The following is a 68,856-nucleotide window of genomic DNA, read 5'->3' as shown; positions in this document are numbered from 1 at the left end:
TCGCTATCTAGATATGATATGAATATTTAAAGTTTGGCTGCTTCAGGGAAGTGTTTTACTGTAACTTGCACCTAACTCATATCGGATATTATTTATTATATGCATTCTCATACCTTGTTCATTATGATTAGTGGATCTCTTCTTTAATCATTCAAAACGCTTAGTGGATCTCTTTTAGAGAAACTCTCTCTTAAAACGCTTTGTCTTCTCTCTACAGTACAAACAAGATTAAACTGTTCTGGTGGCCGGTGAGCAATCGCCACCAGTCGCCACCCGGACTCTTTTGTTTTTTTGTTTCCTTGTATTATATTACTCTTGTCTTTTCGATCTATAGATCGATAGTTTTCTTCGCTTGGCGATACTAGTCTCTTCCGGTTAGCGGAATAAAATATTTCGGCTTTGTCCGATCAAATTTTGCGTTTGCGAAATTTGTTTTCGGCTTGGTCCGATCTCTTTTTGTTGTGTTCTCAGCTCTTATCCTTCTGTTCATCATTCTTATTCCATCTGTTCTTGAGGATTAACTTTTCACTTATTGGCATGCTAAACTCTTGATTCAGAATAGGAATAAATCTTCGCAAGTAAAGAAAGTGGAGTTTCCATGATAATCAAGATAGAGAGTCATAAGATGCTAGTGAGACTTGAATCAGAAATAGAAGAGTTGGAGTTGTCGTACGACAAGCGTTCCGACAACGTTCTGTCTCAGTCTTATTGAAGCCTCTTCGCTGGAGCTAACCCTAATATTGGAGATGGAATCCTTGTTGAACCGATGGCGATTGAAGGAAACCGGAGCAAACAAGCTGATACCCCTAAAATAGGGAAGAATCACTCAAAGGGATATGAACTTGCCAAAAAAGGGACTAAAGGGATATGAACTTGCAAAAATGAAGAACTGATGGATTGAACGGTGACACAAGAGAGGCGGAAAGTCTCTTGATACTACCAAACTTTAGTTGTTGCTTGATATGACGCACAAGTCCAACAAAAGAAGAGTTTTTATATGTTGTTTGATATGACGCACAAGTCCAACGAAATAGAGAAATTTACTTGGAGCTAACCACATCAAGAAAGAAGAAGTGTTCTACAAAGAACAAAGGAGATAAACTCAATAAAAGGGGAAAAATGTTGCTTTATTTCGTGGTTTAAATCCAAAGAAAAATGTGCTAAAAACAAGGCATTGAAAATAAAAACAAAGACTTGACTAAATAAAGTTTTTGACTGAAACTTGAACTGCCTCTTAATATAGCCACGACCATGACTTTGGAAAGTGAAGAATATGCTCCTGATATGGGCCAAGACATGCCCTTTCGGGCCTGGTCGAAATCCATTTTTTCCCTAACCAATATTTTATCGGTTTTTCCATTTGGCCTAAACAAGTCTGTTTTTGAATCTTTTTGAAAACCATCAAGCCCAAGACTTTCTTGTACATTTAGGACATGAATAATTACCTTTGGCATGATTGAATTGGTCGTTGGTTCATCAGAAAGAAGATTAGCCATCTCCAGCTTCTCAGATGGTCTGAATTCGCGAGAACTGAAGATCATCTGATTTGTAAATGGCATAACTGTCACATATGAACTCCGTTTGATCTGATTCTTCTTCGAGAAGCTCCGTAATTGAGTTGAGAACATTCTCCAAGTGATTTCATGCGTAGAAGTCCCGTGGTTTGGAAGATATGAGTCTAACAATGAACATATATATTTATTGCTTCTTATGATCAAGCCATGCATGTCTGTTTTGCCCGGTTCGCTACCCAAAAGGCGCATCATTCCCTCCCTCTTGAAAAGGATTTGATCTCAAATCCATTTTACCTGTATCAAAAAGAATCTAAAGAACATGTAAAATTTAGTGAAGGAAAATTTTGGAAAGAAACTTCTTTGGAGTTTTGAAGTTGTTTTCTTCAAGTACTTCCAGTTACATGTTCCAGGAACACAAGTATTGTGCCGACCTCCTATACTTGATCTCCTTACGATTTGATCATGATTAACTTGTCCTTTCAAAACAACTAGAAAAACCACATCCAATCTGCGAAAGAAATAATCAAAGGGTTTCTCTATCCTTAAGACATCAAAAACATGATCCAAGCTCTTAGGATGACCATCAAGCACGTGTGTAAACATCAAGCAAGTAAATGGAGTGCCAAAATTTGGTTTACTTGTTTTAAAATCATGCAAAGCTGTGAAACTGTTAGCAAACGAAAGAGAAGGTGTCAATTTCGAAAACTTCTTAACATGAACAAAATCAAATTGATTATCTGGCCTAGGCAATTTATGTTCATGCTCTTTCCCACTCCAAATTTCTTTCAATGCACAGATCAATGAAAACAACTCATGAAAAAACATAAGCAAAATGTTTTTCAACCAAGTAAAGATCTGTTTTTGCTTAGAAATTCTCGGGTTCAAAACTCTCGGGTTCAAAACGTTTTCATGATAAGCAGAGACAATCAACCCATGATCCTTACAGTGCTTTTGGCTTTAACAGAGGATTTCCTGAGGAATAACCTTTGGTTCATTGCTGGCCGATTGCTCCAACAATTTCTCTGGTGGTGAAATTTTTTATCATCACGCCTACGACCATGATCAGCTCCATCCCTTGTGTACATGCATCTCCAAATCTCAGGCTGATGAGCACGGTCAATGCTTTCACTTTTCTGAGGTTGAACATGTTCATCACGGACACGCAAAACAAACATTATAATACCTGGATCATATGTGCAAGACATGTGCTTTTTCAAATCAGAAATCAAAGTATCTTTTCGAAGAACATGTAGCACTCGTTTCAGCCTTTCAAAACGCACATCAAAGTAAGAATTAATGACCAGAAGGGTTTCAAGGCACGTGATTGCATAGTTTCTAACGAAAAAATTCAAAACATTCACAAATTTCTCAGATTTAGAACGCAAAAGATCAAGTTCAAACTGAGAACTACTTATCCAAAGCTCAACATGTTTATCAAAGAAGGTGTTGTAAATCAGAATGTTTCCAAGGCATGAAATACCATAGAACATTTCCAGAACGTGCCTATCTTGATCAGATTCAGAACGCAAATGTTTTATATCAAGATCAGATTCAGAATAAGAATGGGCAGATTTCAAAACAGAATCACAACAAAAATCGGTTTCAGTTCTAAGTGATTTTGTTTTCTGCAAATTCATAACCATAATCTCTTTCCAGGCACGTGTGTGAGAAAATAAATCATCAGTGATCATTTCATGTTTAGAAAAACTTAGATTAAAGCCATTATCCTTAAAACAAACAAATGAATCACAAGGTTTTTAGAAACAGAAATCTGGTTGTTGCAAAACAAACTCAAACGACTTTTCAGGTTTATCAAAACCTTTGCAATGTTCCAAAAACTGATCAAATCTCAAAACAAGATCAAAGTGGATGTTATTGCCATTTTGAAAACATTTTTGATCAGAAAGTTTATCAGGTTCAAACACTTGAAAAGAGTTAAATCATGTTTTCAAAAATAGAGTTTGAAACACGAAATTCTTTAACTTTGTCAAAACCAAAACGTTTCACATCTTCAGAACTGATCTTAACAAACATTTCAGGCAGAAAATCAATCAAGTCATGTTTCTCACAGGGCTCTTTGGACAAAAGCGTAGGAGTTGTGTCGGGATCAAGGCAAAGTCGGTTCTCCATGATGATGGACGTGATGCTTAGTGCTTTCTCATCAAAGGTTGGACCAAGTTCGTCTTGTTCATCATAGATGGGACTTAGATCAACGTCCATGGGTCTCCTGGTGCCAAGAAGCGATCCCTGATGTGAGTAGTCGATTGGTTCTTCCTCAAAATCTGTGAAAATAGAACAAGACAACTCGGATGCTCCGGTTCAAAACAAGTTAGTCCATTAGTCTCTTCATTATTAAACATAAAATCAGATTTCGGAGAAGGAAGATCACATTCATCCTCACAAATGATCAAACTCTCCATCAGCTCTTCACCATATTCATCAAAAATTGGTAAAGAATCTGAAAAATCTTTTAGATCTTCAAGGTTGTTTTCAGATATACCTTTGGGTTTTCATTGATGGATAAGGATGGCTTAGCTACAGGTGCATGTGTGGTTGTGCTCTTCTTTTGGATCTTACTAACGTCCTTGAGGGCCTTCACCACACCCTCCACAAGGTTGTCACAGAACTCTCGGACTTCAAACTGACTGAAAAGTCTTCTTTGATCAGCTTCAAACATCTTAACCTGGAAATTCTCAACACAAAAAATTAACAGATAAAAATAATCATCACACTCTCAAGTGTTTAATCTCTCTCACACAAGTGTTTCTCTCGGAAGTTTAGTGGTCACACAAGAGTCTCCTCTCAAAGTTAACCCAATGGAATCTCCAAGCAAACAAGAGATGAACACAAGATAAGAAGATAAGAGAATTGGTTTTGAAATATGTATTAACCACTCGAAGGCTGGATTTCTCCTCAGCCAGCATGATTTCTCTTCCACCACCTAGCCAAAATCAAACTATGTTTCTCTTTTTTTTTTCTTGATAGATCTTTTTTTCTTTTCTTTTTTTTTTTTAATAGAAGAATGACGATAAGTAAGGTAGTGGCCCGGATTTGAGATAGAAAGAAGAAGAAGTGTTTGAAGAAAATGGAAGATAAGAAGAATGATAGATAGTACCGGTTAAGTGGCTCTGATACCACTTGATACGCCCTAAAATGGGGAAGGATCACTCAATCGGACTTAAGGGATATGAATTCGCCAAAAAAAGAACTGATGGATTGAATGGTGACACAAGAGGGGCGGAAAGTCTCTTGATACTACCAAACTTCAGTTGTTGCTTGATATGACGCACAAGTCCAATAAAAAAAGGTTTTCTATACGTCGCTTGATATGATCCACAAGTCCAACAAAAGAAGGGTTTATATACGTCATTTGATATGACGCACAAGTCCAACGAAATAGAGAAGTTTACTTGGAGCTAACCACACCAAGAAACAAGAAGTGTTCTACAAAGAACAAAGGAGATAAACTCAATAAAAGGGGAAAAAGTTGCTTTATTTCGTGGCTCATAGGCTCTATTTATAGGATTACAAGTTGTAGAAATCTAAAGAAGAATGTGCTAAAACCAAGAAATTGAAAATAGAACAAAGACTTGACTAAATAAAGTTTTTAACTGAAACTTGGACTGCCTCTTGATATAGCCACGTCCATGACTTTGAAAAGTGAAGAATATGCTCCTGATATGGGCCAAGACATGTCCCTTTCAGGCCTGGTCGAAATCCATCTTTTCCCTTAGCCAATATTTTATCGGTTTCTCCATTTGCCCCAAACAAGTCTGTTTTTGAATCATTTTGAAAACCATCAAGTCCAAGACTTTCTTGAACATTTAGAACATGAATAATCACATTTGGCATGATTGAATTGGTCGTTGGTTCATCAGAAAGAAGGTTAGCCATTTCCAGCTTTTCGGATGGTCTGAATTCGCGAGAACTGAAGATCATCTGATTTGTAAATGGCATAATTGTCACATATGAACTCAGTTTCATCTGATTCTTCTTCGAGAAGCTCCGTAATTGAGTTAAGAACATTCCCCAAGTGATTTCATGTGTAGAAGTCTTGTGGTTTGGAAGATATGAATCAAACAATAAACATATATCTTTATTGCTTCCCATGATCAAGCCATGCATGTCCTGTTCATCCGATGCGCTATCCAAGGGCGCATCACAAACAGTTCAATTGGAGTCAGAGATGATGAACGAGGTTGATTGGCAAAGTTCCGGCGACGTTTCTCTTTCTCTGTCGAAGGAAGCGGTGACGTCCAAGAAATAAACACGTTTAGGTTTATGTTCATCCTTATCTTTTAACTTTGGGCTCATTTTGGACTGATTGTATAATCTAAAATCCTTGAACTTCTTGTATGGTCTATTTGGCATGGTTTTAATAAAACCAAAAGTTGACAAAAAAAAACATTAGATAAGAAAAATGCGATTAGGTAGGGTTTAGGTGGCAAACATTTACACGCCATTTTCATAATTCATACACTGCTTCACACGTCACTTAACTAACTACACTGTTCTTCACAAAAAAAACGTGGGAGAAGTTGGTGAATCCCTTTTAGTTTAAACTGTACATTGTACAGTGAAACTCTCAGTGATAGAAAAAGCTCTTAACCTGCAGAAATCTGGAGTGAGTGAGAGAAGTAGAGATGTCTTTACCAGTAGTAGCTCCATTGTTTCCCACTTCCTACTGATTGAGAATCCGTTACGAAACTGAATGACAAGAAACTCCAAAGGTTACTGCTTTTTTTCTTTTCTAAAACAGAGGATCAAGTTGTAATCTCACGAAACCAAACCCCATCCAAATCGTCTCTAACAGCATCTCCAACCCATAACACTATTTTAGTGTCAAAATCACATTATTTTAGCGTAATTTCAGCACTAAAAAAAAGTTTTTTTCTAACCATAACACCAAACTTCACACTAAAAATTATTTTATAATATTATATGTATTTATGTTTTTATTTGTGTTTTTATTTGTCATTTATTTAATTATTTATTTTATTAATAAATTAAGTAAATAGTATTTTAATGAGATAAATAGTATTATAGTGTGGTAAATAGTGTCACACCAAATTTGGTGTGAAATTATAGTGTTGCACTAAAATGGTGTGATTTTTAGTATTGGGTTGGAAAATATTTTTATGTCAAAATAACACTAAAATTGTGTTTTGGAGTTGGATTGGAGATGATCTAACTCATTCATGATGATGAGTGCTTTGGTTTGAAAAGAGAGACGGAAACAAAGAGACAAAGACAAAAAACATTGGATCTATCTATATATGATAGGAAACCTGGTTTTTTGTTAACCGATAATGTCGTCATTTTTTATAGGAAAAAAAAAGTTATATCTAAACAGTTAGATTTGCTTTATTTTATAATTTAATAATGGTTAAGAATTTGATTTCTTTTAAATAGATAACATTATCATTTATTAAACCAAAGGACGTCTTTTGCCTTGAATCAATAATGCATTCCTTCAAATCAAAAAGGCTCAAACTTCTTTCATTCAAATACACCTCTTTGATCAAAGACACATCTTTGAAAACATTTATACATTGAAGATTCTAACTTTTACATCTGATATTTTATTTCTTCTAAATATTTTTTTTCTCATATCAATTGATTTTTCATCAATCAAATTTTCAGATTTGTTGGTGTTAATCTAATGGTTGTGGTTTGCTCTTGATATTGGAACCCTTTTTCTCACCGCCCTATGTTGCACTTCTTGTTCGTCATTTAGAGCATCTTCAACCCTCGTCATTTAGAGTATCTTCAACCCCACTGCAAAAAAAAATTGCAAAATTGAGTGAAAAATACAGTTATGAACAAACAAAAATGCATTACTGCATATATATAGTTAATAATGTCTTTTTTGTTTGTTTATAACTGCATTTTCCACTCCATTTTACAGTTTTTTTTGTAGTGGAGTTGGAAATGCTCTTGTACCCCAAAGCTATGATACAACAATTGAACTTGTGCTCTCTTCCAAATAGTTTCATAAATCTCTGCTGAATTCTTTCCAAGAAAAATCAAAACAAAGATTGAAGAACTCTTCTAATCCGTCTCTTTCACTACACTGTATAAACTCTAGCGATAAATAATATCATAGAACTGTTGGAGGAGATGTTCTATCAAATAAAAATATAGCTTCTTTCATTCCTAAATCCTATAATTGTTAGTAACTCTCTGATTGTGATTCAACGATGAAACACAATTTTATTGTCTTTGGATGTTTGTGAATTCAGTAAATTTTATTCTATATTACTCCCTCTGTTTTTTTAATATAAGTCGTGTCAGAATTGTGCGCATAGATTAATAAATCATTAATTTTTTATATTTTCTAAACAAAAACATCATTAATTATTTACCTAACCATATTATCATTGGTCATATAACATTAAGTGTTAATAAATTTTACATAGAAAACCGAAAACGTCATATAATTTGGAACATAAATATTTCTCTAAAACGATTTATATAAAAAAACGGAGGGAGTATAATATAGTTATGCCTCATTGAATACTTAATTCCATGTGTTGGTTGAATATTAATGTGTTGTAGCGTTGTGCGTTAGATACATGGATTTTGAAATAATCGATGACACGCAAATCAACACTTATTTTTTTATCTTCTGAAATGTCATACGTTACTTTTTTTTCTGTGGAAAATTTTATTAAAGAAGCCCAAAAACACAAAAGAACCACAACAAAAAGCCCATAGATAGACAAACTATAAACCACGAGGCCCACAAAAGATCCAGTACAATAAGGTCCAATGGAAAGAGGAAGGGACATCGACACATCCACGCGTTTCATTGTTAGCGTGTTGGGGGCAACACGTGCCCACAAGTCGAGAGGCCACCAACTTCACCGTCCGAAAGTCACCGACAGAAGCTCTAACCGGCATGTTCCACTGGAGACAGCAACCCGTCGTTAGAACCGCCGCCACCGACGAGAGGTAAATTAAACACCATCGACATAAAAGAACTTCAGGGAAGCTCCACAGAGAACAAGAACCGCCAGATGCAAAGGCCACAATCACCGTCGATAAAACAGATCTTCACTTGTAAAAAAGATCTGATTGCATGCGTTAAATCACAAGACATTGATAGCAGAATGAATAAAGACCAAAAGCGAAGAACTAACGACAAATCTGAGATAAACCCGGAAGCAAGCCGGCCGAAACCACCGGAGAGGAAGGTGGATCGCCAGAGTCAAAAGCCGCACGACATCTCCGAGACGATAGAAGAGACCGTCGGAGTCGAGAGCCGGCCACACCATAGAAAGTCACCATGTGCCAGAGTCTAAGCCCAAACCGCTGGGCGTGAAGTCACCAAAGAGATCTCCGGATATCAAAAAGGACTAACTCTCTCTCTCTAAAAGATTTGAAAGAGATAAGAGAGAGAGAGTTCGTACCCTCTGCGAAATCTTTTGCAGTTTTAAATGTCATACGTTACTTATCTTTGTCATTGTAAACTCTTTTAACAAAAAATATTATAGCCCATCTATTCTTCCGGATTTTGAGTTGGGAATTGTGTCGGCATCTCATATTTTCTCTGTGGTTGAATAGTTTCACCTCTCATCAAGTAACCTGAATATAATCACATCTTATTTTAAATAAACCATTGTAAGCTTTGAATATTGACAATTGCATTATTTTTTTATCAACCATTATAATTTTTGGTGATTTATGGTTAGCTAATATAACATTTGATATCTATGTAAGGAATTTTGGTCAATTAGAAAATACAATAACAAGGTACAGTGAAATAGAAAATTAATAGATATAACTGAGAGGTATTCACTATTCCATAGGATCATAAAAAATGTTGCATCTTGAATTTCTATTTGTATATTTTATATCTTATCTTTGAAAAATAAAACTGTGGTTGCCTTATTTTACAAAAGTATGATTGTCAATTGTCAAAATACACTAAAAATGTTTATTACCAATAACCAACAAATTAACCCTTCTGCATGATAGTTATATAATCTTCGAATATTAATCGAATATTTAAAACTAGGGGTTGGCCCGCCCTACGGGCGGGTGAGTTTATATTAAAAGTATTTTATATTAAAATAGTTAATTATATAAAATATTTAAAATTTTAATTTATACTGAAAATAATAAATGTAATCTGTTTTTATTCTAAAACTTTATTGTAAATTTAACTAAGTTTTGTTGGTTTGAGTTGAAAAGACCACTAACAATTTTTTTTCTAGAGAACACAAAATTATTAAATTTAAAATTAGGGAAAATGTAATGCTTCATATTTTTCTATTTTATTTGCATTTTTAATTTGATATAGTTGAATAAAACCAAAAGTAATAAAACTAATATTTTTTTATTTCTAAGAGTATCAGATTTTAATATTATTACAATAACTAATTTTTCACAATAATAAAATAATACATCCATCCCCAAGCTAAATCAATTGAAAATCAAATGTAATGTGATAAAATTATAAAATGTTATATTTTAAGTAATATATAAATAGTTTAAATAATTTCGTAAATAATAATTAGTATATATTATGTAATAACGAATGATGTTTTATAATATATGTTTGTTTCAGTTTATATTAGATTTTCAATTTATAATTGATTTTTCTTTAATTTTAGTGTTTTTCTAATTATGTTTTGTAAAATATTTTAGCATTTGTTGAACTTAAAAAAAAAATTGTTGGAAATTTCGCTCGTGCTATTTGAAAATAATTTTATAAATTAATATAAGCATTACATTTCTAACATGATTTTACTTGAGTTTCATATCCTATCATATCAAATAATTGAAATGTAGTGTAATCATTAATAATCTGGAAATTAAGATGAACCAAACTGCATATAAATGTTTTCTGAAAATTGTTTTTCTTTTCAAAAAAATAAAATTTAAAGAAGTAACTAAACTTTTTTATTTGTTTAAGTGTTGGCTATATTGAATGAAAATATATATTTCCTATCTAATCAAACATCTCATTTTCAGTTTCCACTTAGTAACAACGATAAGATCAAAAAAATTATATATATAATTTAATAATTAAATTGAACAAAACAACATAATAACTTTTTAATGTTTGATGTATCATCGAGCAAACAATTATGCACATCAAAACTGCAGAGCTTCTGTTTTGAAACTTACAATGATTTTTCAATGATTTCTGGAGGTCCATCATTTTGTTTGTTACTAATTTTGTAAAGCATGAACTTCGTGATAAAAATGAAAAAATGAAAAAATGAAAATCTGTAAATTTCTTTTTTTTTATTATCATTGCCCGAATTTGATGAAAGGTGCAACCATTAGCATCTGTAAAATCTGTAAAAAGAAAGTGTGATGTTTAGTGTAACCATTAGCAGCGCGTTGAGTCTCTGGAATCAAGGGTATCAGAGATGTTTAATTTTTAAAATTTTTTTGGCATGATGACTTAAACAGTTTCGAGTTGGAACTTTACTTTAGTGGGTTGATCTCAGTTTTTGTTATGACCTACGGATAATACGATGAGGAGACGGAATAATAATGTATGTGTGAGAGGATCAGGGTTGAATAATCTTTTTTTTGTCAGCTGTTTTGAATATTATTGACCTCTGTAACCAGCCAGTAGTTCGATGACCACAATTTAAAAACATAAGCAAAAATAGAATTCTTGGAGTAGACATAATTTTTTGAAGTTAATAAAATGCACTTACGGCGGGGCGTAATAGCTGAGGACACACACATTTGATTCTTGGAATTGAAAATAACATGATAAAGATAACGATATGCTTTGAAAACACAGAGCAAAGTATCTCACAATTCACTTTTCTCAGTTCCGGAGTATATTTTTTCGGAAAATGAAAATGAAACAGCTTGTAGGAGTAACAATATATTGGTCTATGTAACCAGTTCTACGGTTCAAAATTGTTTAAAAAGAAAGATGCAGAATTCATAGAGAAGACGAAATACATGTATAAGTTAAAACACTGAGGAAAATAGCTCAAAGTGATACTTATTCGGTTTATGAAAGAATTTAAAAACTGGTTAAGAAAGCAGTTGTGAGATTGAGCGACCTTGTATCTACTCCAATAATCTGAAGCTTAACCATGGTGTGGCTTCTTCGCAGAGTGCGCACACACTGCCTGGGCCGACTCGGCAGAAGACATGTCAGATGAAATAGGGATGTCACTTGGTTCAGTAACAGTTCCTGAGAGGCTTTCCAACATCACATGGTTACTGGGTCTGTTGCTGTTGTCATGAATACCTCTTTCAACACATTGAGAAGGGTCTATTGTTACAGCTCCAGCTCCTGGAATATCATGGCCAGGGTTGTTATCACCTCCCTGTGGAGGAGTCAAGTAAATGATTAAGCAGAAGTTTTCGTAAAGAGTTTAACAACATGAAGGGAATAGTTTGGTATGACCCCTGAAAGCGGAGGTTGGCCATAATTCACTGAGTATTTTGTGTTTCTTCATTGAAAGTGGGAACTTACCAAAATATCTGGAATAAAACATATGGAATTATGGGCCTGTATGAGATGATTATCAAGAATTAATAAGATGGATTTGGAACGTGGTGAATAAAACAAACCAGGCAACTCGGAATTGGTATTAGCTAATGACATCAACTCCTCGTAACCTTGGGGATGAAGTTTCTGCTCTCAGGGACCTCTTCGAATAGGAGCAAAACAGGGGCGTCCGCAAATATGAAGCTTTGCTTGCTCCTAGTACCATCAAGAATCGTTTTTTTTCTACAGGTGCCAAATAAATAATCAAAACAGACTTTAAGCATAGTTACCTTTCCATCAACCAGTATCAGATCAACTCCCATTAGCTCTCCACTTTTCTTCACATTCCAAGCTTTCCCAGAATCGAAGGAGCCCAACTTACATACACTACTGCGTTTGATTGACATAACACTTGTTTTAAAATGAATTCAATCAGACGTTCACTATACTGCAAATAACATTTCTATGGATTATTAAAAACTGTGAGGATGATTCTTAAGGGATGAAGCCTTACCAATAACTCGGCCGCGGAGTGATAGTTGGAAAGTCCTTCTAACGGATAGAAAGCGAGGAAGAGGTGAGGCGCTCTGGTGATCCCAATACCTATAATCGAGTGGAGATGATAAACTCAATTTTATTTTTAGGTGAGCTAAGAGATAATTGAAGATCTGGGTTATGTAAAGAGTTTGAAACCAAAGTCGTGGGTGGAGATACTGGTTCGAACCAAAACGCTTGTGTTCATATATAGGCGGAGCTTCAATAGTTTACTTCTGAAAAAGATGAAGCCAATTTAATGCGAGAAAGTGGAAGGTGTGGTGAAAACGACGTAAATGTTTTGTTTAATGTAGCAGATGATTGATTACCACAGACGTTATACGAAGGTGGTCTGGAGGCAGTGAAGTCTGAAGAGACGGTGGTTCTCCTCTGCAAGTCAAGGATCGTTAGGGAATAACCCTTGGGCTAGAATGATAAAAGTTTAAGAACCCACTTAGTTTTTCAGTTAACAGCAGAGGCCCATTCAGAGAGAGAGCAAAGTTTCACTATGTGTGAAGAAATGATCGCCACATGTCAAAAAAAAGCTCCACTCTCCTTGAGGACGTGGAGGAATGAGGTGAGAGCAAAGCCTCCTTTATTATATAAGATATAAGATACTATAAAAGTTATGAGAATATTTTGCTGTTGTATAATTCTCTTAAAGATGCATGTGTTGCAACGGTTTACCAGAAGGTGGATAAAGAGTGCCAAAATTAAATGCAATAAAAGTAACATTACTATGGATACACAGAAAATTATGTATTTTTTATATTAGTGGAATATGGAAAAATAAGTTTTTATTTTTTTATTTAGCAAATTAATAATAAACTCATGGTTCATTTTTAAACATCACAACCCGAATAGCCTATTTTGTCTCATTTAGCAATTAAAAATTTCTAAATATTCTCTAATTAAATAATTTTACAAATTTTACAGGTATTTTTTTGTTTATTCAATATGGAAATTAATGGTTAAAAGTTTCTGAAGATCTTGGAATTGAAAAGATAATGAAAATAAGAAAGAAAACCATTACGATTAGGCCTTTTAAATCTATTTACATGTTTTTATTTGTAGGTTTTAGTTACATTATCTCAAATTATAATTCGGAAGATCATTTTATAATATTAGAATAGAATTGCATACTAATTTAGATCCACTGGAAAAAAAAAATAATTTGTGTTTTTTCTGTCAAAGATAGTAACTTTTAACATTGTGTCTTTTCACATATATATATACTAACTAGCTTGCGCGGGATGAATGTTATATATAAAACTAATTCTATCTGTTATTATTTATTTCTATTTATTATGTATATAATTAAATTAGAGTAGAGACATAAATCAAAACAATAGATCTTGTTTATTTACGATATTTTTTTAGTGAATAAATAAAAAAAAATTATTTTATATGGTATATAACTAAATTTTAATGACATGGACACAAATATATAGTATATTTTAATATAAATATTTATTATTGAGAATTCATACGCATATGATAAACACAAAATTTCTAATGTGCAATTTTTTTAATACAAATTTCAAAATTAAAATATTAAGGTTTCAATACTTTTTCAATACAAATTTAGAAATTATCATATTTAAGTATTTTTCTATGTTCTATAGTTTACTGATTTATAATATGTATGTCTAGTAAATGAGACTTCATATTCATACGATTTATGATCAATTGTATCTTCTTATTATCAAAAAAGTTAAATCATTGATCACAAAATTTTAGTGTGAGACATTTACCGTTTTTAGTAATTTATAGTCGTTTTAAAAATTCAAAATATAACATATGAGAAAAAAATATTTTTTTTATTATATGATTAATGTGGTTGTAAAATATCTTTTAATAATATAAAATTAAACAAAAAAGATTTAAGATACAAAAATTATTATCAAATATTTATTATTCATAATCATTGATTGTCTTATATACGTTAATCATATTAGGCAATTCCATAATTTTTATTTAAGGAAAGTGCGAGAATATTCTTTTGTACACTATTTATCAATTTAATAGTTAATTTAACAAAAAAATATAATATAAGTTAAGATGTACCAACCTATTTCTCTAAGAATTCTGAATTTCATTTTGATGCTAACATATGGCTACAAAACAATGTTGTAATGTTTCTTAGTTAATATATAAAGGATGATAAAAATCCAGAGAAATGTCATCAACAGTTGCATATTTCTATATATACTTTTTTTGTCTATAACCGCTTAACATTTTAAAAGTTACAGATTTTTTTTTTTTTTTTTTTTTTTTTTTTTAACCTCTGGGTATCCCAGACCCATGGAGAGGCCCAGACTAATCCCCAAGGGGAGGTGCAGCCCACAGATAGACCCTCTCTCCGGGTATTCAAATGGGCCTTAAAGCATAGGCCCATATCCGTGTTAGGTGACCAGGATAATTGTGACTTAGTTTCACGCGGCAGGTGGATCGAACCTGAAATGTGTTGGCGTCTTAGTCTCGTCTCCTTACCACTCTATCACACTCTATCAAAATCACCCGGTCAAAAAGTTACAGATTTTTAGTACTCATACATCTTCAATTCTATTCGCTGTGAATGTCATACGGTTACAACTTTCCATTAATTGTCATATACCTACTGGTTTCATTCTCTACTACTCGTACCTTTTCAATTCTATTTAAACAGTCATGAGTCAAATTTTAGAGACAAAAATGTTTGACCAAAAAAAACAAAAAGAGACAAAAATGTCAAATGCTCGGTGTATCACGCACGGCGTGACCAAAGAGTCGTCTCCTCCTCCACTGTTATAAATCTTGCTTATCATAAATTTAAAGTTAATGCATAGAGCCATATCGTCCAAAAGGTAAAAGCCCAAAAGAAAACCCTCTCTTTTTTGAATTTTTTTTTATTGAAAAAAAAAGAAAACCTATCTTTTAAACATTATTTTTTTGCTCTTTATTCTTTACTATCGTTCTCTCTCTCAAGCCTCTCTAAAGCGCACTAACCTAGAAACTTGATCCAGTGAGGTTCCTAAGGTTTGGCCCAGGCTTAAGTAGCCCGACCAGTCAGTTTTAAGTCCTTAGATTTTAAACATTCAGTTCGATCAATTCTGTGATTCATTAATTAGAGTCTATATGCGGAAGTATTAGAGTCAATATGCTGTAGAATAAACTAATTTCTTTATTTATGTGACAAATGATTCGTTTACAATGAGAGTTTGCAAATATGCTATTACAATGTATAACGATCCTAAACCAGTCTATCAAACCACCCATCCGTCCTTGGCTTCGGATCTTCACGGTTAAGCCAGATCCTTCCCACGATCACCATCTTGTCCTGAAACCAACAAACGTAAGTATTCCATCGATAACTTAGCGAGCGGCTTCTAAACATGCATCATATGCCCGGTTCTTTCTAATTCTAACCCATATGATCCCCTTAATCAAACTTAGACTTATTCAGTCCTTTGGCCAGAACGTTCAAGTTCAGTCCGCGGTCTTAATCAAGCCGTCTTACAATTGAAGCATCTGGATCGGCCATAATCTGATCAAGCCATCTGGCTATGATCTCTGATCTATTGGATCCAACACTGGATCACACGATCGGACCGGCTCTAAGCCATGATCCATTATCCGGTCCTAAGACCAAGACACTTGATCGTTCATACAGAAGAAAGAAGAAACGATCAAGTAAGCTTTGAAGGACAAAACCGGTTTAGGCTGATCGGCCATAGCCCCGTTCGGATCCACCTGAAGGCCATGTCAATGGCTTATCCAGTCCATACCTTAGACGTGCGCTCCAGAGTTCCAGTCGCAGTCTGCTTCGCTTTCTCCCTTATATCCACCATGTTCAGATTAATCTTCAAGGTCCTATGGTCGGATTGCCTTCGCGGCCTGATTCCGATCAAGTCTTCCTTTGAAAACGCCCAAGCTCTCTCTTTCGGTTTGCCTTTGTTTTCTGATCAAGTTTTGTGTTTCCTTAGGGAAAATCTGTCCCAAAATCGATCTGCAGGCCTTATATTTATAAGGAACTAGGCCAGAAACGATTATGGGCGAAAAGACACATTTTGGAAACCGCCTGGGCAGTTATCCATACGTGCCCCTTCGACCAGAAATCGACTCCAACTGCTTGGCACGTTTCCCACACGCGCAAGGCTTAGTCGGGCCAGTCCAGCTCCGCACCTGATCCAACCAACTACTCGTAACCACCCTGAACCCGTCCAACCAGCCCTACCGCCGAACACTCCACCCAGCTGATTTGAGCTACCCGACAGTTGGTCCAGCTGGTTGAGCTTAGTCTACTAGCTGATCGAGCTGATCTAGCTTAAGTGAGCTCGTCCAGCTTACAGCTCACCCAGCTCGTCCAGCTCGTTACACTCTTCCTTAGCTCGGTCCAGCTCCCTCTCTTCATTTTCTCCCTTTTCTTGGTTAAGTCTGGATCATTACTCGGACTTAACTCTTTGTTCAGACCATGGAACGCTTGCCTTTGAGTCTTTAGACCGGCTTGCACGTTCCCTCGACCCATGGCCCATTCCAACAATTCTTAGCAAGGATCGGGGATGATACACTCTCTCTCTTTGTCAAGGGCATGGATGCAGCTAAAAGTGGATGCATACATGTAAAAAATCTCTTTGTATAAATATAGACTGTATGAAACAAAGTTTTTGCTATGAACTGGGTACATAAAAAATTCCTTATTCTTCTTCTTTATTTCCTGTTAGAGCGAATTAACAAAAAAAAGAAACACATTAATCATTTCAAAACCTCATTTCTTTTCTGAATTTGCGAGAAAATCCCAATATAACGTTTAGTTCACATACTTTCACTTAAAGCGTTGAACCTTCTTATCAATACTTTTTATTTTTTCTTACCTTTTCAATAACAATTTTTAATAATTTAATTATATATTTTTGAAAATTCAAAATTTTCATCATAATTTTTCATATATGACATATTCTTATATAATCTTCTTGAATTTTGTTATAAGTGTTTACTAGAATTATTCTCACTTTTTCTGTACTAAAATTTAAGCATGGACAAATTATTCGGATCAGACTGAACCCAACAGAGATATATGCGAAAAGGCACAAATGTTAAAAACCCTATTATCTTTTCAAAACCGAACCCAAATTGAACCGAAAAACTATGTTCAAAGTGAGTCAGATCAGCTTTAGATCCAGCTAAGTACCCGAAAACCCAAAGTATGAATAAACTGGAATATATATATATATATATATATATATATATATATATATATATATACAAGAGAAAATCCGAGTAATTTTATACTTGTTTAATAACAATCCATTTTTGGAAATGTGTTCCAATATAGTTTGTGAACCAAATCAATTCAGACTCTTATTTATCTTGTTTCACATTTGAATCGCTATTTTTGGGTTTCAGATTTTGATTTTTTTTTTAAACATATTTGTCGTAAATTTTTTTTTTATTTGGTAGTGCAATATATAATTTAGTTTAAGTTTTATATTTTATGATGTATTTTATGTTGTCGAGATAACCATAATTTGCTTTGCTAAATCTTTATTCTACCATACACAATATTTTATCATAAGTTTAATTTTATCATTTTTAACTTACATATTGATTATTTATTTAGAAAATTAACCAAAGATTATTTTAAAAGGTTGAGTCTTTCAAATATCTGTAGTTTCCACTTATGATCATAACTATCTTAGAAAATATAACTACGATTTAACTTTTCATCATCATTTTTGTAATATACCTTTTGACTTTTAATTGTTTTTACGAGCAGAGTACTTTTATTTATGGGGAAAATATTTGTTGAAATATATTTATTTTGAAAATGTAATTATAAATTTCTACAAATATTTGGAAAATTGCGTATTAAATCATAATTTTATACCTTTCACTTATAATCTTTTCAATAATCTTAAATTCTTTTTTTTTTAATTTCATATTTTCAACAAAACTTATCTTCTGTTACAGTTAAGTTTTCAAAAATGCTAAAAAGAGTTTGAAAGGTTTTGTCACTTTCTTCGAACTCTTTGATAACTATATTTTACTTATATTATATGGTATAAAACCTAAAAAATGTTGCACAAAAAAAAACCTTATAATTTTTAAGGATTGCATAACTTTGGCATAAGTTTTATATCTTTTATTTAAAATAAATTTCATTAATTTATTTTTTCCTTAATATTTTTAACATATCAGTTGTATATATTTAAATCATTTACATGATATAATTTTTGTTTAAACATTTAATATATACTCATTTTTAAAATAATGTTGAAAATTTAATATTGATTAGTAAACCGAATATTTTTGAAGGATTGCATCACTTTGGCATTAGTGTTTTCAATATCCTTCTATTTATAGTAAAATTCTAATAATCTTATATTTCATCTTTAATGTTTTATTTTAACTATATCAGTTATATATTTTTCATTTTGTACTTTAAACATTTAATATATAATCATTTTAAAACAATATTGAAAAATTCTCTCCCGCGGGTCCAAATCCTAGGACTAATAAAGGCGACTTTATTTGTTCTCTTTTGAGTTTCGACCAGCGTGAAACGAAGTCGTTTTTGGTTTTCAGTTATACCGAAGCAGAGAGAGAGAGAGAGAGAGAGAGAGAGAGAGAGAGAGAGAGAGAGAGAGAGGCTTGTGGGATAAAAACATGGTTCTGAGAAAAGAGAAACGAGCCAACCGCCTGAATGAGTGCGAAGCGTGTCGTACACGTGTATGACAGTAAGATGCTCTTTTGAGATGACCAACATCAATTCTTCTCATAAGACAGTAAGAACACGATCAAATCTCTACCTCTCTTGTTCTTTTTTTACCTAATCCGTAACATTCAAACGGGAAACGTGTTGGTCTCCACACCGTATGGGTAAGTAAAAGAAGTAGAGACGTATAAGTTGTAAAACAGAACTTATCAATCTCAACGCTGATCTCTTGTTTCTTTTAGGTTGGGACCTCACACAAAGCTGAAGGAGTAGATATTGCATTGGAGCATATTCACAACATACGGGAAGCCCTTCCTGAACTATGGGATTCTGTTGACGACAAAGCCCAGGAGATTAGAGTCAGGCAGAAGGTTGCCATTGAAACCATAGCTTAAACAAAAAAAAAACATTTCACTCATATTTCTCAGCTGCTGATAGTAACACATTTCTCATCATCACTACTCACTCTTGGAAGAGAAAATAATAAGTGATAAACACATACCTTTAGATTCGATTTGTTCATCCTCTCCAGAACCGGAAATCTTGTGTTGGTATCTGTATCGGAGAAGAAGATACAATGGAGAGGGAGATTAGTAGTACTTTGAGGAATCTAAAGGTATTTGTTTATCTTTACATGTAGCTTTATCCATCAATATGCACACATGCTTATCACAAGTTATAGAGTTGATTTGGGACCAAAGTTGCAAACTTTCAGTAACGAAATTGCGTTATCAATCGTGTAGCTCTTACAATTTGTGAGCAAGTGTCTGCTTTGAAAGAGTTGGTTTGATGAACTTTATATTGGTTGCTGGTGCTGTTTGTTTCTTGTTTATGCAAAGGTCTGCTTTGAAAGAGGAGAAGAAGAAGAAGATTGATGAAGAGCCTAATGCGAGTTTTTCTTCTCTCGCAAGTGTTGTTGCAAAGAAGTGGTACTGCATCTTTTGTTTTGTTTGCTATAGTTGTGTATGTGTTGTCTACCCTTTTGGTTCTGTTGTTTCGGGCTCTTGATTAATTACATCCTTCTGTTCATGAATTGTGATAATAGCCTGTAGTAGTTTGGTTATTTGTCAGTATTAAACAAGTATCATGTGTTTGGTTGTGTGTTTCTAAATAAGTGATTTGATGATTGATGCAATGTGGTCATAACAGACTGGGTTCCTCAGATTACAAGATAGCTTTGCAGATTCCGATCACAATCACCTTCGCATGGCGAAGATGATTGATCACGACGATCTCATGGCGACCGTGCCTAGACTCATATCGTCTACAACATCAATATACAAAGCATAAGCGAAAGTAAATGACTGATGCTTCTTTCTTCTACTTATATGTATTTCTCAGATTCCAACTGCAAAGATACTATCTCAGCCAGAGTCTCTCCTCTACTCTTTCCCTTGTCAAGCTTGGATGCCACCTCAGATTGAAGACACCTATCACATTGCTAGGACGAATGTCATTTCAGTCTTTCAACCCTTCTATCGAGGTTTGTTTGTTGTTGTGGCGCTATCTATGGCCTGATGTATTTCACGGTTGATGTTCTTCTCCTTTTAGCTTTCTGTAATAGAACTGTTCTTTCTTTTGAAACTGAATGAAGAGGCAATAAGCGGTAGAGAAACAGATGCTTTACCACAAACTCTAGCATTAATGGAGGAAGAGTGTCTTTTAAGTCTGTAGCCTCTGTTTTTATATTCCTTTTGGTTCTCAAAAAATTAGTTTCCCTAGCGAGTGTGCATTCAATTGAATAATGCAATGAAGTCAGTTGATAGCAATGGATTATGTCACCTATAAATTGTAACTAGTCAAAATGCCATCCTTTTTCAGCGAACCGAAGATCGAGCCAAGTCGGAAAACAAATGGTGACTTGAAAAGGAAACATGCTGAGGGAGTCTCTGAGGAACAAAACCATCCAAGCAACTCTCCGAGGAGCAGTGACACGCCTTTACCGAGCAACAAAAAAGGCCGTAATGGTTTCAAAAAAACAAAGAGCAGGAAGGAGGCCTGGAGCGTTTTGAAGCCACCAAAACCTCAAACCAACAAGGTTCAAATTAGCTCTACCTTTTTTTTTGACATCAAATTAGCTCTACCTATTTGCTTTTATTTCATATGTGATAGTAGATCGTTCCTTCCACTTGTCTGTATCCGTTTGATAAGTTAATAGCCAAAAGTTTTGAACTCCCTACCTGATTGTTTTACACTTGTGTTAGCTCAGATATATGAGGAAACAATCTTGTCTTCTCTTTAAGATTATAATCCATAATTACTATATGTACTTATGATGAACACGCTTGAGTGACTGAGGGTGGATATAGTTCAAGGATCGTGGTGGCAATGATAAAGCAATGTTTTACCGATAGAAATTCCAAATATCAAATTGCTAACACGACATTCATCTTTTGTCTACTAATAACATAGGATTATGTTTCACAGCATTCAAAGCATATCATGAAGAAATAGAATACTTCTACAAGTCTTCAAGTTTGAAGAGGAGCAAGCATACAAGACGACACTTCAATGTCTAGCTCCTCTTCTGGCTTTGAAGAACCTCTCCTTGATTGAGATTAATTCTTTTACAACCTCACTCATTTCCAACCGGTTTGCTGGAGACTCTTCAGAACACCCAAGTCCCACTTCTAAAACCTTTGTCAAGCACTCAGCAGCAGGGAAGCCAATTCTAAGGCCGCTGTGAAGAATTGATTCGTCTGCGACATCCAAAACTTGATCTGGCAATGCAGACCTGATGCAGCTACGGATGGTAAAGTCTCCTCCGAACATCTCATCGGTTGGTCGTTTTCCACTAAACAGTTCAAGAATGAGAATCCCAAAACTGTAGGCATCACCATGTACTGATATTTCTCCTCCCATTGCATATTCTGCACCATAAGTCATATAAACAAATATTGGAGAAAGAAATATACTCTCTATGTTCCCATAAGTATGAATTTTCTAGAGTATTTAGGTATATTAAGAATATAATAAAAAATTTATCTACTTTTACCATACATTTTTTCCAGTAACTATCGACGTACCTTAAATATATAAAAAATTTATCTTTTTTTCTTTGATCAAACATATAAAATTTATTTTTGTGGACCAAAAATATATAGAAAATTTTATTCTGGGGAACAAAACTAGTATTAGCTTTCTTCATTCAAACATTATATGTGTGATAGGTTTACCGGGTGCCGCATAGCCGATGCTTCCTCTGACTCCAGCCGAGCTAAGTTGGTTAATGAAGGTTTCCTGGTCGTATTTGAGGAGGATCCGAGCAAGACCAAAGTCACTAACATGGGCGGTTAGATCATCGTCTAGAAGAACGTTGCTTGGTTTAAGATCACAATGAGCAATAGCTTCATGGCAACTAATATGAAGATACTCCAAAACAGAAGCCACGTCTATCACTATGTTAAGCCTTTCCAAAAGTGTCAATGTTCTTGAAGGCCTAGAAATCTCTTTAATTTCCTTTGGGTGCAGCCGCATATCCAAGCTTCCATTTGGCATGTACTCATAGATTAGAGCTCTGAATTCATTTCCTTGGAAATCAATACTCGAACAAGCTGTCAACAGTTTCACAAGATTACGATGTCTAATGTCTTTTAGGGATTCACATTCTGCCATAAAGCTCTTCATTGCTCCACGTCTCTGCATGTTTAGAACTTTCACAGCAACAACCTTGTTCTCAGCAGGGAGAAAGGCTTTAAACACAGTACCAAAGCTGCCTGACCCGATCAAATTACTCGAAGAGAAGCCATCTGTCGCATTTCGAAGATCTCCATAACTTATCATTTCATGAAAAGCCCACAAGAGGGAAGGAGTTGCTTCATTGGTATTTTTCTTGTTTCTGATTTTTAACCAACAAAGAGGAACTGAAGCTATAAACAAAAGCAAAAGCAAAGATATGCCAATGCTTACCCAAATCACAAGTTTCTTTCTTGAACTTCTTGGTGGTTGTGTAAAACATGGCTTCAGTTGTAGTTCCAAGACGCCTCCACAAAGATTTTTGTTTCCAAATATGGAGACTATAGTAGCATTTTTGAACTTTCCTTTCGTTGGCACATTTCCCTCGAAATTGTTGAATGATAGATTGAGATACTCCAACAAGTTAAAGTTTGCGAGATATTCAGGGATTCTTCCAGAGAGATTGTTGCTTGAGAAATCAGCCGCCTTAATACCCACCAACCCACTTATATCTGGAATGGTTCCATCAAAAGTATTTCCTTGCAGATCAAGTCTTTCCATTGAGAGACAATTTCCTAAAGTCTTTGGAAGTTTGCCGGATAGCTTATTATGAGCAACAGATAAATTACCAAGATTTTGAAGTCGTCCTACATCTTCTGGTAGAGAGCCAGTCAATGAATTATTTGACATTTTTAGGGAAATAAGGGTTGAAATTTGCATAATCTCCTGAGGTATAATACCATTCAACTTATTATTATGGATATGCAAATATAGCAAATGGCTACATTTACCAAGACTTGGAGGAATGATTCCTTCAAAACTATTGTTGGACAAAAGGAGTTTTTCTAACCGAGTAATGTTTCCTAAAGAATATGGTATCTCGCCTGACATCCTATTTGCATGGACACTTAATTCCACCAATCCAAGAAGTTTCCCAAAAGAGGTTGGGATTGGTCCTTTCAATAGATTTTCTGAAAACCAAAATGTTTGTAGCCCTATGAGATTCCCAATGTCATGAGGAATGCTTCCAGATATGGAATTCTTATGAAGAGATAAATCATTAAGGTTCATCGACAGATTGACAATGGAGATAGGGAAGTCACCCCCAAGCCTATTGAATGCCACATCTAAGCTTTGAAGTTGGGTGCAGTTGGTCAAAGAAACAAGAAATTCAAGATCTCCAGCTGAAAAACTTCCCAAAGAATTGTGATTAAGGTCTAGCAATTGCAAATATTGTAGTTTTGAAAAGCTCGGAATACTTCCTGTCAGACTATTACGCTCTATGGCCAAAAATTGAAGAGTTGAAATATTTGCAAGTGTTGATGGAATAGCTCCTGTGAGAGAATTATTACCGAGAGACAATTCTTCAAGGTTTGGTAGCAAATTACCAAAATCAGGCCTCAGGTTCCCAGAGAAACCATTACCAAACATGTCCAAAGACTGAAGTGAGGATAAATTGTAAATTGCAGGAGGAAAAACGCCAGAGAATTGGTTTATGTGAATTGCAAAAACCACCATTTGAGTCAATCTAGCTATAGCATCAGGAATTTCTCCTTCCATATTGTTTTCATCAAAGGAAAGTAGTCTGAGGGATGTCAGGTTTCCTAGAGATACAGGGATTTTTCCGTTCAGGTTGTTTTTACCAAGGTCTAAAGTAACAAGATTCCTCAATGATCCTACTTCTGAAGGAAGACCTTGTCCAAGATGATTTGAATATAAAGAAAGGTCCAACAATCTAGAACAGTTGAACAGACTAGCTGGAATCCCTCCTCCCAGAAAATTGAAGCTCATATTCAAGTGCTGAAGTCTAAACAAGTTTCTCAGCTCTTGAGGGATGGTTCCAGCAAAAGAGTTACTATTGAAATCAAGTGATGTGAGAAATGAAAGATTACCAATAAACGACGATATCACTCCACCCAATTGGAATCCTCCGAGATCCAAACCAGTAACTCTCTTGTGTTTGTGGCTACATGTAACCCCCGTCCATCTGCAGAGAGGGAAGGAGTTGTTCCATGAGGACAGCAAAACTTTTTTCTCCTCAGAAACTTGAGACTTGAACTTGAGTAAAGCTTGCTTATCACTTTCATGGCTATTCCCAAATGCTTCTAGTGACATGAGAGCACTAAAAGAAAGGATAAGAAATAGTTTCATGTTTCTCATATTTTGCAGGAAATGAGCAAAATGTATGGTGAATATCTTCCAAACGTTTATTTGGGCTAATATTATCTATCACTCTCGCCTTTAAAGCTGTTCATGTTACATTGTCTCCCCTCTTTCACATAGATCCATTCAAATACAGAAGACTTTTCAAAAATCAAGGTCAAGGCTAGATAGGAGTAAATGTATATTTCAATCTTAACAAAAGTATATCTAAGAAACGACAAACTGAAATTAAAATATTTTTTACATTTACATTTGTTCTACATTATCATAGCCTATGAGGGCTTAGATTGATTAAGTCTATTATCATTTTTAAGCAAGAAATAACATCAGTCTACTGTAATACAATTACCGAATAACTACAAAATAATAAAAAAAACAGTGGGCCTGTAACAGAGTATTTAAATGCAAAAAAACATAGTCATATGTTCAGTCATCTCTAGATTCAGGTGCTCACCTTAACTAAACATAAAACAAGAATCAGTCTACCAACAATCCGAAACTGATACTTGGTTTTAATTTTATTGATGTTCACTGTCTGTCTCTTGTTGATGTTGTAGAAGCCGGAAAACCGGACTGACATAAACGATAGAATAAAAGCGATGTTAAGGAAATAAACGAATGTAAAAGACAAATACAAGAACGATAAGAAATCGTATTCGCAAAGAGACATGGAGTCGAGATATGATCTCTTTCCTTAACTCAAAATATTCGCTCCGTTAGTGAGACGGGACTGTACGAATATAGAGTCCCAGGATACAACCATGGCAGACGAATCACGCCTCACTCGTGATCGCCCTATCGAACTATAAACTCTACGAAACACTCTCTAGACTTACGTTGAGGGATCTGGTGATTTTTTTTGTTGCGTAAAAACTTAAAGAAAAATGAAGGAGGAGACGAGTTTTTAAAGAAGAGAAGACGAGCCATTTTCCGTAACTAATGCCGCACGTGCGCACGTTGGCGGAAATCTCGCGAGGATCTCGGAGGCGAGGCGTTACGAAACTTCCTCCGCAAGATCTTTTCTCGTTTAAACGAACTACGTGTTGTTTAAAATAAAATGCATGTCGTTTTTCGGGAATTAAATGGCAAAACGTTGAGCTTAACTTGGTCCAAAAAGAATATTCTTATCGGGCCAGAGGCCCTCCACCAAGACCCAAGACCCAAGACCCAAGGCCCTCCACCAAGACCCAAGACCCAAGACCCAAGACCCAAGACCCAAGACCCAAGACCCAAGACCCAAGACCCAAGACCCACGCCCACGCCCACGCCCACGCCGAGCCGAGCCGGACGGCGGCGGCGGCGCGCGCGTGGGGAGCTCTCTCTTCCTCTAAGCTGTTTAACCTCTCATGTCATAAAGACATATATATACTCCTCAAAATCAACTCTCCCAACCAATGTGGGATGTTGTTAACTTCATTTCATTAAAGCCAACAAGGCTTTTTATAAGAACCCATAGGCCCATTTCGTTTTCACATTTTGCCATATATTATTTGAGCCATTAGGCTAATAATTAGGCCCAACAATCCCCCACATGAATAGAAATGACTCTTCTAAAACATATGCAGACTAAATGCAGACTCGATAGACTCTAAAACTATACTTATTCTAATCTTTACTAGACTAGACAAACTTATCGAGAGTGTTTGCGAAAAATTCACTGTGTTTGAGTTGGTGGCATTTTTAAGCCTTGAACCACTCATAGTTAATATCTGTCGGGTTTACTTTACCAGAAGGTGAACATGATGTCTTGAACCAACCGGTGTTTTATGTAACCGAGACAACAGGCATAACGCAGCTTCATTTTCTCGTAGAACTTAGTTCTCTATTGTGTTCATTGTGGCCCTGAACTTTCCTGGTTTTCATGAGTGAACTTAGAGAATATAGCCTTGCATTCATTCTCCTAGAAACGGCCCCATTTCACACTCATTAGGTGATTGACCATGAAAAGTATTGAGTAATACTCCGCTTAGAAGCTATGGAATCATTAAAAGCTTATGCTTATCCTTTACACATTTGTTAGCACTTTTTTCACCTTAGGAGCTGGGAAGAGACTACTTTGTCTCAAGTGCTTTGGTTAGATTCTGCTTGATTTTGTTTTCCCTTTGAACCTACGTCTTGGGATCTCCAGTCATGATAGGTAGGGTTGCAATCAAGCATCCTCATTCGTTATAGGCTTTAAACCCATTCCTTTTGATGATTTAGCAACAACATCTCGTGGCAAACCTTTAGTAAATGGATCCGCTAGGTTGTCAGCCGATTTGATGTAGTCTATTGTGATTACACCAGTTGAGATAAGTTGTCTAATGGTTTTATGTCGTCTTCTGATGTGACGAGATTTTCCATTGTAGAGATTATTCTGAGCCCGAGCTATTGCTGATTGACTATCACAATGTATGCGTATAGCTGGCACAGGTTTCTCCCACATAGGAATATCTTCCAAAAAATTTCTAAGCCATTCAGCTTCTTCTGCTGCTTTGTCTAAGGCTATGAACTCAGATTCCATGGTAGATCTGGCTAACACTGTTTGTTTGGTAGATTTCCATGATATTGCTGCTCCTCCTAGTGTAAAGACATATCCACTCGTGGATTTTGAGTTTTTAGAATCTGATATCCAGTTAGCATCACTGTATCCTTCTAAAACTGCTGGTTCTTTACCATAGTGAAGCCCAAAATCTTTGGTGTAGCGCAAGTAATTGAGTACCCTCGTTATAGCTTTCCAGTGTGTATGACCTGGATTACTTGTATATCGACTAAGTACGTTTACTGCATGCGCCAGATCCGGTCTAGTACAATTGGTCAAGTACATGAGACTTCCGATCACACGTGCATACTCGTTTTGTGAAACCGCTTCACCTGAATTCTTTGTCAAGTGCATTTGGGGATCTAACGGAGTTTTTGCCGTACTATTAGAGTAATTTTTAAATCTCTCTAATATTGTTTGAGCATAATGAGATTGGGTTAAGATAATTCCGTTTGAATTTCTTGTGACTTTAACCCCGAGAATTACATCTACTAATCCCAAGTCTTTCATCTCAAATGTCCCTTTGAGCATGTTCTTTGTTTGATTGATAATGTCTTTATTGCTTCCAATAATGAGCATATCATCTACATATAGACATAGCAAAACATACGCATTTTTGGTAGTTTTGTAGTATATGCATTTGTCACATTCATTAATTTTGAAACCATTTGACATCATTGTATTGTCAAATTTTTCGTGCCATTGTTTAGGAGCTTGTTTAAGCCCATAAAGTGACTTTACAAGTCGACATACTTTGTCTTCCTGTCCGGGAATGACAAAACCTTCAGGTTGTTTCATGTAAATTTCCTCTTCTAAATCACCATTTAGAAAAGCAGTTTTTACATCCATTTGATGGATTTCTAGGTCTCTTAAGGCTGCGATTGCTATCATCAGTCTTATTGATGTTATTCTCGTCACTGGAGAATATGTATCAAAATAGTCAAGGCCTTCCTTTTGTCGGAATCCTTGAACTACAAGCCTAGACTTGTATTTTCCACCAGGTTTTCGTGTCATTATCCATTTATTCCCTAATGCTTTGCAGCCAGGTGGTAAATCCGTTATGTAATAAGTATAATTTTGCATGATCGAATCAAATTCACTCCTGACCGCTTCGTTCCAGAATGGAGCTTCTGGTGAAGCCATGGCTTCTGCCAAAGTTTTTGGAACATTTTCTACTAAAAATGCCATTAGGAAATCTTCTCCAAAAGATTTTTCTTTTCGAGCTCTTTTGCTCCTTCGAGGTTCATCTTTTTCTTCATTTTCTGAAATATCATTTATAGAAATCTCGACGTTTGTCTCAGTTTCTGAGTTTTTGTCATTGTCTCTTTCTTCTCGAGTTCGTTTTGAACCTTGTTTTTCCTTATATGGAAAAATATTTTCGAAGAAAGATGCATTTCTTGATTCCATGACTGTATTTTCATGAATGTCTGATATTTCAGATTTATGTACCAGAAATCGATAAGCATTACTGTTATGTGCATATCCGATGAAGATGCAATCCACTGTTTTAGGTCCAATAGTGACCTTCTTTGGTGGCGGTACTGCAACTTTTGCTAGGCACCCCCACACTTTGAGGTATTTATACGAAGGTAAATTACCTTTCCATAATTCATATGGAGTTTTGCCAGTTACTTTGTGTGGAATTTTGTTGAGGATATAATTAGTGGTAAGCAATGCTTCCCCCCACATGTTCTGGGGTAACCCAGATTCCTGCAACATTGCATTCATCATCTCTTTTAGAGTTCGATTTTTGCGTTCAGCAACTCCATTAGATTCTGGTGAGTAAGGAGCTGTAGTTTGATGGATTATTCCATGTTCTTTACAGAATGCATTGAATGGACCATCATACTCGCCTCCTCTGTCGCTTCTAACTACTTTAATAGTTGTTTTAAGCTGATTTTCGACCTCGAGTTTAAATTCTTTAAATTTTTCTAAGGTTTCGTCTTTGCTATGTAATAAATATACATAACAATATTTTGTGCAGTCATCTATGAAGGTCACAAAGTACTTTTTACCACCTCTAGTTTGTAAGTATTTTAAATCACATAAATCTGTGTGAATTAAATCTAGAGGTTTATTAGTTCTTTCAACACGAGGTGATGGCGTTTTCGTGAGCTTAGCCTGTACGCATACTTCACATTTTTGTTTACTTGTTTTGCATTTAGGAATTAGATTTAAATTCATTAATCTTTGTATAGATTTGTAGTTTACATGGCCTAATCTTTCATGCCATATATTAAAAGACTCAACCAAATAAGCAACTGGCTCTTTCTTATTCATTGAAACTTTTGAAGCTACAACTTTCGGAGGGACTGTCATTACATTCAACTTGACAAGTCCACCCTTAACATACCCTCTTCCCAAATACATCCCATTTTTCCTAATCACGAGCTTGTCCGCCTCAAAATTTGTGGCGAATCCATTCTTGCTGAGCAAGGTTCCCGAGACCAGGTTCTTCCTCATGTCAGGCACATGCTTCACATTCGTCAGAGTGACCTCATGTCCAGATGTCATCTTCAAAATCACATTGCCGCGTCCTTCAATCTTGGAGACTGCAGTGTTTCCCATCTTGAGCTTCTCCTCAGTCATGCTTTTCTGATAGGTGCTGAACATCGCCCTATCGGTGCAAATGTGGGTGGTTGCACCAGTGTCATACCACCATTCCTTGGGGTTGTTGCTTTCAACCATGTTGGCTTCAGTCACCACAGCAACGAGATCCTCCTCTGTGAGATTTGCCTGAGCCTTCTCATCCTTGATCTTTTTGCGACACTCAACAGTCTTGTGCCCCACTTTGTGGCAGTAGTGACATTTCCCCCTGAACTTCTCCACATTCGCATTCGCATTGATTTCAATGCCTTTGTTCTTGAAGTTTTTTCCAGAAGCCTTCAGGGCTGCAGCAGTTTTGGAAGGCTTGGCAGGAGAATGGGCGTGTGCCTTTCCTTTGCCTTTGTGCTCAGCCATGTTGACACTGTGCTCCTTAGCAGTGACCTTGTCAGCAATTCGGTTTCTGGATTCCATCTGAAGCCTCATGATGAGCTCCTCGAGCCCCATCTTCTTCTTCTTGTGCTTCAAGTAGTTCTTGAAATCCGCATAGCTTGGAGGAAGCTTTTCAATGAAGCTGAGAGTTGTGAATGTCTCGCAGATGGACATTCCTTCAGCAGCGATTTCATGGCAAATGAGCTGAAGCGCTTCCACCTGATCCATGATGGGTTTTGAATCCACCATTTTGAAGTCGTGGAACTTTGAGACCACATACTTCTGGCAGCCAGCGTCCTCACCTCTGTACTTCTTGTCCAGTGATCTCCATAGCTCTTTCGCCGTGGGGATCTCACAGTAGACACGGTACAATGGGTCAATGAGACGACCCAAAATGTAACCTTTACAGATGAAGTCGGAATGCACCCATATGTCAACAGTTGCAAGACTGTGGACATCATCAATCCCGTACGGAATCAGGGGCTTGTCCTCCTGGATGAACTTGTCCAGTTTCATCGTTGTCAGGAAGAACATCATCTTCTTCTGCCACGTTTTGAAGCCTTTGCCATCAAACTTGTCTGGCATCAGCCCTTGAGTGAACAAGCTAGGTACAGCCGGAGGAGTTTGAACTGCCACCGGACCACTTGCAGTTGCTGATACTGAACCCGTCTGATAAAGACCAGCACCGAATAGGCTACGGCGAGTGGTTTCATCAGCAGCATTTCCCGCAGGGAGGATAGTGCTCGTTGTTGCTGCAGCGGTTGTCACGCCAGTTGCATCAGTTGCTGCAGCGTTGAGTGGAGTCTGAATGACATCCGTGGTGTCAATGGGGGTGTTGTTATCGTTTGTCATTTTTCTGTAGAGAAAACATGAAAAAACGGATTAGTACTCCATTCAACAAATAACATATTATTTTAAAGAAAATAATAGTCTAAAATCGATGTTCATTTTTGGTATTTGAACCAAATCATATCGATATAAGTCTGGAAAAAACGTTTTGCAAACTCGCTTAAAAGCGTTCGCAGAAACCATTTTTATAGACTTAGAATGTTTCACAAACTCGCTTAAGAAAACGGTTACTGAAACGATTCATGTATATAACGTTTGAAGAATGTATCAACGTTTTGCGAAAATGCTAGAAAGCAATCCGCAAAGCGTAATGAAATAACCAGAAACGTTTCGCGGAAGTGCTCTAAGGCAAATCGCAAACACATTTAGGCAGAAACGTTTCGCGGATAAGCGTATAGCAAATCGCAAACATCGTTGTGAGATAAGAACAAAACGTTTCGCGGAAATGCTAGAAAGCAAATCGCAAACACGGTTCCAAAACCCGTTTCTATTAATCGTTTATCAACCCGATTAAAGCTTTAAACATAAAGCGATTTTGAGTTAAGATTGTAGAAGCCGGAAAACCGGACTGACATAAACGATAGAATAAAAGCGATGTTAAGGAAATAAACGAATGTAAAAGACGAATACAAGAACGATAAGAAATCGTATTCGCAAAGAGACATGGAGTCGAGATATGATCTCTTTCCTTAACTCAAAATATTCGCTCCGTTAGTGAGACGGGACTGTACGAATATAGAGTCCCAGGATACAACCATGGCAGACGAATCACGCCTCACTCGTGATCGCCCTATCGAACTATAAACTCTACGAAACACTCTCTAGACTTACGTTGAGGGATCTGGTGATTTTTTGTTGCGTAAAAACTTAAAGAAAAATGAAGGAGGAGACGAGTTTTTAAAGAAGAGAAGACGAGCCATTTTCCGTAACTAATGCCGCACGTGCGCACGTTGGCGGAAATCTCGCGAGGATCTCGGAGGCGAGGCGTTACGAAACTTCCTCCGCAAGATCTTTTCTCGTTTAAACTTATCGTCAAGAAGAGAGACAGCGTGTTGTTTTTAAACGAACTACGTGTTGTTTAAAATAAAATGCATATCGTTTTTCGGGAATTAAATGGCAAAACGTTGAGCTTAACTTGGTCCAAAAAGAATATTCTTATCGGGCCGGAGGCCCGATACCAAGACCCTAGACCACGCCCGAGCCGAGCCGGCCGGGCGGCGGCGGCGCGCGCGTGGGGAGCTCTCTCTTCCTCTGAGCTGTTTAACCTCTCATGTCATGAAGACATATATATACTCCTCAAAATCAACTCTCCCAACCAATGTGGGATGTTGTTAACTTCATTTCATTAAAGACAACAAGGCTTTTTATAAGAACCCATATGCCCATTTCGTTTTCACATTTTGCCATATATTATTTGAGCCATTAGGCTAATAATCAGGCCCAACAGATGTAACATAACATATGATTGGGTTCATCGGGTAAACAAGTTGACTCTAGGATGAGTTCGAATGTGTGGCGCTCTGTTTTAGGGTTTGTTAAAGATGTTATCTTTTTGTTGTATAATGGATTGCTTCTAATGCAAGTTTGTTTCTTTGAGCAGTTTCATCAGTACCAAGTGGTTGGGAGAGCACTCCCAACAGAAAAAAGATGTGTAGCCTAAGATCTACCGGATGAAGCTATGGGCCACTAATGAAGTCCAAGTTTTGGTGAGTCAATGCAATGATGATTCTGTTAGTTGATGCAACTCTTACTAATTGTGTCTAGGTACTTCCTAAGGAAACTGAAGAAGGTTAAGAAAACCAACGGTCAGGATGCTTGCCGTCAAAGAGGTATGGCAATTACATTTTACAGTTCAGTTTCATACCGTGCTGGATGTGATTGTGTTGTTATCTATTCTTTTTGTAGATTTTTGAGAAGAACCAAGAACTACGGTATCTGTCTGCGTTACCAGAGCCGAACCGGGTGCGACAACATGTACAAGAAGTTCCGTGAGGTTCCCTTGCATTCAGATCATTAAGACCGCCACTGTCCCTGCAAGTCTCTGCAACAGAGAGAGCACCAAGCAGTTCCATATCTCCAAGATCAAGTTCCCTCTTGTTTTCAGGAAGGTCAGACCACCAAATGGGAAGCTCAAGACTACATACAAGGCTTCAAAGCCAACTTTTTCATGTAAAACCAGTCTTTGCATGATTCTCTACTCATCCTTGTCAACCAGAGATCAGGTTAGTGTTCTTGTTCCCCAGTCTCTTTAAATTTTTTAAGTTTAGCATTTTTAAAACTTTCGCTATCTTGATATGATATGAATATTCAAAGTCTGGCTGCTTCAGGGAAGTGTTTTAGTGTAACTTTCCACATTACTCATATCTGATATTATTTATTATATGCATTCTCATACCTTGTTCATTATGATTAGTGGATCTCTTCTTTAATCATTCAAAATGCTTAGTGGATCTCTTTTAGTGATTAAAAAAACATTAGATAAGAAAAATGCTATTAGATAAGGTTCAGGTGGCAAACATTTACACGCCATTTTCATAATTCATACACTGCTTCACACGTCAAGTCGTCACTTAACCAACCACACTGTTCTTCACATTAAACGTGGGAGAAGTTGGTGAATCCCTTTATTTATTAAAAGACACCTTCTGCAATAAGATAGAAAACCTCTAAGCCCCTTTGGCGGCAAAGAATTGAACTGTACATTGAACAGTGGAACTCCAGTGATAATAGAAAAGCTCTTAACCTGCAGAATCTAGAGTGAGTGAGTGAGAGAAATAGAGATGTCTTTACCAGTAGTAGCAGTAGCTTTGATGGTGGTTTTAGCAGCTGTGTTGATAAGGGTTGTGAACTGGGTGTGGATAACACCAAAGAAGCTGGAGAGGTACCTGAGAAGACAAGGTCTCCATGGAACTCCTTACACGCCTCTTGTAGGAGATATTAAGAGAAATGTTAAAATGTTGATGGAGGCAAGATCAGAACCAATTACTCTAACAGATGATATCATCCCATATCTCCTTCCTCTTGCCTTGAAGATGTTCAACTCTCACGGTACTACTCTCTCTCTCCGTTCTTTCCTCTTATAACTAGTGTTTGAACTTGTTTGAGTAAATGTTGTTGGAACAGGAAGGACCTTCTTCATGTGGACTGGACCTATTCCAACGATCATGATAACGAATCCAGAGCATATCAAAGAGGTCTTCAGTAAAACTTTCGACTTTGAAGCGACTGTTTCATCACCTTTGGTCAAACTGTTAGTAGGCGGGCTCGCCAGCTACAAGGGAGATAAGTGGGCGAGACACAGGAGGATCACCAACCCTGCTTTCAACCTCGAGAAGATCAAGGTTTTGTCTCTTTTATCTTTAGTGTCTGAATCAAGTTTTTACGGTGATCCCTCTAGCTACCTGCTGCTTATTGGCTGGACAGAACATGGTCCCTGTGTTCTACCATTGTTCCAGCGAGGTTGTGTCCCAATGGGAGAGACAAGAATCGTCATGTGAGGTCGATGTTTGGCCTTGGCTTGTGAATCTGACCGCGGATGTGATCTCGCATGCTGCTTTTGGAAGCAGCTATAGAGAAGGACAGAGAATATTTGAGCTCCAAGGTGAACTATCTGGCATCATTGCACAAGAGCATAAGAAACCTTACATCCCTGGAATGAGGTTTTAATGAAAACACACACAAACTCATTGTCTTTTTCATGTCATGTCACAAACTAAACCTTAAAAGACTGTGAGAGTTGTGAAAGAACTTTTTTTGTTTTGGTGTTAGGTTTTACCCAACAAAGAACAACAAGAGGATGAAAGCAATAGACAAAGAGATAGACACAATACTGAGAGGTATGGTGAGCAAGAGGGAAGATGGAGAAGCAGAACACAATGATTTGTTGGGGATACTTCTTGAATCAAGTTCAGAGGAATCTGGAGGAAATGGTTTGAGCGTAGAAGAAGTTTTGAGAGAGTGCAAGCTGTGTTATTTCGCAGGACAAGAGACAACTTCAGTACTCTTGGTCTGGACAATGGTTTTACTAAGCCATCACCAAGACTGGCAGGAACGGGCGCGAGAGGAAGTGAGGCTAATACTTGATGATAAGAATAACAAACCCGATATAGAGTCTCTTAGCCACCTCAAAGTGGTAAGTAAAATTTCACCATTTACTTGACTGCACTTATAGTTTACAAGATTGAATACTTGAGTTTCCATTGTCAACCAGATGAGTATGATCTTCTATGAGGTTTTAAGGCTAAACCCACCGGTGTCTCAGCTTAGAAGAGAAGTCAACAAAGAAGTGAAGCTAGGAAACGTTACACTTCCAGCTGGGGTTAAAGTTTATATACCAACTGCTCTTATTCACCGCGACCCTGAGCTTTGGGGGGAGGATGCTAGAGAGTTTAAGCCGGAGCGTTTCAGAGAAGGGATCTCAAAAGCAACAAAGAACCAGGTCTGTTACTCCCCCTTTGGGTGGGGACTGAGGATCTGCATTGGTCAGAACTTTTCTCTGCTGGAAGCAAAGATGGCAATGTCATTGATTCTACTAAAGTTCTCCTTTGAGCTCTCTCCTTCTTATGTTCACTCTCCTCAGATAGTCATGACCACTCGTCCTCAGTTCGGAGCACATCTCATCCTCCACAAGCTCTGATTCTTATTTTTGTATTTTCCACGGTGATATCATCAACTGTGTTTTTTTTTCTTTTCTATAAAGTGTTTATGAATGTAAAAGATGGTACTTCAAAAATAATGTTAAAGGGAAGTAGTGTTTACTGTAACTCAACTCTGATGTTCTGTAGGTGCAAATCCCATCACCTAACCGACAACACTCCGCGTCTGATACACACGCAATACCCTTCACCTCCAAAAGAGTTAAGTTCATTATGATTAGTGGTTCTCTTTTTTTATATTATCAAAATGCTTAGTGTGGATCTCTTTTGATGATTAAAAAATTGCAATTATGCAATTAGGTAAGATTCAGGTGGTAAAGCTTTACACCCCATTTTCATAATTCATACTTTAAAGCTGCTTTACACGTCTCTTGGCAAAAGACCTGAGAGCAGTTGGTGTATCTCTTTTGAAGATTTAATAATGTCTGCAATTAGATAGAGAACCTCTAAGCATTGACATTTGCTCCACTGGTGGGAAAGCATTTGAACTGTACCAGTGAGTTAGTAAGTGAAGGAAGTGGATATGTCTTTACCAGTAGTAGCAGCAGCTTTGATGGTGGTTTTAGCATTTTTCTTGATAAGGGTTGTGAACTGGGTGTGGCTAACACCAAAGAAGCTAGAGAGCTACCTGAGAAGACAAGGTCTCCCTGGAACTCCTTACACGCCTCTTGTAGGAGATGTTAAGAGGAATGTTAACATGTTGATGGAGGCAAGATCAAAACCCATCACTCTGACAGATGATATCACTCCACGTCTCCTTCCTCTTGCCTTGAAGATGTTCAACTCTCACGGTACTGTGTGTGTCTCTCTCTCTCTCCGTTCTCTTTTACTCTTTTGAACTAGAGTTTGGACTTGATTGAGTAAATGTTGGTGGAACAGGAAGGACGTTCTTCATATGGCTTGGACCAGTTTCAACGATCATGATAACGAATCCAGAGCACATCAAGGAAGTTTTTAGTAAAGTGTACGATTTTGAGATGAATGCTTCATTCCCTTTGGTCAGATTGTTAGTAGGCGGGCTTGCTAGCTATAAGGGAGATAAGTGGGCGAGACACAGAAGGATCATCAACCCCGCTTTTCACCTTGAGAAGATCAAGGTTTCTGTTATCTTATCTCTTATTTTGAGTGTATATAGGTGTGTTTAGCGGACCTGCTGTTTCTTGTTTTACAGAACATGGTCCCTGCGTTCTACCATTGTTGCAGCGAGGTTGTTGCCAAATGGGACCACTTAGTGTTGGATAAAGGGTTGTCTTGTGAGGTTGATGTTTGGCCTTGGCTTGTGATTATGACTGCGGATGTGATCTCTCATGCTGCTTTTGGAAGCAGCTATAGAGAAGGACAGAGGATATTTGAGCTCCAAGGTGAACTATCTTCTCTCATCGCACAAGAGCTTAAGAAGCCTTACATCCCTGGACTGAGGTTAGTAAACACACACCCTCCTCATTTTCTAAACCTTAAAGGGTGTGAGAGTTGATGAGAGAACTTGTTGTTTCGGTGTTAGTTTTTTCCCAACAAAGAACAACAAGAGGATGAAAGCAATAGACAAAGAGATAGACATAATCCTGAGGGGTATGGTGAGCAAGAGGGAAGGTGGAGAAGCAGAAAGCAATGATTTGTTGGGGATATTGCTTGCATCGAGCTCAGAGGAATCTGGAGGAAGTGGAATGAGTGTAGAAGAGGTGATGAGAGAGTGCAAGCTGTTTTATTTCGCAGGACAAGAGACAACTTCAGTACTATTGGTCTGGACAATGATTTTGTTAAGCCATCACCAAGACTGGCAGGAACGGGCACGAGAGGAAGTGAGGCAAATACTCGGTGATAACATTGATGCAAAACCTGATATAGATTCTCTTAGCAACCTCAAAGTGGTAAGTAAAACTTTCACCACTTACTTGCACAATAATACAAGATTCACTTGAACTCTCATTGTCAACCAGATGAGTATGATCTTCTATGAGGTTTTAAGGCTATACCCTCCGGTGTCTCAGCTTAGAAGATCTGTAAACAAAGAAATGAAGCTAGGAGAGATTACACTTCCAGCTGGTGTTAGAGTTTATATACCAACTGCTCTTGTTCACCGTGACCCTGAGCTTTGGGGGGAAGATGCAGGGGAGTTTAAGCCGGAGCGTTTCAAAGACGGTATCTCGAAAGCAACAAAGAACCAGGTCTGTTACTTACCCTTTGGGTGGGGACTGAGGATCTGCATTGGTCAGAGCTTTTCTCTGTTGGAGGCAAAGATGGCAATGGCATTGATTCTACAGAGATTCTCCTTTGAGCTGTCTCCTTCTTATGTTCACTCGCCTCAAATAGTCATGACCACTCGTCCTGAGTTCGGAGCACATCTCATCCTCCACAAGCTCTGATTTGTTTTTGTATTTTTATGGTATCATCAAGAATAAAATGTTATATGGATGCAAAGATGTACATATTTCTTGTAAAATAAAGAGTAAGGAAACGTTATTTGAAGATTTGTAAACTTTTTCTGCTCAAGCTATCAGTTGAGGATACCATCATCAAGTTTATGTAAGTGTAGAACAACAATTTGGAAGAGAGATGAAGCCTCTGGAGGGTCTTACTACTACATAGACCACTCCTATAAATTACTTTCAAAAAGAAGATAAAATAAGAGTAAATCGCATGGACGTTATTAGCAAAGAAAGGTCAAAAAGTAGACGATGTCCCCACCTTTGCATTCCACTCGAGCGATGACAAAATACATATCTTCCTCTTTTTTGTCACCTTCCACAAAAACCAAACTCTGTGCTTCTTGAGACTTAGTGACATGTGAGTATGTGACCATAAGACTCCAACTAAAGCAAAAGATCATTGGTCAAACCGAATACTACATAATAGTTGGCCACGATTTATTACCAAAGACAAATTACTTAAGACATCACCACACCAATATCTTCTCCAAAATTCTCAACAATCTTTAAATCCTGAGAAGTTAGCAAAACTGAGAGCAAATGGAGACATCAGTTGCATCGGTAGCAGTTTCAATTGTTATAGCTGTTGTGTCTTGGTGGGTATGGAGAACCTTGAAGTGGGTTTGGTTTAAACCAAAGATGCTTGAGAGTTACCTGAGAAGACAAGGTATTCCCGGAACTCCTTACACGCCTCTTGTCGGAGATTTAAAGAAAATGACAAGCATGCTTACAGAAGCAAGATCCAAAACCATCAAACTAACGGATGATATCACACCACGTGTCGTGCCTTATCCCTTCCACATGCTCAAGACTCATGGTATGTTTCCTGGTTAGCCTTATACCTCTTGATTCCTCTCCTGTTTAGACCTCAAAAACTGTAGCGTTAGTACATGGTTTATACAAAGGCTGTATGATATCTCTATGCGGTTGGAACAGGAAGAACTTACTATACATGGTTTGGACCTATACCAACCATCACCATAATGGATCCAGAGCAAATCAAAGAAGTGTTCAACAAAGTTTATGATTTCCCCAAGTCACATACATTCCCATTAGTCAGATTCATAGCCACGGGACTCGCTAGCTATAATGGTGATAAATGGGCTAAACACCGAAGAATCATCAATCCTGCTTTCCACCTACAGAAGATCAAGGTTCTGTTTTAGACCTCTTTTTAATATTGGTTGAAACATTATTGTAACTTTATGTTTCTGTGTATAGAATATGGTACCTGCGTTCCACCAGAGCTGTAGTGACGTTGTTGGGAAATGGGACAAGTTGGTCTTGGACAAAGGGTTGTCTTGTGAGGTGGACGTTTGGCCTTGGCTTGTGAGTATGACTGCAGATGTGATCTCTCGTACTGCTTTTGGTAGCAGCTATAAAGAAGGACAAAGGATATTTGAGCTCCAAGCAGAACTATCTGAGCTCATCATAAAAGCTTTTCGGAAAGCTTTCATCCCTGGTTATAGGTAATGTTCAAAAAAATTGCTAAGCGCTAATTAGACGCTTTATATGGGATTATTGATTAGGCGGTAGTCTAGACCGGGTCTTTTGAGTGTTTAAGCCAATTTTTTAATACAAAAAATTGTTATAAAAATTTTGTTTGTTTGATTTGCCGAATAGGCGGAAGCCTAGACCGTAATACTAAACCTGAACTAGTCTGGTTTTATTACAAGGATATAGACATGATCCGTGTTGTCATAATCTCCGAGCCTATTGTTTGTGTAGTTATCTCCCAACGAAGGGTAATAGAAGGGTGAAAGCAGCAGCAAGAGAAATCTTAATTATACTGAGAGGGATAGTTAACAAGAGGTTACTTGCGAGAGAAGCAAGCGATGACTTGCTAGGTATACTTCTTGAATCAAATTTAGGGCAAGATGAAGGAAATGGAATGAGCACTGAGGATGTGATGGAGGAGTGCAAGTTGTTCTTTTTCGCTGGACAAGAGACAACTTCAGTACTTCTTGTCTGGACAATGGTTATGTTAAGCCAACACCAAGACTGGCAGGCTCGTGCACGAGAAGAAGTGAAGCAAGTTTTTGGTGATAAAAAACCTGATGCAGAAGGCTTGAACCAGCTCAAAGTTGTAAGTTAAAAAACCAAATCAATAACTATATTTGGTTTTGTTTTGATGAAATGATTTGACCCCTTGGCAGATGACGATGATATTGTATGAGGTTCTTAGGCTGTATCCTCCAGTAGCTCAGCTGATACGAGCCGTTCACAAAGAGATGAAGGTAGGTGATCTGACATTACCGGGCGGCGTACAGATCAGTCTACCTATTCTGCTAGTCCAGCGCGATACCGAGCTATGGGGCCAAGATGCAGGGGAGTTCAAGCCAGAGAGGTTTAAAGACGGTCTCTCAAAGGCGACTAAGAACCAAGTCTCCTACTTTCCCTTTTCTTGGGGACCAAGGATCTGCATTGGCCAGAGCTTTGCCTTGTTGGAGGCTAAAATGGCAATGGCCTTGATTCTACAGAGATTCTCCTTTGAGTTATCTCCTTCCTATGTGCATGCTCCTTACACAGTCATGACTATTCACCCACAGTTTGGTGCTCATCTTACCCTGCACAAGCTATAGTTCCATAACCCATGCATGTGTGATGTTTGCAAATGAGAGAGAAATAAAATTAGTGCAGATCCTAATATTATAAAACCATGCTTTTAAATCAATAATGCTTCTCTGGTTTTATAATACGTATAAAACTGTCTATAACTTATCAAAGCTTATATCACTCTGAACAAATTTATAAATCTTCATAACTGAAATCGAAAACTTAAACTCTTGACCTTATGCATATATAGTAAAAACTCTATAAATTAATATATATATATATCTTATATATATATATATATATACTAGGATCGGTCCGCCCTACGGGCGGGAAGTTATTATAAAAATTATTTTACATGAATTTATATTAACTTATGAAATATTTAAAATTATTATGTATTGAAAATAATATAATAAGCAAAAAATAATGGAAATAATTTTGAGATCATATTGTTATTGTTAATAAATATTTTTGATTTGAATTAAAATGACAACAACTTTCATTATTCTCTATCGTTAAATAATACAATATTAACAAAAATAATTAAGAAAATGTAATAATAGAAATATTCTTATTATTTCTATTTCAATTTGACATAGTAAAAATATAAAGTTTATACAAATAATACTATATATTTATTTTAAGAAGGTTCAAATTTTTAAAAACATTAACATAATTGTTTTTTCTAAAGAACCTACAGTTCAGTAAGTAAAGAGCCTTTGTATTCTATGTCATGAAGACATGGCTATAGCTGAGGACGAGGCACTCTATCTGTCCTTGGAGCAGAGGCATATGGTTTCCCGAGTCCACCCCGAAATACTCATTTATGATCTGGATTGCAATAAAGAACAGGTTGCAAACAGGAGATAAAATGCAAGCTTGGAATGCTACCATAAACGCAGAGTGTGTTCTATGTCATGAAGTGCAAGAGACTTGCCATCACCTCTTTTTCCAATGTACATACTCATCTAAGGTATGGAAATCATTGGTACAAGGGCTTCTCAAGGATGGCTTTACCACAGACTGGAACACCATTATCACCATAATCTCTGGCTCGAGCTATCCTGCCACAGAATTGTTCCTTATCAGATACTCCCTGCAGGCTGCAGTTCACAGTATCTGGAGGGAAAGAAACTCGAGGAGACATGGTGAAGAACCAAAGGATGCCATTACGCTGAGCAAACTCGTTGATAAAACGATCCGGTTACATCTGCTTGCAGTCAAAGCAAGAGGCCACGCCTACTTGGAGAGAAGTCTGCGTACTTGGTTTGGCACGAGAGATGATCTAACACCCTCGTAATGGCTGTATAGAATTATTTTTATAGCCTTATGAGTACATAAATAAAAACAGAAGCACAAGATGTAACACAGTTTTTGCTTGAATATAATTTTACATTCATTCAAAAAAAAAGAAAAAGAGCCTTTGTATTGTTGTCAGTTTGTCACCATATAAATCCGGCTAATCTGTACTAAAACACACAAATCATTATACAGAAAAGATAATGAAAATCAAATTCACGCTCCCTAGAAGTTAACTGAGTGTACCTGCCAACCAGCTTCTATGCTATTAAGATACTTTCTGAATAAGTCACTGAGAAGCCATATCTGCGAGAATGCGAACTCGTATTGTTGCTATATCTTTGGTTTCCACACATTTATAGTTACTTTAGTTTCATAGTATTTATAGTTACTTTAGTTCCATAGTATTTATTTTTTCCCCTCCACATAAGATATAACATTCTACAGTTCCAAAAACCAAAACAAATAACACATCTGATATCTTGCATATTCACATTGTTTTATCCATTTATTCATGTGCATTTTCATCATATAGATTAGGATTAAGCCATGTCTAGGTTGCATTTTGCATACATATGTCTCCATTAGGTATTGGAGTACCACATGGAGTTCCTGGAGACATTTGGGTACATTTGGAGCTCAAGGGAGGTGATTAGAGGTGATTAGAGTGATCATTGGACGAGCAATGCATGGGAGCGACCTACCGGAGCGACGCCATGAACTCGCTCGCCATCTACGCTTCGGAGCGACCTCCTAGAGCGACAAGGCGAAGTCGCTCCAGCTCCTAGAGCGACCTCACCGCAGCGACACCCAGAGGTCGCTCGGGTTGTGTCGATTTGAGAGCGACGAACAAGCCGGGAGCGACCTCCTAGAGCGACACCCTAAGGTCGCTCGCGTCTATGGTTTCTGAGCAAGCTGGGAGCGACGTCTTCGGAGCGACACAGCCAGGTCGCTCGCGAGGAAACGACCCGGGAGCGACCTCTCGCAGCGACGTGCCGAGGTCGCTCCACGTCTATTTGTTTGGCCGAATTCATGTTTTCTCAAGGGCCTTTTTGGTCATTTCATTATGCACGTTTTTATTTTCTAAACCTATGTTTTTTACTCTGGAAGCCACCACCAGGCAGATTATCTTTTGATCTATTAAGAAATACACAAAAACTCTCTTGAGAAGTTCATCTCTTGGATTTTGATTGTTATGTTCTTGTGTTATTGTTGATTTCTTATCTATTTCTCTACATGATTAATCTGAAATCCAATATGGGTTTAAGAGGAATCATGGAGATTAGTGAGTAATCACCTTTTGAATTCATGGGTTAGGGAGATCAAGGGTGATTAGGTTAGTTCTAGGATGTTTTAGTGTAGATCATTCTTGTTCCTTGCTAGTAGAGTATTCATAATGCATCTTCTGAGTTGGCCACTCAAAAGTTGATCAATAGGCATTTCCCACCCAAAAGGTGTTTGATGAAATGCCTGAGACAACTCTCCTAGGCTTTTAGTATACTTTGCCAAAGACATTTGTTGTTAAAGATGCTAAGATAGCTAATAGACTTGTTCGTAATGATTGCTTTCATATTATTCAACCAAAGACATTTGATGTTTGAGATATGTTAGCAAATGAGCATTCATCTAGACATAGAGCTTGCTTAGAATTGTGTCTAGGCTTAAGGTTGATAGTTTGATTGATCATTTGCCATCCTTAGTTCGATACTTGATCACCCAAGGTCTAATCCCTATGCCCATGAGTTCTCTTTTCCCTTAGTCAAGAAGTATCATTCTGTTATTGCTTTCTAGTTTTAGTCATAGCTTAAAACCCATCTAAATCATTGGTTGCACTTAGATTAAGTGAGTACTTGCATTCTCAGTGCTTTGATATCCCTCAGAACTGGTTCGACAATCACTATACTACAACATTTGTCTTAGGAGCCTTGAAAACTCCTAACATCAAATTGGCGCCGTTGCCAAATTCTGAGTAGATTTAAACATTGAGATTTAGTCACTTGCTTGAGACTAAGTCATTTTAATTTTGTTTTGTTACTGATTCTTCTTCTTCACCTACCTTTCACTTTCAGGTGTATGAACTTGAGGAGCAGGGGTCCATCAAACCTAGTTCCAATAGTAGCAGACATCAGAGCTTTTGAGAGGGAGTGTGCTAGAGCTAGAAGAGAAGAAGAACACCAGGCCCACTTGGATATTGATATGGCAGATCCACCGCAAGGGGCAGAACACCAACCGCGGGCAGCTCGACCCATTGGCACTTACGACCGCCCCAACATACATGGTCACAGATTCGGAATCCGAGCACCAGCTGTGGCAGCCAACAACTTTGAGGTCAAGTCAGGACTCCTCAACGTGATCGAGAACAACAAGTATCATGGCTTGGCTCTGGAGGACCCATTTGATCACTTGGATAGGTTCGACAGCTACTGTGGGTTGTCAAAAACCAATGGTGTGTCCGAAGATGCCTTAAAGCTCAAGCTATTCCCTTTCTCTTTGGGGGATAAGGCACGTCAGTGGGAGAAGTCTCTACCCAGCCACTCTATCACCACTTGGGATGAGTGCAAGAGAGCATTCTTGGAGAAATTCTTCTCATCCTCAAGAACTGCTAAGCTGAGAAATGAGATCTCCAGTTTCCAACAGAAGAACTTGGAAGGATTCAGTGAAGCCTGGGAGAGATTCAAGGGCTACCAAGCTCAATGCCCACACCATGGTTTCTCTAAGGAGAGCTTGCTGAGCACATTCTACCGTGGTGCTCTTCCTAAGTACAGGGCCAGACTGGATACAGCTAGCAATGGGTTCTTCTTGGGGAGAACTGAGGAAGATGCAGAGGAGCTGGTTGACAACATGGTAAAGAGTGATGCAGTCTACAGTGGAGACCACGACAGAAGCAGTCGAACAGATGATAAGCAGACGAGGAAGGAGTTGAAAGCTCTACAGGATAAGATAGACATCCTCCTTGCTGATAAAGCCACACAAGAGCAGCTGCACTTTGTTGGTAACCCAAGCCAAGATACACCACCTGTTGTCCATGAGGTTGAGGGTTTGGAAGGTCAGGAAGACCTGTGTTTCATCAACAACAATGGTAGCTGGTACAAAAAAGAGCCCAACTTTCAGTACAACAACTACCAACAGAAATCCTACCCCAACAACCAACAGAGTGGTTATCCGCCTCGAAACAACCAGCAAGGCAGCTATCAACCTCATCAAAACCCCTCATCTGGTTCCTCTGCTCCTCAAGAGAGCAGCACTGACACCCTGCTGAAACAAATCTTGGAGTCTCAGACTAGAAGTGAGAAGCATGTTGGATATGAGTTGAAAAACCTTCATTCCAAGATTGATGGAAGCTACAATGAGCTCAACAACAAGTTCTCACATCTTGCTTCTACAGTCAAGAATTTAGAGAATCAGTTTGCTTCCATGAACACTCACCAGACTCGCCAGCAAGGATCTCTACCTGGAAAATCTGACCAAAACCCCAAGGAGGCCAAAGCTATCACCCTTAGGAGTGGTAAGCAGTTACCTCCTACAACCCTCACCAGTGATGCTGAGAAACTAGGTGAAGAGGTGGCCATCAACTTAGATGATGAAGTGGTGATTGTTGATGAGAAAATCAATGATGAAATCTTGGAGAAGATTGTGGAAGCCAAGGGTAAAGGAAAGGTTGGGGAAGCGAAGAAAACAGTGAAAGATGGTGAAGTTCTTGCTCCAGCAAGTGAGAACTCTTTTGTTCCTCCTCCCTATGAACCCAAACTACCATTCCCTGGTAGATTCAAGAGGCAGCTGCTAGAGAAGTACAAGGCTTTGTTTGACAAGCAAATGAGTGAAGCTCAGGTTGCAATGCCCATCATCGATGCTTTCATGTTGATTCCTCAATACAACAAGTTCCTGAAAGATGTTGTAGCTGCAAAGAAGAAGGAAATGGAAAGCATGATGATTCTTACCCATGAGTGCAGTGCCATCATCCAAAGGCTTGATGTTCCAGAGAAGTTAGAGGATCCAGGATGCTTCACACTACCTTGTGCTCTTGGACCTATGGTATTTGAGAAATGTCTCTGCGATTTGGGAGCTAGTGTCAGCGTGATGCCTTTGTCTGTTGCAAAGAAGCTTGGATTCACTCAGTACAAGAAGTGTAGACTCTCTCTGGTGTTAGCTGATCGTTCAGTGAAGTACCCTGTGGGCATCTTAGAGGACCTACCTGTGAAGATTGGAAGGTATGAGATACCTACAGATTTTGTGGTGCTTGAGATGGGTGAGGAGGCTCAGGACCCATTGATTCTTGGAAGGCCATTCTTAGCTACAGCAGGAGCAATTGTTAAGGTGAAAGCGGGCACGATTGATCTCCATTTGGGTAAAGGGCATGTTCTCCACTTTGACATCAAGGAGAAAATGAAGAAACCAACTGTGTTCGGGCAAGCCTTCTACATTGAAGAGATGGGCACTCTTACTGATGAGCACCTTGAAGAGTTACCACCTGAGGACGACGAGGAGGGAGCATCTCCCTCTACTCATTCTCCATAGAAGGTAACCCACTACTTTCCCTTGTATATACCATTTCGTTTTTGCATATTAGTTTTCTCTTTTTGGGTATCTCTCTCTCCTTGACAACACAGAGACTGTGTTATTTAAGTTTGGGGGAGGTACCAAGTATTTGATCACGTTTGCTTTGATGATTTGAGTCTCATGCATTGCATTATACATATATATTTGCATAAAAAAAAAAAAATTCATTTAGTTTGCATCTTTGGCATTTCTAGGAGAGTCTAGAGCATATAGGTTGCATTTACTTGCATTGGGAGCAATGATTTTAAATGCCTTGTAAAGAACACTACGTTGCACCTGAGTAGCTTTTGCACCTCTCAAAAAGACTTGTATGTTTCGAGCCTTGAAAACTCTTCCTGAAACTTGTTGATTGCTGAAACTCAGTCTTTGAAGCCAACTACAACCTTATTTGAACTAAACGAACTTAATGCTTCTTGCTCATGGTCCCTTGTGTACTGAGTCATGGCTATACACACCTGAGTTGTCACATCCTTTATGCCAATCTTATTCTGACAAACTCTAGTGGTAGACCACTCCCAAAACCTTTCCCTCCTTTTAAGCTTTCATTGTTTGATGAGTGAGGCCTTCTTCGGAAAGTCTTACATGTGCATAATGTTGAGAGTATCGGGAACGACAATGCTTGATCTTCATTCTTGCTAGATTGGGCACTCTATTGTCTAGCTATAGGTGGGGGTGAGAGTTGTGATTATGATTTGGGAGCAATGAAAAAGGAAAATAAATGACTCTTTGTGTTTAAGTGAATTGTCTTATTGGGATAAGTAGAAAAACATCTAGCTCAAGTTATGAAAAGTCTTGGCCCCCATCTAAAAAAAAAAAAAAAAAAAAATGAAAAGAAAAGAAAAAGAAAGAAAAAGGGGGCTAGCAAAGTTGTTAGGAGCTAAGTAATGTTTTGAGGTTGTGAAAAATCCCTTGTAGATTTCAAAGAGAAGGAGTTAATGTTCTTAGGATCTTTTGGTGAGAGATGTGAGTTGGATTTGACATTTGGGAATGATTGTGTAATTGTATGTTTGGGAAAATGGTAGAACAATGGAGATTGAGCATTGTATGCATGAGTTGATCCCTTTCTTAGATATATTATGTGCAATGTCAAGGCTACTTGTTTTGAGAGTGAACCACCTTTAAAATCATATATTTTGAACCTCTTGACTCACTTGAATAAAAGCCTTCCCTTACCCAACCAAATGACTTGGACCAATTGACCATTTGCAAAAATTCACTTGATGCTATGCTTAATGAACTTGAGAGTTGGCTGATTTGCATGTGTGAATGCATGATGATGAGTGTAGGGATGGAAAGAGTTCAGATAGGCCTAGAGAAGCTAGAGTATAATAAGAGAGGGTGTACTAATGCTGAATTTAAATGTTGATTTGAGTGCTTTGTGTGTTTCTTTTGGCTATGAGCTCCCACCTTCAAACCTCTCTCCCTATGAGTTCTAGAAAGTTCACTTGAGGACAAGTAAAAGAATAAGTTTGGGGGAGTTGATATCTTGCATATTCACATTGTTTTATCCATTTATTCATGTGCATTTTCATCATATAGATTAGGATTAAGCCATGTCTAGGTTGCATTTTGCATACATATGTCTCCATTAGGTATTGGAGTACCACATGGAGTTCCTGGAGACATTTGGGTACATTTGGAGCTCAAGGGAGGTGATTAGAGGTGATTAGAGTGATCATTGGACGAGCAATGCATGGGAGAGACCTACCGGAGCGACGCCATGAACTCGCTCGCCATCTACGCTTCGGAGCGACCTCCTAGAGCGACAAGGCGAAGTCGCTCCAGCTCCTAGAGCGACCTCACCGCAGCGACACCCAGAGGTCGCTCGGGTTGTGTCGATTTGAGAGCGACGAACAAGCCGGGAGCGACCTCCTAGAGCGACACCCTAAGGTCGCTCGCGTCTATGGTTTCTGAGCAAGCCGGGAGCGACGTCTTCGGAGCGACACAGCCAGGTCGCTCGCGAGGAAACGACCCGGGAGCGACCTCTCGCAGCGACGTGCCGAGGTCGCTCCACGTCTATTTGTTTGGCCGAATTCATGTTTTCTCAAGGGCCTTTTGGTCATTTCATTATGCACGTTTTTATTTTCTAAACCTATGCTTTTTACTCTGGAAGCCACCACCAGGCAGATTATCTTTTGATCTATTAAGAAATACACAAAAACTCTCTTGAGAAGTTCATCTCTTGGAATTTGATTGTTATGTTCTTGTGTTATTGTTGATTTCTTATCTATTTCTCTACATGATTAATCTAAAATCCAATATGGGTTTAAGAGGAATCATGGAGATTAGTGAGTAATCACCTTTTGAATTCATGGGTTAGGGAGATCAAGGGTGATTAGGATAGTTCTAGGATGTTTTAGTGTAGATCATTCTTGTTCCTTGCTAGTAGAGTATTCATAATGCATCTTCTGAGTTGGCCACTCAAAAGTTGATCAATAGGCATTTCCCACCCAAAAGGTGTTTGATGAAATGCCTGAGACAACTCTCCTAGGCTTTTAGTATACTTTGCCAAAGACATTTGTTATTAAAGATGCTAAGATAGCTAATAGACTTGTTCGTAATGATTGCTTTCATATTATTCAACCAAAGACATTTGATGTTTGAGATATGTTAGCAAATGAGCATTCATCTAGACATAGAGCTTGCTTAGAATTGTGTCTAGGCTTAAGGTTGATAGTTTGATTGATCATTTGCCATCCTTAGTTCGATACTTGATCACCCAAGGTCTAATCCCTATGCCCATGAGTTCTCTTTTCCCTTAGTCAAGAAGTATCATTCTGTTATTGCTTTCTAGTTTTAGTCATAGCTTAAAACCCATCTAAATCATTGGTTGCACTTAGATTAAGTGAGTACTTGCATTCTCAGTGCTTTGATATCCCTCAGAACTGGTTCGACAATCACTATACTACAACATTTGTCTTAGGAGCCTTGAAAACTCCTAACATCAACATCTTAGATTAAGAAACCAGAAAAAAACTTTTAACTCTTCTGATGACCACTTTGGTTCATGAGGACATGTTCCTCAGATTTAGGAAACGGAAAACTTTTATACTTTTTCATGCCATATTTTTTGTTTGAACTTTCTCTCAAGACAACATCTTCCTCTGTCATGGTTCCTTCAGCACATTTACCATATCGATGACATAACTGAGGGATATGTATGTCTTTCTATTTTTTCATAAAGACATTTTGTTGTTATCAAAGAGTCCCTCATTAGGATACAATTTTTCAATTTTTTTTGAGATTATACAACCTTCTTCTTAAAGACAAATTATTTCAATACTAAGATATGCTTTAAAAACAAAATATCTTAGAATCAATAAAAAGCATGTCAATTTCCCAGAAACTGAGCAACCTCACCTCTAAGGTGAACAACCCATAATTCAGATAAGCAAGTCGAACAGATGAGTTAACTATTATAATGAGAAAATATCAAATGCTATTAGATTTGTGAGGATGATTTTCAAGAGATGAAGCTTTACCTTTTTATAAGTGGAGATTCATTGCTAGGAAAAAAGGATAAAGCGAGATGCAATGAATGAGAAATCATGGAAGCATTTATGAAGGTTGTTACGTAACGCTTTGGAAGATTACAACAGAAGACGAAAAGACGCAATTAAAGCTTGACACAGAGGTTTTTCACGTCGATTTGATTCACTTTTTTTTTTGAACACCCGTCGATTTGATTCAATCAATTCATCATATCTCCTCCATAGCTGGTGTAGATCGAAGAGGACATGAGCTTTAATTTTTGGTCACGCCATCGGGGAAGACAACCTCTTTCCGTTGGGCCAATTAAATGTTTAGAAGCCCATTAACATGTGAACAAACGAAACATAACTCGATTAAATGAAACGCAGAATTTTACTTATCTGAACACGTGTCAGATCCAAAATGCATGACTTTCTGACGTGGCATTTTAGGTGGCAGCATAGGAGAGAAGCAAACATATATATATATATATATATATATATATATATATATATATATATATATATATATATATATATATATATATATATTAATTATTAATTTATGATTTTGATAAGACTATATATTCATATAGGATTTTCTAAAAAAATATTATCTTATTATTTTATCAATTTGTATTATAATTTTAACTGGCTTAATTCGGAACCAAAAAATATTTATTAATTTAGCGTGTTTATTAATATATCGAGTATTAGTTTATAGAGTTTCTACTGTATGATAGGAATTACCACATGTGGCAACACAATTTTGAATAAAATCACAAACATATTTAAAACGAAAAAAAAGACCAAGAAAATTACATATTCACAAAGACAATAACATATTTTTATAAAGTAAAAAAGTTAAAACCAACCATGGTAATGTTTGACTAATGTTTTTCTTAAAGAGATGTAGTGACAAAGAAATGTCAAAAGCTTGAAGGTCATGCATTTTACCCCTTACGAAAGTTATAGCCAATATTCACACAAATTCAAATTTTCTGATCGACAGAAATACATTCATGCAGATGTAAACATTAGTCAAAAATTTACGTATTCACAAAGACAATAACATATTTTTATAAAGTTGAAAAGTTAAAACCAACCATTGCTAATGTTTGACTAATGTTTTCTTAAACAGATGTAGTGACAAAGAAATGTCAAAAGGTTGACGGTCACGCCTTTCCCCCTTACGCAAGTTATAGCTAATATTCACACAAATCCAAATTTGCTTCTTGTGCAAAACATCAAATATATATGACATCAGTGGTGAGGTCATCACCACATTCATGCATATATATAGATCCCGAGAATGCCATCAGATTATCTATCTCCCTCTCTCTTCTCTAAGAACGAAAATGGAAGCATCAGCTGCGTCAGTAACAGTTTCATTAGCTATAGCTGCTGTATTGTGGTGGATATGGAGAACTCTAAATTGGGTTTGGTTTAAACCAAAGATGCTTGAGAGTTACCTGAGAAGACAAGGTCTTGTCGGAACTCCTTACACGTTACTTGTTGGAGATGTGAAAAGGGAATATAGCATGACGACGGAGGCAAGGTCCAAACCCATCAAACTAACTGATGATATCGTCCCACGTGTCTTGCCCTTCCCCTCTCACATGCTCAAGACTTACGGTAGGTTTCTTGATTCCTATATTTATTTGTTAGGAACATATTAAAGAACAAAAGGTTTTAATTTTTGTATCTGTATGTGGTTGGAACAGGAAGGACTTTTTTTACATGGCGTGGACCTATACCAACCATCACCATTACGAACCCCGAGCAAATCAAGGAAGTGTTGAACAAGATTTATGATTTCCAGAAGCCAAATACATTCCCCTTGAGCAGACTTGTAGCCAGTGGACTCTTTAGTTATGACGGTGATAAATGGGCTAAACACCGAAGAATCATCAACCCTGCTTTCCACCTTGACAAAATCAAGGTATTGCTTTCATTTTTCTATAGTCCCTAATCACATTAGCGTACTTTATGTACATAGCTGGTTCTAGACACACTCTAATGAAACATTCGGCTAAAGAGTTATTATACATAGGTTACATGATCTTCAAATTATCAAAAAAAAATATTATTAAGATTGACCTAAAAATATTTATGACTTTCTAATCTCAGATTCGGCCTTGTTTAGGTATGATACATGTATGTATGTTGGTTGCTTTGGATCTGATCCAGTTTGTGCCTTGTGTTTCTGTGTATAGAATATGGTACCTGCGTTCCACCAGAGCTGTAGCGAGGTAGTTGTCAAATGGGACAATATAGTCATGGACAAAGGGTCATCCTGTGAGGTGGATGTTTGGCCTTGGCTTATGAATATGACTGCAGATGTGATCTCTCGTACTGCTTTTGGCAGCAGCTACAAAGAAGGACATAGGATATTTGAGCTCCAAGCAGAACTATCTGAGCTCATCATACAATCTTTTCGTAAAGCTTTCATCCCTGGATATAGGTATTGAAAACCTCAGCTAACCTGGTTATAAGACTAGGCCTCTAGATTTTGACTAACCATATTTTTTTCTTCTCTCAAACGATTAGGACTTTATTAAAATCAAATACGGTTTAACACATTACATGAAATATAGCTTACAACACATACATTTTTAATTTTAAGAACTATTTCAAACTGGAAAAAACAATGATACGTGCTAACTAACTCATCCGTAGAATAAACTGATTCACTAACTTTATCCATCTTCGTTCTCAGTTTTATAACTTGATTACCCATGTGGTTTCATCTCTGTTCTTTTGTCTATGTAGTTATCTCCCAACCAAGGGTAATAGAAGGATGAAAGCAGCAGCTAGAGAAAGCCAAGCTATACTGAGAGGGATCGTTGACAAAAGGTTAAGGGCGAGAGAAGCTGGGGAAGCACCAAGCCAAGATCTGCTAGGTACACTTCTTGAATCGAATTTAGGACAAGGTAAAGGAAACGGAATGAGCATTGAAGATGTGATAGAGGAGTGCAAGTTGTTCTACTTTGCTGGACAAGAGACAACTTCAGTACTTCTAGTTTGGACAATGATTCTGCTAAGCCAACACCAAGACTGGCAGGCTCGTGCTAGAGAAGAAGTCAAGCAAGTTTTTGGTGATAAAGAACCCAATGCAGAAGGCCTGAACCAGCTCAAAGTTGTAAGTAGAACAAAATTAAGAAAACAAACTTGAAGTGACTTCAGTACTCTGGTTGTATTATGATTATTTTTGCTGAATGTTTCCAACAGATGACGATGATATTACAAGAGGTCCTTAGGCTATATCCTCCAGTAATCAATATGGCTCGAGCCATTCACAAAGAGATGAAGCTAGGCGGCGTGACGCTACCTGGTGGTGTCAACATCACTCTACCTATTATGCTAGTCCAACGCGACATCCAGCAATGGGGTAACGATGCAGCAGAGTTCAAACCCGAGAGATTCAAAGATGGCATCTCAAAGGCAGCAAAGAGCCAAGTCTCCTTCATTCCATTTTCTTGGGGGCCAAGGATATGCATAGGCCAAAATTTTGCCATGTTGGAGGCAAAGATGGCAATGGCATTGATTCTACAGAGATTCTCCTTTGATCTTTCTCCTTCCTATGTCCATGCTCCTTACACGGTGTTCACCCTTCACCCACAGTTTGGTGCTCATCTTATCATGCACAAGATATAGTTCCATTCCGTAACACGTGTGATGTCTTCATATGAGCTTATTATATGTAAGAGAAATAAGATTAGTCAAGTTATGTTCTAAAGCCATGCTTTTAAGTTGAAAATGCGTCTCTGACTATTATGTCCTTTCAACCTCTGAGTTTCCTTGTGGGTTACGGCAGATATTTAATCATCTTTGTCTCTATTCTCAGTGGAACTTGGTATTAAAACTCTCTGTGGATTTTTCTGTTTCAAAATAAAAGAATATGCCTTTTAATTTAGGCAAATGTTCAAAATAGTACTTTTATAAGTTTATATCACAAAAATAGCACTCAAAAACTAAAATGACTAAAATAGAACCTTTCTAAATTTATATTTTATCCCCAAAACCTCATTTCTCAATTCTAAACCCTAAACCCTAAACTCTAAACCCTAAACCCTAAACTCTAAACCATAATCCTAAACCCTAAACCCTAAACCCTAAACTCTAAACCCTAAACCCTAAACTCTAAATTCTAAACCCTAAACCCTAAACCCTAAACTCTAAACCCTAAACTCTAAACCCTAAACCCTAAACCCTAAATCCTAAACCCCACCTTTTAACTCTAAACCCTAAGTTTGTGACTTTTAATAAAACATTAAGTGCTATTTTGTGATTTTTGACTTTGAGTGCTAGTTTGGGAACAAAAACTTGATTTAGTGCTATTTTTGTTTTTTTCTCTTTTGATTTGGACAAGTACACGACATACACAATTGTTGATGTGCCCTAAACCACATGCAACTTCTACTGCCACTTTCACAGGACCACTATGGTATGCATTATATTTTGATTTTATTGACATGATGCAGCATCCTCTATTGTCTTCTTTTATCAACTTTATGTGTTTGCATTATTGTTGTGTATAATAATCTATTATATATTAAAAGAGAATCATTTACAATAAATGTGTTCACACACACATTGACACGTGTCATCACCACAATCATTTCAATTTTAGAATGGTTACGTGTCATCTTCATAGGCATTTAGCAATTAGTGTGTTCACATACTAATTTTCTTAACTTTATCGCAGACAATTTAATGTGTTCACATACTAATTTCTTTTAATCACATCATTTATATTTTTCGGATTTTTAATGTTTGTATTAGTGAATTGAAGTTATGTTCGTACAAGAACTGAATAATATCTTTGTTGAAAGAAATAAATTACAAAATCATTAAGATTCACATCAACTAAAATGATAAAATTAGAATGTTTTTAGAAATTGAAAGTTTCGGATTTTTCCGAACTTGGCCGTGGTTGAGATTTATGCATACGAAAGCAACAAATAATTGTGATTAGTTATGAGTTAAGGAAACTGAGGTGAAAAATACCACACACAAAGTTGGATCTTTAGTTTAGCCAAGTATTATTTTTCTTTACAGAGTTTTCATATCAAACCAAGAATTAGAAACATAATCATATTGTTAGAAAAAAATCAGAAATCAAAAATCTTTAAAAGAAAAGAAAATTCTCGAAATCGATTGAAAAACAGAATTCATGTACCAAATGAAGTGATCACATTATTTTCGACGCAACTCTAACCTATTTCACTCGATTTTATCATGTTTTTATTATAGTTACCAATATGTTTTTGTAAGAAAGTACATGTTATTGGTTATAAACTACGTCAATTTTGTAACATGCCCAAAAATATTGACACAACGCACAACTATTTTTATTGGTATTCTTAAAGTATGGTCCAATAATTATGTATTGTATGTAAAAATAAGCCCAACATATTAGTTTTACAATTATTTATTTTTCTTTATATCAGTACGTAGGAAAAAGTAAGTCTGGGTAAAATATTTGGATCTGAAGAACCGAACCGAACTTGATTTGAAAATAATACTAAAAACAAACTAAAACTAAAATTTATTAAGTATTCAAATGAATCTAAAAGTTTAACTGGAATATTTTGGATACCAAAAATATCTAAAACATAATTATATACTTAAATATATTAGTTATTTGAAATTTTATATCTATTAGATATTCATTAATATGAAAATATCTAAAATAAAAAGGGTCAAAATACTCAAAATATATATTTTTCTCTATCTAAATATTTAAATTGAATTATTTTTATGTAATTTTAATTATTTAGTCTTACATTATTCAAATTTTTATGTTTTTTAGTATTTTGAATTTTGAATTTTGAATTTTGAGGATTAAGTACATTTGGATTTTTGTTAAAACATTACATTATTAAAATTGGTACCCAAACTTGAACCGATCGAACCTACGATGTTTGAACCAAATCCGAACCAAATCCAAACCAAATTCAAACCAAAATTTGTAAATATCCGAATCATATTTAAATTTCTAACTCTAAAAATTTGAAATCTGAATAGATCAACTGGATCCGAACGGATATCTGAATGCCCATCCCTTGAAAATCTATACGACAATTTTTTTATTAGAACGTAAAATAAATAATCTAATCAATTATTTCACTCTGCGTACGGCGCGGATTATTACCTAGTATATATGTATTAGACTGAAACTCAGCAAAAACTGTATAAATAACTTATGGTCCTCTGTATATTTTTTTTCGGTAAAAGATCCTCCGTATATTTCTGGTGTAGAAGATTGAAAAGGATGTTTTGGTGTTATGCGTAAACAAGATAGAAGATTGAAAAGGATTTTTTTTTACTTGACTGCACTTATAGTTTACAAGATTGAATACTTGAGTTTCCATTGTCAACCAGATGAGTATGATCTTCTATGAGGTTTTAAGGCTATACGCTCCGGTGTCTCAGCTTAGAAGAGAAGTCAACAAAGAAGTGAAGCTAGGAAACGTTACACTTCCAGCTGGGGTTAAAGTTTATATACCAACTGCTCTTATTCACCGCGACCCTGAGCTTTGGAGGATGCTAGAGAGTTTAAGCCGGAGCGTTTCAGAGAAGGGATCTCAAAAGCAACAAAGAACCAGGTCTGTTACTCCCCCTTTGGGTGGGGACTGAGGATCTGCATTGGTCAGAACTTTTCTCTGCTGGAAGCAAAGATGGCAATGTCATTGATTCTACTAAAGTTCTCCTTTGAGCTCTCTGCTTCTTATGTTCACTCTCCTCAGATAGTCATGACCACTCGTCCTCAGTTCGGAGCACATCTCATCCTCCACAAGCTCTGATTCTTATTTTTGTATTTTCCATGGTGATATCATCAACTGTGTTTTTTTTTCTTTTCTATAAAGTGTTTATGAATGTAAAAGATGGTACTTCAAAAATAATGTTAAAGGGAAGTAGTGTTTACTGTAACTCAACTCTGATGTTCTGTAGGTGCAAATCCCATCACATAACCGACAACACTCCGCGTCTGATACACACGCAATACCCTTCACCTCCAAAAGAGTTAAGTTCATTATGATTAGTGGTTCTCTTTTTTTATATTATCAAAATGCTTAGTGTGGATCTCTTTTGATGATTAAAAAATTGCAATTATGCAATTAGGTAAGATTCAGGTGGTAAAGCTTTACACCCCATTTTCATAATTCATACTGTAAAGCTGCTTTACACGTCACTTAACCAACCACACTACTCTTGGCAAAAGACCTGAGAGCAGTTGGTGTATCTCTTTTGAAGATTTAATAATGTCTGCAATTAGATAGAGAACCTCTAAGCATTGACATTTGCTCCACTGGTGGGAAAGCATTTGAACTGTACCAGTGAGTTAGTAAGTGAAGGAAGTGGATATGTCTTTACCAGTAGTAGCAGCAGCTTTGATGGTGGTTTTAGCATTTTTCTTGATAAGGGTTGTGAACTGGGTGTGGCTAACACCAAAGAAGCTAGAGAGCTACCTGAGAAGACAAGGTCTCCCTGGAACTCCTTACACGCCTCTTGTAGGAGATGTTAAGAGGAATGTTAACATGTTGATGGAGGCAAGATCAAAACCCATCACTCTGACAGATGATATCACTCCACGTCTCCTTCCTCTTGCCTTGAAGATGTTCAACTCTCACGGTACTGTGTGTGTCTCTCTCTCTCTCCGTTCTCTTTTACTCTTTTGAACTAGAGTTTGGACTTGATTGAGTAAATGTTGGTGGAACAGGAAGGACGTTCTTCATATGGCTTGGACCAGTTTCAACGATCATGATAACGAATCCAGAGCACATCAAGGAAGTTTTTAGTAAAGTGTACGATTTTGAGATGAATGCTTCATTCCCTTTGGTCAGATTGTTAGTAGGCGGGCTTGCTAGCTATAAGGGAGATAAGTGGGCGAGACACAGAAGGATCATCAACCCCGCTTTTCACCTTGAGAAGATCAAGGTTTCTGTTATCTTATCTCTTATTTTGAGTGTATATAGGTGTGTTTAGCGGACCTGCTGTTTCTTGTTTTACAGAACATGGTCCCTGCGTTCTACCATTGTTGCAGCGAGGTTGTTGCCAAATGGGACCACTTAGTGTTGGATAAAGGGTTGTCTTGTGAGGTTGATGTTTGGCCTTGGCTTGTGATTATGACTGCGGATGTGATCTCTCATGCTGCTTTTGGAAGCAGCTATAGAGAAGGACAGAGGATATTTGAGCTCCAAGGTGAACTATCTTCTCTCATCGCACAAGAGCTTAAGAAGCCTTACATCCCTGGACTGAGGTTAGTAAACACACACCCTCCTCATTTTCTAAACCTTAAAGGGTGTGAGAGTTGATGAGAGAACTTGTTGTTTCGGTGTTAGTTTTTTCCCAACAAAGAACAACAAGAGGATGAAAGCAATAGACAAAGAGATAGACATAATCCTGAGGGGTATGGTGAGCAAGAGGGAAGGTGGAGAAGCAGAAAGCAATGATTTGTTGGGGATATTGCTTGCATCGAGCTCAGAGGAATCTGGAGGAAGTGGAATGAGTGTAGAAGAGGTGATGAGAGAGTGCAAGCTGTTTTATTTCGCAGGACAAGAGACAACTTCAGTACTATTGGTCTGGACAATGATTTTGTTAAGCCATCACCAAGACTGGCAGGAACGGGCACGAGAGGAAGTGAGGCAAATACTCGGTGATAACATTGATGCAAAACCTGATATAGATTCTCTTAGCAACCTCAAAGTGGTAAGTAAAACTTTCACCACTTACTTGCACAATAATACAAGATTCACTTGAACTCTCATTGTCAACCAGATGAGTATGATCTTCTATGAGGTTTTAAGGCTATACCCTCCGGTGTCTCAGCTTAGAAGATCTGTAAACAAAGAAATGAAGCTAGGAGAGATTACACTTCCAGCTGGTGTTAGAGTTTATATACCAACTGCTCTTGTTCACCGTGACCCTGAGCTTTGGGGGGAAGATGCAGGGGAGTTTAAGCCGGAGCGTTTCAAAGACGGTATCTCGAAAGCAACAAAGAACCAGGTCTGTTACTTACCCTTTGGGTGGGGACTGAGGATCTGCATTGGTCAGAGCTTTTCTCTGTTGGAGGCAAAGATGGCAATGGCATTGATTCTACAGAGATTCTCCTTTGAGCTTTCTCCTTCTTATGTTCACTCGCCTCAAATAGTCATGACCACTCGTCCTGAGTTCGGAGCACATCTCATCCTCCACAAGCTCTGATTTGTTTTTGTATTTTTATGGTATCATCAAGAATAAAATGTTATATGGATGCAAAGATGTACATATTTCTTGTAAAATAAAGAGTAAGGAAACGTTATTTGAAGATTTGTAAACTTTTTCTGCTCAAGCTATCAGTTGAGGATACCATCATCAAGTTTATGTAAGTGTAGAACAACAATTTGGAAGAGAGATGAAGCCTCTGGAGGGTCTTACTACTACATAGACCACTCCTATAAATTACTTTCAAAAAGAAGATAAAATAAGAGTAAATCGCATGGACGTTATTAGCAAAGAAAGGTCAAAAAGTAGACGATGTCCCCACCTTTGCATTCCACTCGAGCGATGACAAAATACATATCTTCCTCTTTTTTGTCACCTTCCACAAAAACCAAACTCTGTGCTTCTTGAGACTTAGTGACATGTGAGTATGTGACCATAAGACTCCAACTAAAGCAAAAGATCATTGGTCAAACCGAATACTACATAATACTTGGCCACGATTTATTACCAAAGACAAATTACTTAAGACATCACCACACCAATATCTTCTCCAAAATTCTCAACAATCTTTAAATCCTGAGAAGTTAGCAAAACTGAGAGCAAATGGAGACATCAGTTGCATCGGTAGCAGTTTCAATTGTTATAGCTGTTGTGTCTTGGTGGGTATGGAGAACCTTGAAGTGGGTTTGGTTTAAACCAAAGATGCTTGAGAGCTACCTGAGAAGACAAGGTATTCCCGGAACTCCTTACACGCCTCTTGTCGGAGATTTAAAGAAAATGACAAGCATGCTTACAGAAGCAAGATCCAAAACCATCAAACTAACGGATGATATCACACCACGTGTCGTGCCTTATCCCTTCCACATGCTCAAGACTCATGGTATGTTTCCTGGTTAGCCTTATACCTCCTGATTCCTCTCTTGTTTAGACCTCAAAAACTGTAGAGTTAGTACATGGTATATGTGAGAGACAAGGTTTCACTTCTTAGATTTAGGTTAGGTCAAGAGAGATGAATGAGAATCGTGGGCTGAATCCCGTAAATAAACTTGAAGAATGAATATGATTTTATTGATGAGTTGAAAGATGATGAATACAAAGGAATGTATCTTGAGATGATTACTAAAGAATACGTAATGCTTCTAATCTAGTACAAAAGTTGATATATGGAAAAGAGATGGCTTGTCTTTTATCTTCTCCGTCTTTATATAGTCTAGGTTTCGTTGGCAACCTCACCTGAGGGTCATATTCGGGTCCAACAGTATATACAAAGGTTGTATGATATCTCTATGCGATTGGAACAGGGAGAACTTACTATACATGGTTTGGACCTATACCAACCATCACCATAATGGATCCAGAGCAAATTAAAGAAGTATTCAACAAAGTTTATGATTTCCCCAAGCCACATACATTCCCATTAGTCAGATTCATAGCCACGGGACTCGCTAGCTATGATGGTGATAAATGGGCTAAACACCGAAGAATCATCAACCCTGCTTTCCACCTAGAGAAGATCAAGGTTCTGTTTTAGACCTCTTTTTAATATTGGTTGATACATTATTGTAACTTTATGTTTCTGTGTATAGAATATGGTACCTGCGTTCCACCAGAGCTGTAGTGAGGTTGTTGGGAAATGGGACAAGTTGGTCTTGGACAAAGGCTTGTCTTGTGAGGTGGACGTTTGGCCTTGGCTTGTGAGTATGACTGCAGATGTGATCTCTCGTACTGCTTTTGGTAGCAGCTATAAAGAAGGACAAAGGATATTTGAGCTCCAAGCAGAACTATCTGAGCTCATCATACAAGATTTTCGGAAAGCTTTCATCCCTGGTTATAGGTAATGTTCAAAAAAATCGCTAAGCGCTAATTAGACGCTTTATATGGGATTATTGATTAGGCGGTCGTTAGACCGGATCTTTTGAGTGTTTAAACCAATTTTTTTGATACAAAAAATTGTTAGGAAAATTTTGTTTATTTGATATGCCGAATAGGCGGAAGCCTAGACCGTAATACTAAACCTGAACTAGTCTGGTTTTATTACAAGGATATAGACATGATCCGTGTTGTCATAATCTCCGAGCCTATTGTTTGTGTAGTTATCTCCCAACGAAGGATAATAGAAGGATGAAAGCAGCAGCTAGAGAAATCCTAGTTATACTGAGAGGGATAGTTAACAAGAGGTTACTTGCGAGAGAAGCAAGCGATGACTTGCTAGGTATACTTCTTGAATCAAATTTAGGGCAAGATGAAGGAAATGGAATGAGCACTGAGGATGTGATGGAGGAGTGCAAGTTGTTCTTTTTCGCTGGACAAGAGACAACTTCAGTACTTCTTGTCTGGACAATGGTTATGTTAAGCCAACACCAAGACTGGCAGGCTCGTGCACGAGAAGAAGTGAAGCAAGTTTTTGGTGATAAAAAACCTGATGCAGAAGGCTTGAACCAGCTCAAAGTTGTAAGTTAAAAAACCAAATCAATAACTATCTTTGGTTTTGTTTTGATGAAATGATTTGACCCCTTGGCAGATGACGATGATATTGTATGAGGTTCTTAGGCTGTATCCTCCAGTAGCTCAGCTGATACGAGCCGTTCACAAAGAGATGAAGGTAGGTGATCTGACATTACCGGGCGGCGTACAGATCAGTCTACCTATTCTGCTAGTCCAGCGCGATACCGAGCTATGGGGCCAAGATGCAGGGGAGTTCAAGCCAGAGAGGTTTAAAGACGGTCTCTCAAAGGCGACTAAGAACCAAGTCTCCTACTTTCCCTTTTCTTGGGGACCAAGGATCTGCATTGGCCAGAGCTTTGCCTTGTTGGAGGCTAAAATGGCAATGGCCTTGATTCTACAGAGATTCTCCTTTGAGTTATCTCCTTCCTATGTGCATGCTCCTTACACAGTCATGACTATTCACCCACAGTTTGGTGCTCATCTTACCCTGCACAAGCTATAGTTCCATAACCCATGCATGTGTGATATTTGCAAATGAGAGAGAAATAAAATTAGTGCAGATCCTAATATTATAAAACCATGCTTTTAAATCAATAATGCTTCTCTGGTTTTATAACCCGTATAAAACTGTCTATAACTTATCAAAGCTTATATCACTCTGAACAAATTTATAAATCTTCATAACTGAAATCGAAAACTCAAACTCTTGACCTTATGCATATATAGTAAAAACTTTATAAATTAATATATATATATATATATATCTTTTATATATATATATACTAGGATCGGTCCGCCCTACGGGCGGGAAGTTATTATAAAAATTATTTTACATGAATTTATATTAACTTATGAAACATTTAAAATTATTATGTATTGAAAATAATATTATAAACAAAAAATAATGGAAATAATTTTGATATCATATTGTTATTGTTAATAAATATTTTTGATTTGAATTAAAATGACAACAACTTTCATTATTCTCTATCGTTAAATAATACAATATTAACAAAAATAATTAAGAAAATATAATAATAGAAATATTCTTATTATTTCTATTTCAATTTGACATAGTAAAAATATAAAGTTTATACAAATAATACTATATTTATTTTAAGAAGCTTCAAATTTTTAAAAACATTAACATAATTGTTTTTTCTAAAGAACCTATAGTCCAGTAAGTAAAGAGCCTTTGTATTGTTGTCAGTTTGTCACCATATAAATCCGGCTAATCTGTACTAAAACACACAAATCATTATACAGAAAAGATAATGAAAATCAAATTCACGCTCCCTAGAAGTTAACTGAGTGTACCTGCCAACCAGCTTCTATGCTATTAAGATACTTTCTGAATAAGTCACTGAGAAGCCATATCTGCGAGAATGTAAACTTGTATTGTTGTTATATCTTTGGTTTCCACACATTTATAGTTACTTTAGTTCCATAGTATTTATAGTTACTTTAGTTCCATAATATTTATTTTTTTCCCTCCACATAAGATATAACATTCTACAGTTCCAAAAACCAAAACAAATAACACATCTTAGATTAAGAAACCAGAAAAAAAAACTTTTAACTCTTCTGATGACCACTTTGGTTCATGAGGACATGTTCCTCAGATTTAGGAAACGGAAAACTTTTATACTTTTTCATGCCATATTTTTTGTTTGAACTTTCTCTCAAGACAACATCATCCTCTGTCATGGTTCCTTCAGCACATTTACCATATCGATGACATAACTGAGGGATATGTATGTCTTTCTATTTTTTCGTAAAGACACTTTGTTGTTATCAAAGAGTCCCTCATTAGGATACAATTTTTCAATTTTTTTTTGAGATTATACAACTTTCTTCATAAAGACAAATTATTTCAATACTAAGATATGCTTTAAAAACAAAATATCTTAGAATCAATAAAAAGCATGTCAATTTCCCAGAAACTGAGCAACCTCACCTCTAAGGTGAACAACTCATAATTCAGAACAGCAAGTCGAACAGTTGAGTTAACTATTATAATGAGAAAATATCGAATGCTATTAGATTTGTGAGGATTATTTTCAAGAGATGAAGCTTTACCTTTTTATAGGTGGAGATTCTTTTTTTTTTTGAACACAACTAATTCATTCATTCAAAGTTAAGTCTCGGCCATAAAAGCCTCTGCAACCACCAAACATTGTTTTGCTAAGTTGTCAGCCACCGCATTAACATCACGGCTTATCCAATAAAAAGAAACAGAGGTAAAACTAGAGGATAGGAGGATGATGTCTGAGACAATTCCATAAACTTCCAGTGGTATCTTCTCTTCATTTATGGCATTTATCAGCTGAGATGAATTAGATTCAAAGCAGACAGAGTCCAGACCCAATTCAAGGCATTTCGCCATAGCTTCTCTCATTGCAATGCTCTCCGCAACCAGAGGCGAGTGGACATTCAGCTCAAAGGCAGAAAAACTAAGAGGCACATTTCTATCGATGATGTTCCACCCAAGACCCGCAATACTTCCAGAAGCTTTCCAAGCCGCATCAGTCCTGCATTTTACTCTCTCTTCTCTTGTTCTTGCTGGAACTAGGTTCCTTTTTGGTAGTTGTGTCTTCTCTTGTCCATTCTGCCATTCTCTTGCTCCTGCAATCGCTTTATATAGTGAGGATATCCTCCGGCTTCGAAGTTCTGTTGTTGAAAAGGAGGTTGTTGCGGGCTATCCAAAGCGACCAGAGTATCCAGGGGGGGAGGTTTCCCGTAGCTAGACCTTTCGGGGGTAAGCACGTTAGGTTCTTTAGGTGTTCCCAGCATTCCATTAAATCTAGAATTCCGCTACTGTCAAAGCCAAGGTTTAAGGGAGCAGCGAGCCACACATCCTTCGCAAACTGGCAGTGGAACAGAAGATGAGTTATAGATTCAGGTTCTCCACATCTCTTGCATCTTGGGTCGACGTTAATATGTCGCTCGATCAGTCTAGTTCCCACAGGGAGGGCTCTACGCAGAGCTTTCCATACAAACATTTTGATTTTTGGTGCAGTGTTCAGACCCCAAACGCATTTGTTCCAGTTGAAGTCAACCATGTTTTGGTTGTTTTGGTCATCTTCATCAACCTGGGACAGACTTGCAACTGCATATCCAGTTTTTGTCGAGTACTCTCCTGACTTAGTACCTAGCCAAACCATTTTGTCTTTCGCTCCCTTTTTGCTTGGTTTTATACTCAGAATTTGCTGCTCGTAGGCAGGACAACTACGTCTAATTTCCTGCAAATTCCATTCCGTAGTTCCGGTAACCAGCAGGTCAGCAACCGTGCTTTTTGTGTACCTCTCTGGTGGGGGGCCAATGGGTCTTTCCGGTTTTACGAAACTGAGCCATGGGTCACTCCATATCTTGATGTCTTGGCCATCTCCGATCACCCAACCTAGATTCTGTAGTAGCAGGTTTCGTCCTATCAATATTCCTCTCCATCCATGGGAGATCGCATCCGTTTCAGGGCAGAGTAAGAAGTCCTCCGCTGCACAGTATTTTCCAAATAAAGTGCGTCCCAAAAGTCCTTCAGGGTGTTGAGTTAGGCGCCAACTCAATTTAGCCAAGAGAGCAACGTTGAAACTTTCAAAGTCTCGGAATCCAAGTCCACCTCTAAACCTTGGCTGAGCAAGCTTTTCCCATGCAATCCACGCCATTTTCCTCTCGCCTTCTCTCTTGTCCCACCAAAAACGAGTAACCGTAGACTGTATCCTCTTGCATAGCGAAATGGGGAGTTTAAAGCAAGTCATAGAGTGGGACGGTACAGCGCTGAGAACACTTTGCAGCATGACCATCTTTCCCGCAGTAGAGAGAAATTTTGTTGAACAGCCACTTGCTATTTGCTTGATTCGATCCACTATTGATGCAAAGAGGTCCTTCTTCTTCCTACCGAATTGCTCCGGTAGTCCCAAGTATTTTCCAGTACCGCCCTCTTTTTGAATTTGGAGGTCATCCTTGACTGCTTGCTTCAAATCCGAAGGAGTATGCTTCGAGAAGGTGATGGCTGACTTCGCGGGATTGATAGTCTGTCCTGAGGCCTCCTCATATCGTTGTAATATGTCTCGTAAGGCAGCTCGGCAGGTTGAATTAATGCTCAAAAAGAACATTGTATCATCATCAAAGAGGAGATGATTTATTCGGGGACACCCCCTTGCAATTCGAACGCCTTGTAGTCTTCCTTCTTCTTGTGCTCTGTTACAAAGTCCCGAGAGCACTTCACTACATAAGATGAATATGTATGGTGAGAGTGGGTCTCCTTGACGGATACCTCTACTCGGTGATACCTTTCCTCTAGGCGAGCCGTTGATGAGAAAAGAATATGTAACAGTGGATATACATTGCATGATCAAGTTTATCCACACTTGATGGAATCCTAGTCGCTGTAAGACCAGTTCAATAAACTCCCACTCCAAACGGTCGTATGCCTTGCTCATGTCAGTTTTAACTGCCATTGAGAAATGCTTTTCCGCCTTAGATGTTTTGAGGTAGTGGAGAACTTCATGAGTGATTAGAACATTGTCTGAGATCGCTCTTCCCGGTACAAAAGCCGAATGGTTTTCTGAGATCAGTGATGAGAGCAGGGGCTGGAGTCTCTTTGTTATAATCTTGGAGATTATCTTGTAATACACATTACATAAGGCAATAGGACGGTAGTCAGCAACCGTTTGCGGGTTCTTGTTCTTCGGGATCAATAGGACGTGGGTGTCATTGATGTGCTTAAGAAGAACTCCAGTGGAGAAGAATCCTGTACTTCCTTAACTATATCCTCGCCAATGTTCTCCCAGTTGCTGTGGAAAAAACTCGCTGAAAAACCGTCCGGACCCGGATCCTTGTCCGCATGAATGGAGAATGCAGCGTTGCGGATTTCGTGTGGGGAGGGTAGTCTGATGAGATCGTTGTTCTGCTCCTCGTTTATGATTGGTCTGAGTGCGAGGTGGACTGTCTCCTCCCTGTCTCCATCCTGGCTGGTGAACATTTTGTTGAAATATCTAACGATAACCATCGCAATATCTTCCTCTTTGTGAACCACGGTTCCCTCTTCATTTTCAAGGACAGTAAAGGTGTTGGCGCGTCTCCTCTTTTTGGATGTGGCATGGAAGAAACCCGTGTTCCGATCACCTAATCTCAGCCATAGCAAACGGCTTCTTTGCTTCCAGTATGCCTCTTCGTCCTCATACGCCTTGTTAAGTTCAGCAGAGAATCTCTGTATCAAGCCCGTGTCATTTTGATCACTTGACAACGCTTCATCAAGTTCGATTCTTTTTCCTTCAATGATAAGTTTGCTTTTGTCATGTGTGCTATCCTGTCGGAGACAGGTACATTGCGGTCACCTTGCCAGGCTTCTCGGACTAGTTCCTTCACTTCAGCATTATCCTTTAGACGTCTATCGTAGCGGAAGAGCCCTTTCCGTTTCTTCTTATTTGGTTTAAAATATGAGATGAGTGGATTGTGATCCGATGAAAGATCAAAGCCTAAATATTGACTCCTTGCTGATGGATAATTTTCCGCCCAAGCTGTGTTGGTTGCGGCTCTATCCAGGCGACATCGCACAAGATGAGTGCCTCGTTATCCCATCGCACAAGATGAGTGCCTCGTTATCCTATCCATGATAGGGGATCACCGAAGTGTCTAAGGTCAAAGAGGTCTCCTTCGGAATAGAGAGTACGAAGGTCGCTAAAAGAACCTTCAGGCCTGTCTGGACCCCCAGTTTTCTCGTCAGCGCTCAATATATCGTTGAAATCTCCAGTAATAAACCAGGGCGCGTCTCTCGAGTTAGAAATATCGACCAGGTTATTCCACATCTCTCTACGTTGGATTATGTCAGTATCTCCATAGATAAAGGAAGAATAGAAAATTTTCCTTCAAAGGTAATACTGGTGTCAATACAGTTTGCTGAAGCAGAAAGTACAGAGTCATTTATTTCTTTCTTCCACAGTAAGGCCAGGCCTCCTGCTCCATGTCCTAAGGGAGGTACAAAGACATGTTCTTCATAGTCCAGTTGTTCCAGCTTCTTCAAAACAAACTCGTTGGGGTTTTTAGTTTCTGTTAAGAACAGTATATCCAGGAAGATCTGTTTTTTGATTTCCCGTAACCGTCGAACTGTCTCGGGATTCCTCAGCCCTTGACAGTTCCAGCTTGCAATGGCTAAGAACCCGATCGGATGGATTGTGAAAATCCTTCTTCTTCTTTCTCTTGATCGCTGGTATCAGATTACAAATTGGTTGTGAGTCCGATGAGTGCCCGCCACTTGCTGCTTTTGTGTCCTTTGAGCTTGCTGGCTTGCGTCGATTGGAGGTAGGAACTCGAGCAGAGGTTCTAGTCTCAGGGTTGAGTTTTCTTCTGGCCAAGCGAGGCTTGGTTTGTTGGGTCTTTCGCTTGCGCGAGCTGGCTCCAATACCCATCAAGGGGCTTCCAGCTGTTTGCTTCCTACCTGGAGGTCGACCTGGCTTTCTTTTGGTTGTACTAGGACTCCGTTCTTGGTCAGGTACCGGTTGTGGTGGGCCTAGTCGGAGTGTTGCCGGAATTCGTTTAGCGCTGAGTGATTCCCTTACTGTGGAAGCATCAATAGCTTGGGTGGCTATCGTGGCAAGTGCCAGTTGAGCTGCGGACTCTTGTAGTTGTCCCTGTTCCTCTGCTTGCTTAAGTCTTTCTGTTCTAGCAGCACTCTCAGTCGGATCGGCACAACTTGTATATTGCTTCATTACATCTCGGATTTCTCCCAAAGCTACATCCAGTGCTTCCTGAGGGATAGGTGTTTGTAAGTTCTGTAGGGGAACCCCCCTAGCAAAAGGGCTCTGATGTGTTCTAGGTGAGCCACCTTCCTCTTGTCTGA

At 37.7% G+C, this 68,856-nt stretch overlaps 7 protein-coding genes, 3 long non-coding RNA genes, 1 other non-coding gene and 2 pseudogenes across 14 annotated transcripts in view; 10 read left to right on the top strand and 3 right to left on the bottom strand.

Moving 5' to 3' along the window:
• LOC125580480 overlaps window positions 1–110 on the top strand; it is a 1,009-nt gene extending 899 nt beyond the window's left edge. Inside the window, exon 2 of the long non-coding RNA XR_007318190.1 lies at window positions 1–110. This exon is cut by the window's left edge and continues 536 nt beyond it. This is a non-coding gene — a long non-coding RNA (uncharacterized LOC125580480).
• An 8,051-nt stretch (window positions 111–8,161) lies between these two features.
• On the bottom strand, window positions 8,162–9,679 carry LOC125580481. Its single transcript, XR_007318191.1, has 2 exons — window positions 8,657–9,679; window positions 8,162–8,587 (listed from the first exon to the last, which is right to left on the bottom strand). It is a non-coding gene; the product is annotated as an uncharacterized LOC125580481 (long non-coding RNA).
• Window positions 9,680–19,183: 9,504 nt separating this feature from the next.
• LOC125580477 lies at window positions 19,184–22,087 on the top strand. Of its 2 annotated transcripts, XR_007318189.1 has the most exons (4): window positions 19,184–19,380; window positions 19,459–19,832; window positions 20,056–20,699; window positions 21,038–22,087. It is a non-coding gene; the product is annotated as an uncharacterized LOC125580477 (long non-coding RNA). The 2 variants fall into 2 exon arrangements; XR_007318188.1 differs by having other exon boundaries at window positions 19,459–20,699.
• On the bottom strand, window positions 21,559–25,164 carry LOC106387115 (probable LRR receptor-like serine/threonine-protein kinase At3g47570). Its single transcript, XM_048744953.1, has 2 exons — window positions 22,393–25,164; window positions 21,559–22,086 (listed from the first exon to the last, which is right to left on the bottom strand). Exons 1-2 carry the CDS (start codon window positions 25,049–25,051, stop codon window positions 21,725–21,727), a joined length of 3,021 nt encoding a protein of 1,006 aa, XP_048600910.1. The 5' UTR covers window positions 25,052–25,164; the 3' UTR covers window positions 21,559–21,724.
• A 3,552-nt stretch (window positions 25,165–28,716) lies between these two features.
• On the top strand, window positions 28,717–33,738 carry LOC125580476 (annotated as a pseudogene).
• A 215-nt stretch (window positions 33,739–33,953) lies between these two features.
• LOC125580475 (cytochrome P450 72A13-like) lies at window positions 33,954–36,163 on the top strand. The gene is made up of 5 exons (XM_048744952.1): window positions 33,954–34,448; window positions 34,524–34,741; window positions 34,824–35,059; window positions 35,169–35,532; window positions 35,611–36,163. The coding sequence occupies exons 1-5, from the start codon at window positions 34,181–34,183 to the stop codon at window positions 36,034–36,036; spliced, it is 1,512 nt and encodes a 503-aa protein (XP_048600909.1). The 5' UTR covers window positions 33,954–34,180; the 3' UTR covers window positions 36,037–36,163.
• Window positions 36,164–36,399: 236 nt separating this feature from the next.
• On the top strand, window positions 36,400–38,523 carry LOC106437256 (cytochrome P450 72A13). Of its 2 annotated transcripts, none has more exons than XM_013878168.3 (5): window positions 36,400–36,846; window positions 36,935–37,152; window positions 37,227–37,474; window positions 37,557–37,923; window positions 38,044–38,523. In XM_013878168.3, exons 1-5 carry the CDS (start codon window positions 36,579–36,581, stop codon window positions 38,416–38,418), a joined length of 1,476 nt encoding a protein of 491 aa, XP_013733622.1. In that variant the 5' UTR covers window positions 36,400–36,578; the 3' UTR covers window positions 38,419–38,523. The 2 variants fall into 2 exon arrangements, with proteins under 2 accessions (XP_013733622.1, XP_022550957.1); XM_022695236.2 differs by having other exon boundaries at window positions 36,404–36,846; window positions 37,993–38,523.
• Window positions 38,524–38,552: 29 nt separating this feature from the next.
• LOC125580474 (cytochrome P450 72A15-like) lies at window positions 38,553–41,155 on the top strand. Its single transcript, XM_048744951.1, has 5 exons — window positions 38,553–39,298; window positions 39,418–39,635; window positions 39,703–39,950; window positions 40,210–40,567; window positions 40,638–41,155. Exons 1-5 carry the CDS (start codon window positions 39,022–39,024, stop codon window positions 41,061–41,063), a joined length of 1,527 nt encoding a protein of 508 aa, XP_048600908.1. The 5' UTR covers window positions 38,553–39,021; the 3' UTR covers window positions 41,064–41,155.
• A 3,785-nt stretch (window positions 41,156–44,940) lies between these two features.
• On the bottom strand, window positions 44,941–45,047 carry LOC125581035. The gene has a single exon (XR_007318746.1). It is a non-coding gene; the product is annotated as a small nucleolar RNA R71 (small nucleolar RNA).
• Window positions 45,048–51,637: 6,590 nt separating this feature from the next.
• LOC111198790 (cytochrome P450 72A15-like) lies at window positions 51,638–54,230 on the top strand. Its single transcript, XM_022688078.2, has 5 exons — window positions 51,638–51,998; window positions 52,088–52,305; window positions 52,580–52,827; window positions 53,136–53,505; window positions 53,595–54,230. The coding sequence occupies exons 1-5, from the start codon at window positions 51,653–51,655 to the stop codon at window positions 54,018–54,020; spliced, it is 1,608 nt and encodes a 535-aa protein (XP_022543799.2). The 5' UTR covers window positions 51,638–51,652; the 3' UTR covers window positions 54,021–54,230.
• Window positions 54,231–56,750: 2,520 nt separating this feature from the next.
• Window positions 56,751–57,172, top strand: LOC125580473 (annotated as a pseudogene).
• Window positions 57,173–57,715: 543 nt separating this feature from the next.
• Window positions 57,716–59,686, top strand: LOC125580471 (cytochrome P450 72A13-like). Of its 2 annotated transcripts, none has more exons than XM_048744947.1 (5): window positions 57,716–58,001; window positions 58,090–58,307; window positions 58,382–58,629; window positions 58,712–59,078; window positions 59,148–59,686. In XM_048744947.1, exons 1-5 carry the CDS (start codon window positions 57,734–57,736, stop codon window positions 59,571–59,573), a joined length of 1,527 nt encoding a protein of 508 aa, XP_048600904.1. In that variant the 5' UTR covers window positions 57,716–57,733; the 3' UTR covers window positions 59,574–59,686. The 2 variants fall into 2 exon arrangements, with proteins under 2 accessions (XP_048600904.1, XP_048600905.1); XM_048744948.1 differs by having other exon boundaries at window positions 57,718–58,001; window positions 59,199–59,686.
• A 94-nt stretch (window positions 59,687–59,780) lies between these two features.
• LOC125580472 (cytochrome P450 72A15-like) lies at window positions 59,781–62,640 on the top strand. Its single transcript, XM_048744949.1, has 5 exons — window positions 59,781–60,453; window positions 60,875–61,092; window positions 61,160–61,407; window positions 61,667–62,024; window positions 62,095–62,640. The coding sequence occupies exons 1-5, from the start codon at window positions 60,177–60,179 to the stop codon at window positions 62,518–62,520; spliced, it is 1,527 nt and encodes a 508-aa protein (XP_048600906.1). The 5' UTR covers window positions 59,781–60,176; the 3' UTR covers window positions 62,521–62,640.
• Window positions 62,641–68,856: the final 6,216 nt, after the last annotated feature.

The sequence above is a fragment of the Brassica napus genome, chromosome C1, assembly GCF_020379485.1.
Source record: "Brassica napus cultivar Da-Ae chromosome C1, Da-Ae, whole genome shotgun sequence".
In the NCBI taxonomy this organism is placed as follows: Eukaryota; Viridiplantae; Streptophyta; class Magnoliopsida; order Brassicales; family Brassicaceae; genus Brassica; species Brassica napus.
The sequence above is the reverse complement of the archived record's forward strand: the minus strand, read 5'-3'. Positions and strand labels throughout refer to the sequence as shown.

Coding starts and splice junctions, on each gene's coding strand:
- LOC111198790 (XM_022688078.2), top strand. CDS start 51,653: ATGCATATATATAGATCCCGAGAATGCCATCAGATTATCTATCTCCCT. Junction 51,999..52,087: donor TCACATGCTCAAGACTTACG/GTAGGTTTCTTG, acceptor TGGTTGGAACAG/GAAGGACTTTTTTTACATGG. Junction 52,828..53,135: donor GCTTTCATCCCTGGATATAG/GTATTGAAAACC, acceptor TTGTCTATGTAG/TTATCTCCCAACCAAGGGTA.
- LOC125580474 (XM_048744951.1), top strand. CDS start 39,022: ATGGAGACATCAGTTGCATCGGTAGCAGTTTCAATTGTTATAGCTGTT. Junction 39,636..39,702: donor TCCACCTACAGAAGATCAAG/GTTCTGTTTTAG, acceptor TTCTGTGTATAG/AATATGGTACCTGCGTTCCA. Junction 40,568..40,637: donor GCTTGAACCAGCTCAAAGTT/GTAAGTTAAAAA, acceptor ACCCCTTGGCAG/ATGACGATGATATTGTATGA.
- LOC125580475 (XM_048744952.1), top strand. CDS start 34,181: ATGTCTTTACCAGTAGTAGCAGTAGCTTTGATGGTGGTTTTAGCAGCT. Junction 34,742..34,823: donor TCAACCTCGAGAAGATCAAG/GTTTTGTCTCTT, acceptor TTGGCTGGACAG/AACATGGTCCCTGTGTTCTA. Junction 35,533..35,610: donor CTCTTAGCCACCTCAAAGTG/GTAAGTAAAATT, acceptor ATTGTCAACCAG/ATGAGTATGATCTTCTATGA.
- LOC106387115 (XM_048744953.1), bottom strand. CDS start 25,051: ATGAGAAACATGAAACTATTTCTTATCCTTTCTTTTAGTGCTCTCATG. Junction 22,087..22,392: donor CATCGGCTATGCGGCACCCG/GTAAACCTATCA, acceptor CTTATGGTGCAG/AATATGCAATGGGAGGAGAA.
- LOC125580472 (XM_048744949.1), top strand. CDS start 60,177: ATGGAGACATCAGTTGCATCGGTAGCAGTTTCAATTGTTATAGCTGTT. Junction 60,454..60,874: donor CCACATGCTCAAGACTCATG/GTATGTTTCCTG, acceptor CGATTGGAACAG/GGAGAACTTACTATACATGG. Junction 62,025..62,094: donor GCTTGAACCAGCTCAAAGTT/GTAAGTTAAAAA, acceptor ACCCCTTGGCAG/ATGACGATGATATTGTATGA.
- LOC125580471 (XM_048744947.1), top strand. CDS start 57,734: ATGTCTTTACCAGTAGTAGCAGCAGCTTTGATGGTGGTTTTAGCATTT. Junction 58,002..58,089: donor GAAGATGTTCAACTCTCACG/GTACTGTGTGTG, acceptor TTGGTGGAACAG/GAAGGACGTTCTTCATATGG. Junction 59,079..59,147: donor CTCTTAGCAACCTCAAAGTG/GTAAGTAAAACT, acceptor ATTGTCAACCAG/ATGAGTATGATCTTCTATGA.
- LOC106437256 (XM_022695236.2), top strand. CDS start 36,579: ATGTCTTTACCAGTAGTAGCAGCAGCTTTGATGGTGGTTTTAGCATTT. Junction 36,847..36,934: donor GAAGATGTTCAACTCTCACG/GTACTGTGTGTG, acceptor TTGGTGGAACAG/GAAGGACGTTCTTCATATGG. Junction 37,475..37,556: donor CCTTACATCCCTGGACTGAG/GTTAGTAAACAC, acceptor TTTCGGTGTTAG/TTTTTTCCCAACAAAGAACA.